This window comes from Diabrotica virgifera, chromosome 3 (assembly GCF_917563875.1).
Source record: "Diabrotica virgifera virgifera chromosome 3, PGI_DIABVI_V3a".
Lineage (NCBI taxonomy): Eukaryota > Metazoa > Arthropoda > Insecta > Coleoptera > Chrysomelidae > Diabrotica > Diabrotica virgifera.
Genome location: NC_065445.1, coordinates 190,237,925 through 190,298,872, shown reverse-complemented (window position 1 = coordinate 190,298,872; position 60,948 = coordinate 190,237,925). Strand labels below are relative to the sequence as shown.

The 60,948-nt window shown below is 33.9% G+C and overlaps 1 protein-coding gene and 2 long non-coding RNA genes across 3 annotated transcripts in view; 2 read left to right on the top strand and 1 right to left on the bottom strand.

The window, feature by feature from the left end:
- Nucleotides 1-1,431: 1,431 nt before the first annotated feature.
- On the top strand, nt 1,432-33,990 carry LOC126882268 (serine/threonine-protein phosphatase 6 regulatory ankyrin repeat subunit B-like). The gene is made up of 2 exons (XM_050647102.1): nt 1,432-2,094; nt 32,295-33,990. The coding sequence occupies exon 2, from the start codon at nt 32,358-32,360 to the stop codon at nt 33,975-33,977; it is 1,620 nt and encodes a 539-aa protein (XP_050503059.1). The 5' UTR covers nt 1,432-2,094; nt 32,295-32,357; the 3' UTR covers nt 33,978-33,990.
- Nucleotides 33,991-59,262: 25,272 nt separating this feature from the next.
- LOC114325683 (uncharacterized) lies at nt 59,263-60,755 on the bottom strand. Its single transcript, XR_007697250.1, has 3 exons — nt 60,481-60,755; nt 60,120-60,381; nt 59,263-59,774 (listed from the first exon to the last, which is right to left on the bottom strand). It is a non-coding gene; the product is annotated as an uncharacterized LOC114325683 (long non-coding RNA).
- LOC126882266 (uncharacterized) overlaps nt 60,729-60,948 on the top strand; it is a 1,470-nt gene continuing 1,250 nt past the window's right edge. Inside the window, exon 1 of the long non-coding RNA XR_007697251.1 lies at nt 60,729-60,873. This is a non-coding gene — a long non-coding RNA (uncharacterized LOC126882266). The remainder of the gene's footprint in view (nt 60,874-60,948) is intronic.

Here is a 60,948-nt window from a genome sequence, read left to right as displayed (position 1 = left end):
GTGGACGTCCAACAGACATTCGGTAGTGCGACATTTGGACCAAAATAGGACGTTCCTTGGACGAAAACGGACCTCCCTAAAGTCTGTGAAGGACATCCTTGTGCTATTAGGGATGTAGGTATATAGTATCTTTATTCTATTATATTCTACTCTATTTCAAACCTATTCTATATAAGTATCTACACATTACACCTATTATCATCATCATCATTCTCTTTGCCTTATCCCTATGCAGTGTCGGCTTCCCTAATTGCATTTCTCCACACAATTCTATCTTGAGTCATATCAATGTTAATCCCCTTTACCAACATGTCCTGCCTTATCGTCTTCTTTGGTCTTCCTCTCCTACTCCTTCCAGGAATCTGCACTTCAGCTATTCTTCGTATTGGGTGATTAACGTCTCGATGTTGAACATGACCAAACCATCTAACCTATGCTCTCTCATTTTGGCATCAATTGGTGCCACACCTAGACTTCCCCTAATATACTCATATCTAATTTTATCCTTCTTTGTCACTCCACTCATCCATCTAAGCATTCTCATTTCCACCACATGCATTCGTTGTTCCGCTTTCTTTTTCACTGCCCAACATTCAGTTCCGCGCATCATAGCCGGTCTTGTGGCTGTTTTATAGAATTTTCCCTTCAGCTTCATTGGAATTTTTCTGTCACAACACACCACTCGCTTCTTTCCACTTCATCCATCCAGCCCTAATTCTACTGCATGCATCTCCATCTATTTCTCCATTACTCTGTAATACCGATCCTAGGTACTTAAAACTATTGCTTTTCACAATCATTTCACCTATTATATTATATTTTACTTTATTCTATACTATATATCTATTCTAATCTATCTATATATTTCATTTAATCTGTTACATTCTACTCTATTCTGTTTTAAATCAAATACTTTATTAGTAAGTATCTACATATATATTACATCTATTCTATTATATTCTACTCTATTCTATTTCAGTTTATTTTATACTATATATCTATTCTAATTTATCTCTCTATTTTATTTATTTTATTAATCTGTTCTATTCTATTCTGTTTCAAATCAAACACTTTACTCAAACAAAGAAACAAACGACATTCAAAAGCTTCTAATAAAAAAATCATTGCATTGGTACTACTGAAAATATTGACATTTTTACAACATTTATTCCAAGTTCCTTCAATTTTTTTGAGGACAAGAAAATTTTGCTTTCAAGAAATTCACGAATTTATTGGCGTCAAGTTAATAACGAACAAACTTGGATGTCAAATTGTGCTTTGAGAACACGTCAAATTTGGCCTTGAATAACTTGGTCAATTTATTGTTGATGTAAAGTGCACTTTAGCAGAAGTAAAAATAATGACATTGAAAAGACCATTTCGTTAACTTTATGACGCGAGGATCAAATTGACTTTGACGCTTGACGTTAGACGTTAAGCCTAAGCCCTAAGCCACAGCATAATAAACGAAACCAGCAAGGACACTCCCTGATGCCGCCTTTGAAGTTGAAAAGTACAGGGTCGCCGTTTTTCGCGTAGTACATCTCAGTGGTGATGTGATGTGTTAGTTCATCAGTGTTGCCGATGTCACCAACTTTATTACTCGTGAGAGATTCTTTTTGAATAATTTCTGGAATTTATGCAAAAGATTAACAATACAATCGCCATTCATCGTCAATATTTTGTGTTATGTCCCAATTATTGACATAATTCTTACAGGCATACGTATAAAATTATGTTAAAAAATATTTAATATTATCAGAATGTCATAAAAGTTAAGTAAATCTGATGATTATGTACAAATCGGCAACACTGTCGATTTTCTACATTGTCTGGTACTACGCACAAAATGGCCGACGATCTGCGCCGTAATAGTGCGCGAACTTTTCCCGCCTACTAGTGTGTCACTGCTGTTGCGTTTTCTATGCTGTGCCTAAGCTAAGTGCTAGTGCTAAGTTCATGTTGAACCACCTGTGAACCACGAACCACGCTATTTTGTAATTTATTTATGTTTTATTTTATGTTGTATTTAACACAAAAATAATTGTTCTACTTGTTTCTACTTTCTACTTAACATAAGTTTTAAATTTTAATGTAAGTACACTTTTCATCTACAGATCTCACACTCTATTCTTAAGATCCCTATATTATGTATTATATTTTAGGTAATAAAATCTCACAAGGCTCTGAAAAAACAAAGATATTTAATTTCAAATTATTATGCATTTTATGATTTTATTAAGTTCACTCTCAGAATATTCATTAGATCCTACGATATTTTGAGGTTCTTTTTTTGGCAAATGTAGTTCAATATAAGGAATACAAATAAAGGGATAATTTTTTTTCGAATTAAACAATTTTATTAATTAGGTATTACACAGGCCAACAAAAAGGTTTATAAAACTTTTCTTACAAATTTATGTGAATCCTATGTATTTTTTGGCGCTAAAAAAGAAAGTGAAATTATATTTTACATATCACCCACAGTTTTCCGACAATATGACACTGGTTTATTCTACATTATAATAATTTGAAAAAGACAAAATACCGAAATATAGACCTGGATCCTGCGTACCAAAAAAAGTTGATTAATACCAAGCTGAAAATTTGTTAATAGCTTAACGGTGTCGAGTCGGACAAACTTTGATGTATGGGAACACTGGAACAGGGGAAGTTTTAATTATTGTGGTACAGTTTAAAAATTTGGAACGTCAGATCACCAAAAATTTCCCATGTATTTTGTCAGACAGAATGTCCAATTGATTTGTTAACCTTTCATTAAACTCTCATGCAAAAATCAGTCTTCTATTACTAACCAACAGATTCCTGTCATTTGACATGTTCTTCGTGTTCCACTTATTAATTTGCCCAGTTGGTGATAAACACCAGTCTGATTTTTGCATGAGAATTTAATGAAATGGTAACAAATCAATTGGAAGTTCTATCCGACAAAATACATCGAACGTTTTCGTAGTCTGACCTGTTCCACAATTAAAACTTTCCATGTTCCAGTGTTCCCATACATCAAAGTTTGTCGTACTAGACACCGTTAAGCTATTATCAAATTTTCAACTTGCAACTTTCAACATAATCAACTTTTTTTTTGGTACGCGTGATCCAGGACTAATACATTAAAATGACACATTATTAGAATAATATCTTTTTCTGTCGACCGTCCATTTATGATCAATTTTAACACCCTCAAAATCATTGATTAATGACCCCTATTAATGAATGATTTTCTATTAATGAACGATTTCATTATAAGCAATGCAACATACATTGCTTGCAGAACGTTTTCCAAAATTCCTTCCGTTATTGCTAAATTCTTGAAATTAGAGCACCCGCCTACACTGGGCATTGTTTTAGACGTTCCTCTGCCTCAATACTGTGTGACAGTGGTGCAGAATTTTCAGCTATTAAAAGACTAGGTGGCTGGAAATCGACTGCTGTAGCAGAAGGTTATATAGATAATTCTATGCAGAATAAACTTGAGACGGCTGAAAAACTCTTGGGACAAAATACCACTAAACCCTGTCAAAGTACTTCCTTCAGCACCACCGCTTCTTCTTCTATCACCGAATTTATAGAGGTCCAAGAAGACTTAAATATAAATTTGTCAAAAATGCTATACAGCAGATAATCATTTATCAGTACCTTCCTTTAATTTCAGTAATTGTACTACATATTTCGAATATTAATGTTTAGAATAATAAAACTACCACTAAGGAAAATTAAACTTTAAATAAAGTTAATGAAAGCTGAAAAAATTGTTGTTTATCGTTAAGTAAATAAAAATTTAAACTAAGATATCTTTATTTCTGAAAAGTATGGTCGACGGAAAAGTTTTGTAACGAGCTCGTGAATTAAAATGGCGATTAACAATCTCAAACATTAACGCGCTCGCTCTGCTCACGCTTTAAAATGTCTCAATTGTTAATCGCCCTTATTAATACACTTGTTGGTTAAATAACTATTATCTAATTCTTATCTTGTAATATAGTCCAGAGTAATAAGGTTTTTCCCATGACACTTGAACAGCCAGGGTACTGAAGTGTTTTTTCGACAGGTAATACCTATAAGAGCAAATTGGAACTATTTCCTGCGTAGGATCTGGCGGCCATTTTTATTTATAAACAATTAAGTGTCAAAAATGGCATTTTTCACTTTTTTTTTTCAAATCAATGGAAAACAGGGAAACTTATGGTTTTTTTAGTACAAATATCTTCGAGATTATGGAAAAAGCTTTAAAATGACGTATTACAAAGTTTGATATACTCATTTATTGTTAATATAATTGCGGAAAAAGGTCGGAATTGCAAAAAAAAAATTATTTTCACAATAACTGTTGTAAAAACTAGTGTACAGCTATGAAATTTTTGTTAAATGAGGGTTCTTTGGTGCTTAATATGTGATAAAATTTCAAAGCGATTCATTAAATTGTTTAAATTTTATTCAAATTGTTTATCCCAGAGAGCATTTTTTTGCAATAACATAAGTCAGAAGAAAATGACGTTAGAACCATTCCACAGGTGTCAAATAAAAGAGGATGAGCTATATTTTCAACTTGGTTTAAAACACGTGAGTAAAAAATGCATTTATTAGTAATAAATAATTATGCTAAAGTATCGTAAATCTTTCCTTATAAACTTTTTATTTTGCTATATAAGAAATTATACATATTTATTACAATTTTTTATCAATTATGATATACATAGATAAACATTACTTGGTAGTTGTGTACTTAAAATTCTTAAAACAGGGTAAACAAGTTAATTTTTTTGGAAAAAGTTATTCAAAAAGTTTATAACATATTATACATATTTATTACAATTTTTTATCAATTATGATATACATAGATAAACATTACTTGGTAGTTGTGTACTTAAAACAGGGTAAAAAAGTTAATTTTTTTGGAAAAAGTTATTCAAAAAGTTTATAACGAAAAATTGACGATACTTTTGCATAATTATTTTTTACTAATAAATGCATTTTTTATTCACTTTTTTAAACCAAGTTGAAAATGTAGCTCATGCTCTTTCATTTGACACCTGTGGAATGGTTCTGTCATTTTTTTCTGACTTGTGTTATTGCAAAAAAATGCTCTCTGGGATAAACAATTTGAATAAAAATAAAAATGTATACCATTTTTATTCATTCAGTTGCGGTGCGAAACCAAAACTGTCTTAATTTTTACTCAGACCAATAAATGGGTATATCAAACTTTTTAATACGTCATTTCATCGTCATTTTAAAGCTTTTTCCATAATCTTGAAGATATTTGTACTAAAAAAATCATAAGTTTCACTGTTTTCCGTTGATTTGAAAAAAAGGGGAAAATGCCATTTTTTGACAGTTAATTGTTTATAAATAAAAACGCCGCCAGATCCTACGCAGGAAATAGTTACAGTTGAGTCCGCGAGTCTTTACCCGTGCGTTATTAATACCTGGCAAGATAAAACACATACTTTTTATCTAGCATCATTCTCTTCTACGCATGAAACACATGACAAACCAGCAGCCGTTTGTTATTAAGTAAACACACGTTATTTTTATGAACCATCTAGACTCAGTGCATTGAAAAGAGATAGGTACAAAAAAAGACAATTCGGTATGTTTTCATATTTTAAGCACAATTTGTTTGACGTTTCTGCTTTGTTTACTTTTGTGGCGGTCAGTAAGTTGAATTTTTTGCGATTCTTGTCGAATTTTTGCGTTTTGAAGTTTCTTTATATTACACAAATAGTTGTTTTCACAACTAATTTTATATTGGGCTTTGAAATTTTAAGGTAAATAATTATATTTTGGCAATTAATATTTAAAACATACAAAGCTAACGACGTCATTCACACAGTAAAGAAATGATTGTGTTTAGATTTCCGTCAAAGTGAATAAAATAACAAAAATAAAATATGATATTGAATTTTTTTATAAATTGTTTATTTATTTATTAATCAATAATAATAAAAGAATTTATTAAGCTACTTCAAATGTAGCTGTAATTCTGCACAAAAAAATTTTGAAGCAAAACTTACATTTGACATTCTATATATTTGATAACGTCAAATTTTATAATAAAACCCGTAATCGGAACAGTAGCCACTTTCTGTCAGTTGTTGTTGCGTGAAATAGATTTCCGACTTATTTCGTATGCTTTAAATAATGACGCACGGGTAAAGACTCGCAGACTCAACTGTATAATTTGTTCAACGGTAGTAATATAGGTATAATAGTATTACCTGTCGAAAAAACGCTTCAGTACCCTGGCTGCAGAAGTGTCACGAACAGGGTATATTTTTGTCTTATTACCCTGGCCTAATAGTATAGACCTGTATATATAATCACTTCAGGAGTAAATGCTTTTGTATTTTCTTTCTCTTTTTTCTGTAAAACTTCTCAAGTAGCTTTTTCTCCTATGCGAGACACTCTGTTGTTCCAGATGAAGTGACCAACAGTAATTACCCATCATGTTGGTGTTCCAACGTCTCTGGTATCGTTTCTCCATCACCTTATTGTCCTGGTGGAAACGATTGCCTTGTTCTTCATTGAGATCAGCCAGAATTTCAGGGAAAAAGTCAAGATGGTTATGCCAAAAATTGGATTTTGAGGCTCCATTAGACATCCCAAATCTTTAAACTTATCGAATAAATTAGCTACTATAAGCTCACAGTTAATGTCTTTCACATTACCTAAAGATTTGGTTACAACTTTTTTGAATGCAATCCAAGCTTCTTTTTCCTTAGTAGTCATCACGTCCATCAAGTTAGCAGAACAAAGTCAGCAGAACACAGTTATTCTTATACCATAATTCTTCTTCTACGGCACTACAGCCCAAATTGAGCCTTGGCCTCCTTTATTTTTTGCCTCCACCCTTGCCTGTCTGTGGCTGCTCTTCTCCATATACGGACTCCTAAAAGGGCTTGTGCGTCGCTGTTTACTGTGTCTTCCCAGCGCTTTCGTGGATTCCCAACCGGTCTCTTTCCTTGCATTCTAGCATTCAGTGCTCGTTTTGGTAGCCTATCCTCTCCCATTCTTATCACATGTCCGGCCCATTGCAATCTTTGTAATCTAATGAAGTCTGACAGGGGCGTTTCCTTATAAAGTTGATAAAACTCGTTGTTGTATTCTTCCGAAGATTCTGAAGATTCCGTTTTCCCTCACAAGTCCTAGTATTCTCCTAAGTACTTTCCTTTCAAATGTGTCGAGTTTGTTTTTGGATGTTTCTTTCAGCACCCAGGCTTCACTGCCATAGCATGTTATTGGTCGAATTAAGGTTTTATAGATTCTCATCTTTGTATTTCGGTGGACACTTTTAGACCGAAATATATGGGAGAGGGCAAAATAAGCTCTGTTTGCCTGCGTTATTCTCTTCCGTATTTCTCCATCTTCTGATCCGTCGGCATATATTTCTACTCCCAGGTATGTAAACTTTTCAACCGTTTCAATGTCATCTTCATGTATAATGTTTTCTGGGATTATATTTCTTCTCGTCTGAGTCATTATTTTTGTTTTTTCTGTGTTAATTTCCAGACCTAGCATTTTTGTTTGTGTTTCTAACTCTGCATATGTTTCCTGTGCTCCTGTTGGTGTTCTACTCATAATATTAATATCATCAGCATAAGCGGCCAGTTGAACCGTTCGGTTGGTCAGTAGATTTCCTCGTCCAGTTTGCATTTGCCTAACCGCATACTCCAGTGCCAGGTTAAACAATGTTGGGGCCAGCCCATCTCCCTGTTTTAGTCCTTGCGAAATGTTAAAAAAGTCTGTCCGGTGGTTTTGTATTCGTACACATGCCTGAGTTTCATCCATTGTGGCTTTAATGAGTCTTATTAACTTGTGTGGTATTGCGAATTCAGCCAATATATAGTATAGTTTGTTCCTTTTGACTGAGTCGTATGCCTGTTTGAAGTCTACAAACACGTTGTGAACATCAACATCGCGTTCCCATGCTTTGCTCAAGATCTGTTTTACTGTGAATATTTGATCCAATGTCGATCTTCCCCGTCGGAAGCCCGTCTGATACTCTCCAATAATATTTTCTGCTAGTGGTTGGAGCCGCTGGTGTATAATACACTTTATATGCTGTACATAGTAGAGAGATTCCACGGTAGTTTTTGCACTGGAGTTTGTCTCCTTTTTTATAGATCGGGCATACTATACTTTTCTTCCAGTCGTCGGGTATTTTCTCTTCTTGCCATACGTCTCTGATGAGCGCGTGGATGTGACTTGCTAGGTGGTCGCCACCTACCTTATATAGTTCTGCTGGTATTTCATCAACTCCCGGAGCTTTATTGTTTTTCTGGGCCTTAATGGCTTCGAAAACTTCCTCTCTGGTTGGAGCTTCTACTCCATTCTCTTCTACGTAGATCATACCCATTTCATCTTCCGTGTCTACTTGACTTCCAAGTAGTGTCTGAAAATAATGCTTCCAGGTTTCTGTGACTTTCTGTTGGTCACTGATTATTTGCCCACTTTCATCTTTACATAGACTTGTTTGAGGTTTATACCCACTTTTTATCTTTTTTAGGTATTCGTAAGCCCCTCTAATTTCGTTGTTTTTGAAAGGTTCTTCCATTTTTTCTATTTGTCCATTTTCATAGGCTCTCTTTTTATTTCTACATGTCTTGTCTGCTTTCCGTCTTGCGACTTCAAATAATGTTCGTCTTTCCCGTGTTCTTCTTGTTATGTACATTTTGTGTGCTTCATTTCTTTCCTCGATTGCTTGTCTGCACTCGTCATCCAACCATGCTGCTCTTCTCTCCATTTTCTTGTTTCCCAGGGTGGACGCTGCTGCTGTCAGTACTGCTGTTTTGATATTAGTCCATTTGCCCTCTATGGAGTGCAGTTCTAGCGTCCTTAACTCATTTGCGACTTCTTGTTCGAACTTCTCTTTACATTCCTGAATCTTCAGTTTTTCCAGGTCCAGTTTGTTTGTTCTTTGTTGTCTTTCGTTTCTTTTCCTGTTAACTCTGCATCTAAATTTGGTTTGTACTAAAAGATGGTCTGATCCACAGCATGCTCCTCGTCATGTTCTCACATCGGAGATACTACTGGCTGCCCTTTTGTCTATCAGCACATGGTCAATTTGATTGGTTGTGGTTCCATCTGGTGAAATCCATGTCATTTTGTGTATGCCTTTATGTGGGAAGCATGTGGAACTTATAACCATGTTTTTACTGGTGGCAAAATTTATCAAAAACTCCCCATTCTCGCTTGTTTCATTGTGCAGAGAGTGTTTTAATATTGTGCCATAGACCTGCGGTTCCTTGCCTATTTTAGCATTCATATCACCCATTATAATCTTGATGTCATCTTATACCATAATTAAGTGTAAATTAAATGCAAATTTAATGTTCCAAGCAAAAATTTATTGCTCTTTTCTTTTAAAAGTTATCGCATGTTCTGCTAACTTGATAATCAAGCTAGCAGAACACTAGTTTAAAAATTTGATAAATCATTTATAATTGAATGCCAAAGTATTCTCTGAATTAAATGCTAATTTAATGTTCCAAGAAAAAATTTATTGCTCTTCTTCTTTAAAAGATATCGCATGTTCTGCTAACTTGATAATCAAGCTAGCAGAACGCTAGTTCAAAAATTTGATAAATCATTTATAATTGAATGCCAAAGTATTCTTTGAATTAAATGCTAATTTAATGTGTCAAGAAAAAATTTATTGCTCTTCTTCTTTAAAAGATATCGCATGTTCTGCTAACTTGATAATCAAGCTAGCAGAACACTAGTTCAAAAATTTAATAAATCATTTATAATTGAATGCCAAAGTATTCTGTGAATTAAATGCTAATTTAATGTTCCAAGAAAAAAATTATTGCTCTTCTTTAAAAGTTATCGCATGTTCTGCTAACTTGATAATCAAGCTAGCAGAACACTAGTTCAAAAATTTGATAAATCGTTTATAATTGAATGCCAAAGTATTCTGTGAATTAAATGCTAATTTAATGTTCCAAGAAAAAAATTATTGCTCTTCTTCTTTAAAAGTTATCGCATGTTCTGCTAACTTGATAATCAAGCTAGCAGAACACTAGTACAAAAATTTAATAAATCATTTTATAATTGAATGCCAAAGTATTCTGTGTATTAAATGCTAATTTAATGTTCCAAGAAAAATATTATTGCTCATCTTCTTTAAAAGTTATATTATTAATTTAAACTTGATAATCAAGCTAGCAGAGCACTAGTTCAAAAATTTGATAAATCATTTATAATTGAATACCAAAGTATTCTCTGAATTAAATGCTAATATAATGTTCCAAGAAAAAATTTATTGCTCTTCTTCTTTAAAAGTTATCGCATGTTCTGCTAACTTGATAATCAAGCTAGCAGAGCACTAGTTCAAAAATTTGATAAATCATTTATAATTGAATACCAAAGTATTCTCTGAATTAAATGCTAATTTAATGTTCCAAGAAAAAAATTATTGCTCTTCTTCTTTAAAAGATATCGCATGTTCTGCTAACTTGATAATCAAGCTAGCAGAACACTAGTACAAAAATTTAATAAATCATTTTATAATTGAATGCCAAAGTATTCTGTGAATTAAATGCTAATTTAATGTTTCAAGAAAAAAATTATTGCTCTTCTTCTTTAAAAGTTATATTATTAATTTAAACTTGATAATCAAGCTAGCAGAGCACTAGTTAAAAAATTTGATAAATCATTTATAATTGAATACCAAAGTATTCTCTGAATTAAATGCTAATTTAATGTTCCAAGAAAAATATTATTGCTCATCTTCTTTAAAAGTTATATTATTAATTTAAACTTGATAATCAAGCTAGCAGAGCACTAGTTCAAAAATTTGATAAATAATTTATAATTGAATGCCAAAGTATTCTGTGAATTAAGTGCTAATTTAATGTTCCAAGAAAAAATTTATTGCTCTTCTTCTTTAAAAGTTATCGCATGTTCTGCTAACTTCATAATCAAGCTAGCAGAACACTAGTTCAAAAATTTGATAAATAATTTATAATTGAATGCCAAAGTATTCTGTGAATTAAATGCTAATTTATGTTCCAAGAAAAAATTTATTGCTCTTCTTCTTTAAAAGTTATCGCATGTTCTGCTAACTTCATAATCAAGCTAGCAGAACATGTGATAACTTTTAATGAAGAAGAGCAATAAATTTTTTATTGGGACATTAAATTTGCATTTAATTCAGATAATACTTTGGCATTCAATTATAAATGATTTATCAATTTTTGAACTACTGTTCTGCTAGCTTGATTATCAAGTTAGCAGAACATGCGATAACTCTTAAAGAAGAAGAGCAATACATTTTTTATTGGAACATTAAATTTGCATTCAATTCAGAGAATACTTTGGCATACAATCATAAATGATTTATCAAATTTTTGAACTGTTGTTCTGCTAGCTTGATTATCAAGTTAACAGATTCCGTCCGATTTGGACGTCGAAACGTTAATAAAACCAGTTTTTTTACTAATATACTGCTTCTTCATCTGGCATTTGCCCTACTTCCACAATTCGGCCACGCATTTTAGTTTAGAAAGTTTCACTTTTCCGCACGCGGTTTTTACTTTTCCGCACGCGTGTTAATTTAGATATGTTGATATGGCCTTAAAGTAATTATAATACATGCAATAAACTAATATTTAGATATTATTTACTAATTTATTTCAAATATATCTTATTGCGTTCCTGTGTAACATCCTGATCATAACAAGACCAGGGCATTAAGCAACACCACACTGTTGGGAGAAACGATGGGAGGAATTCCTCGAACATCCCTTAGGATATTCAAAAGAAAAACGTCCACCGTTCCATCCATCAGAATGGTGCTCTGCCCGACTGCTCAGCCCTGGGTTCGTTCCCTGTTCATTCTTCCTTCACACCCATCCCAGAAAAGGTACAGGAAATAAAAAGTCTATCTAATCATTTTTAAATACGCTATTTATTGAAATATAAAAAAAAACTTAACAAAAATCATTTTTATTGTATACTGATAACCGAGTTAATTTTCTAAGCCCGTGACCGAGACCCCGCTGGTAATCGGTACAAAAGTTATAAAGGTAAAAAATTACTCAGCTTTAAGTCCTTCCGTTACAGTTCCTAAAGGAGGTCCCCAATCCCTGTAGAATTTGTCGTCGCCGGTAGTTAAGGGAAGTCTAGGGCTACGTTGTTGGGCTGTCTTGTCTCTGTAGGGCTGTCTTGTTTAATTTATTCTACTGCATCAGGATACGGTTGTAAGCTAATTCGTTCTCCAAGGTAGCGGTAGAAGGTTTTCTTTTCCAGGTGCTTGATTAAAATCTTCTTCCCGAGGTAGGGGCTAGAAAAATTCAAACAAGGATCAGTTTTCTCCCAAAAGAAAAGCCCGATCAGAAATAAAGCTGAGTATTGTGAGAAACACGATCTCAGCAAAATCTCTGACCACGGCGTGGTATTATTAAAAATAAAAAGAAACGGAAAGAATTATATCAATAAAATATTATAACTATGTACAGGAAATAAAGTAATATACCATAATATACCAGAGAAAAATAAATAAAAATTATACAAGTTTTTAAGCTTTATTTCAAGGAGAAAGTAGGTATCTGCTGTGCAAAAGAAATCAGTGAAAAACTTAGGCTAAAACTAGATAATCAAACTTACCCATTGTTTAACGGCCTACACACAAACACGATAATGTATGCCAATATTGTGCCTGATTTACGTGGCAATGGCAAAAGGGAGCTAGTACAAATTTTTATCGCATTAAATAGCTTCGAAGAGATGTACTAATTGACTTGACGGTAGTAGGGTCGCTTCTAGAAATATATAGTCCGAGGGACAAATACCAAGCGGAGCTTGGTGTAGCGTTCAATTGGCTGATTGAAACGTTACACACCCCCCAAGGTACCGGAAAATTTTTTCACAGGGACTTGAAAAAATTTTTTTTCATAAAAGAAGAAGAATAGTTGTAAAAAAAATGTGAATAAGAAGAAGGATGACAAGTAAGAATGGCAGAAAAGAAAAAAAAATGTTGATAAAAACTCGAGACGTGAAAAGAAGAAGAATCAGAAGAAGAATGAATAAGTAGAGTAATTATATTTAAGATAATATTAAAAAGAAAACAAGAAGAAGAAATAGTTGATTTGAAAGAGAGAAAGAGAGAGAGAGAGACAATATTTAGCACAAATCAAGTTATTACAGTTAAATATAAATATTTGGACCAGCAATAAAAAATTGTTGCTAATAGCTGTACTATAAAATTCAACTGTAAAAAGAAATGACGCTAACCAGCTAGTTAAGCCTTGTTCTCTGAACTTTTGCTGCAGATACCTTCATTCGAAGAAAAAGAATAAAGCATTGTATTAATAACTAAAAATAAGCTGAATTAATATTTAACAAATTCTGTAGGTATACCTAATTAATACTAAAAGCTAAAATTTAAACTTACAATTATAAATAAAATAAATAGTAAGGGATGCGCCTTTGAAGTAAAGTAAAGCACCCCTAGGTCAAAGCAAAAGTTAGGCAGTAAGCACAACATATTATTCAGCCTATCAATAAAAATGGAGGTACGGTAATATGAGATAAACAAAATTTTATATATATATATAGTCTTTTGAGTCCCTTTTACTTTTCAGTGTCGGGACTGGTACATCCTTTCACGTGTGTACAAATGTTGACCATTGTTTCTTATTGTATGCTAATCGGCTTGCTTCTGCTATTGTTTTCCCCTTCCTTTGGATGATTTTAGCGACTACTGTATCCCAATCTTCTCTAGGTCTTCCTCTACTTCTTTTCTTTTGTATCCTGGCTTCCCATATTTTCTTCACCGGTATGTTGTCTTTCATTCTTTTCATGTGTCCCCACCAACTTAGTTGTTTTTCTTCAATATACTCAAGTACAGATTTCGTCTTAAGATCTGTGCGTATATCTGTGCTTCTTATTCTGTCTCTCATTGTCACTCCTCTAACTCTTCGTAAATACTTCATTTCTAGGGCTTGTATCTTGCTTTTTAGTTTTCTAGTTAGTATCCATGATTCACAGCCGTATGTGAGCACTGGTCTATATATGGTGTTGAATACAGTTAGTTTGGTTTTTCTTGTGATTTCCTTTTTGTTTAAGAAGCTATTTTTTATTGCATGAAATAGTTTTGATGTTTTACTTATCCTCTCTTCAACATCTTTGTCCTGCCTTCCATTATTTTCGATTGTAACGCCCAAGTATTGGAAATGGTTTACTTGTTCTATTGCCTCCTCATTAATTTGCATATTTATTACGACTGGTTCTTGCGATATTACCATGGTCTTCGTCTTATGTGTATTTATCTTCATACCCTGTTTACATAATGCGTGATTCCATGCTTGCAGGTTATTTTGCAGGTCTTCTTCTTTTTCTGAGATAACTACTACATCATCTGCGAATGCACATTCCGAAATGGTTACGCTATGGAGATTCCTGTACCCTACATGCAATTTCTTTAGTTGTGGTGTGCACTCTATCATGATTTCGTCCATAAAGATGTTGAAGAGGGTTGGGCTCATGACACCTCCTTGCCTTAGTCCTTCAGTTGTTTCGAATTCTGTTGATTTCATGTTTTTATGTATTATGTAGTTCCTATTTCTCTTATAAAGACTTTTGATGATTTCAACTAGTTTATCGTCAACCCCTCTTCTTATCAAGCTGTCCCACACAGTTTGTCGTTTCACCCTGTCGAATGCCTTTTCCAGGTCTATGAATGCCATATATGCTTTCTTTTTAGACAGTAACGTTTTTTCAATTATTTGTTTTACCGTGAAAATATGGTCTTGCACTCCTCGTCCCTTTCTAAAGCCACTCTGTGCTTCGTTTAAAGTAGTTTCTGTAATGTTTCTCAGCTTTTTTTCTAGTACTGTTTCATAGACTTTGAGAGAAGAACATAACAGTGTAATTCCTCGATAGTTGTTACAATCTTTGTGGTCTCCTTTCTTATATATCGGCACTATTACTCCTATCTCCCAGTCCTTCGGTATTGTTTCTTTTTTGCTTGCTTCTTTGAATATTTCAGCTAATTGTTTTACGCCTTTCATTCCCATGTACTTCAGCATTTCCGGTGGTATATGGTCGTGTCCAGGTGCCTTTCCGTTTTTAAGTTTGCCTATTGCTTCTATTGTATCTTCGATTGTTATCTCGATGCTTGTTCTCTGTTCTTCACTACCTGTCGCGTTACTGTTTTCTTTATTCCTATCCTCTTTTGTGATAGTTAATAATTCTTGGAAGTGTTGTCGCCATCTTTCAATAATTTCTTTTTCTTCTGTGATTATTTTTCCTTCTTTGTTTTTAATTCTCATATCCTTACTAGGTTTGTCTGTTCTCAGAGATTTTAATGTTCTATAAAAAAGTTTTTGATTTTCTTTGCTATTGTGTTCCAGCTGTTGTCCAAATTGATGCCAACTCTTTTCCTTTTCTGTTTTTATCATATCTCTTACTGCAGTTCTTGCTTCTTTGTATTTGTTGTAATTGTTTATTGTTTTGTTTCCTAAATAATTATTCCAAAGTTTTTTCTTAGTTTTCACTTGTTGTTTTATTTCGGCATTCCACCAGTTTGTTTGTTTCACCTTGTCATTCCTTTTACTAATGCCACATACTTTTTTCGCCGCTTCCAGTAATATATTTTTAAATGATTGCCATTTTTGTTCTAGGTTGTTACTATCATTTGCATTTTCCAGAGCTGCTATTTCTAAATCAACCATTTCTTTGTATCTTAGGGCAATCTCTTTGTTTCTGAGCTTGTAAGTTCTGATTGATTCGTATTCAATTTTTCTTTTGTTTTCTTTTGTATGTTCCTGGGGTTTTTTGTTTTTATTCTTTATTCTAGCTTCCAACAAATAATGGTCACTACTTATTTCTGGTCCTCTTCTGACTCTAACGTCTTGGATTACCTTTCGATTGTCGCGTTCTACTAGTATGTAATCAATTATTGACTTTTCTGATTCTCTTGGTCCTTGCCTAGTAAATTTATGTATGTCTTTGTGTTGGTAGTGTGTGTTTGTTACTATTAAATTATTTAGTACGCAGAATTCTATTAACCTTTTTCCATTATCATTTCTCACTTCTTCACCGTACCTTCCAATTACATCCGTTACTGTCTCATCTTTGATTCCTACTCTTCCGTTGAAGTCTCCAATGACGTAAATCCGCCCTTTACTGTTTTCTATTGCTATATTTAGGTCTGTCCAGAATTTTTCTTTGATTTCTTTTTTCTCATTTTCATCGGGTCCATATGCCGTAATTATTGTCTGTGGCTCTCCCTGTTCATCTTTCATCTCAAGAGCGACTATTCTTTCTGACCAGCCTTTCCAGTCCTGTATATTTATTAGTTTTTCTTTTTTAATTATAGTACCTACTCCTGCAGCTGCTCTCTTTTCCGGTGGAACCCCGCTATATATAAGCAAATGACCGCCTTCTAGGTATATTTCACCAATTCCTTTCTTTTTTGTTTCTGTAATACCTAATATTTCTATTTTGTTTTTATCGAACTCGTAGCTCAATTCTGTTTCTTTACCATTTAGTCCTCTGATATTCCACGTTGCTAGTCTCCAAATATTTTTCTTATCCTGTTTGCCATTGTCATTACCTATTTCTTGCCTTGTCGTTTCCTCATTGTCCTTGCACTTGCTTTTCCTTGCAGTTAATTTGTCCAGTTTTTTGTATTGGCATTATCCCTTTCCAATTCGCTGCTTTTTGTATTCCAAGTCCATTTCTGCCCATTGATTATAAGTTTTTGGTATCCAATTTTTACTGTTTTCCTTTCTTCTATTTTTTGTTTCGCAATTTCCTTCAGTTTTTGTTGAATTTTTCTTTCGTTTTGGGTCAAGTCGTTATTTATATATACTTGATTATATTTCCCCCTAGTTAATTTAGATTTGTTTTTCATTATCTCCAATTTTTGTGTAAAATTCTCTACTTTAATCAGGTATGTCTTCTCCTTTATTTCCTTTATTTTTGGGACAGAAATTTTTATCTTTAACTGGTCTTCGAAAAAATGTTTTACATTATCTTCCATTTCCTTTTCTGTAGCATTTGGAATTTCCAGACCGCTTATAATAATATTGTTCTTTCTGTCTTTCCTATCAGCTACTTCTAGCCTTTCTTCTATTTCTTCAATTTTAATCATTTTAACTCGCAATTCTTTCATTTCCTGTTTTATCTTCAAATTTTCCTCTTTTAGCTTTTTTATTTCTTCTCTGTATATTTTATTCATTTCTCTTACCTCGTTAATCAGTTCCTTCGTATCTTTCATAATTTCAGCTGTAGTCTCGTTTATTAATTCCTTGATAATTTCCTTAAATTGCATAATTTCTTCATTAGTCATGTTCATCCTGATTTATTTGCCCTTATCTCAGCACGCTACTGCTGTAATGTGTGCTGTCTATATGTCTAGCGTAAGATAACGTCCACAGAGGTTCGCTCTTCAGAGGTTGTTACCTATCCAGACACTTTTTGGTAAAACTGGTTGCCTATCAACTTAATTTGTATTTCAAGTGTTTTTAGTAATTATTATATTTATAAGTTATTCTCTAGGCTATTCTCACCTGCAATCCACTTCTTGGGTATTTAATTCGCCAATGATCACTAGTACGTATTTTATCAGTCCGTATTCTCCCGGTATTTCGAGTTTTTAATACGGAGCACAAATTCACACGTGTGTAAACAATCACCAGTAGCGTCTCTGTAAAAAAAATGTGAATAAGAAGAAGGATGACAAGTAAGAATGGCAGAAAAGAAAAAAAAATGTTGATAAAAACTCGAGACGTGAAAAGAAGAAGAATCAGAAGAAGAATGAATAAGTAGGGTAATTATATTTAAGATAATATTAAAAAGAAAACAAGAAGAAGAAATAGTTGATTTGAAAGAGAGAAAGAGAGAGAGAGAGACAATATTTAGCACAAATCAAGTTATTACAGTTAAATATAAATATTTGGACCAGCAATAAAAAATTGTTGCTAATAGCTGTACTATAAAATTCAACTGTAAAAAGAAATGACGCTAACCAGCTAGTTAAGCCTTGTTCTCTGAACTTTTGCTGCAGATACCTTCATTCGAAGAAAAAGAATAAAGCATTGTATTAATAACTAAAAATAAGCTGAATTAATATTTAACAAATTCTGTAGGTATACCTAATTAATACTAAAAGCTAAAATTTAAACTTACAATTATAAATAAAATAAATAGTAAGGGATGCGCCTTTGAAGTAAAGTAAAGCACCCCTAGGTCAAAGCAAAAGTTAGGCAGTAAGCACAACATATTATTCAGCCTATCAATAAAAATGGAGGTACGGTAATATGAGATAAACAAAATTTTATTGATAGTAAAATAAAGATGTACTAGATAAACTGCCAGAAAAGTTTAGACAAGTCAAGGTTATAATCATAGATAAAAAATGAAACAATGAACTTAGAAAAGATAAAGAAGAATGATAACGAATGAACATAATTTAAAGGTCTGATATTAAGAGCCAATAACAAACAATGTCAATAAAACAAAAGAAGACTCTTGAAATATTTAAAGTATTCACAATATATAAAAATAAATCTCAGATGTTTTGGTGGGTGTTGAGATGAAAGTAGTTGAAGCTCAAATTCTAATGAGATATTTCAAGAGTGCCAGGGCGCCATGCAAGCAAAAAATCGAAGGTTCATGAAAAAGAAAATTGGTAAAAGGTGTCATAAAATTTTCCTATTGAAGCAGAAGACATGATTACGCAGAAGTTGAAAAAAACTATATGTGCATAATGCACGCTTAACTTCAGGAAGTATTTACGACCTGAGGATAATAGTTTTCTAAAAACTATTAAAATTATTTCAAAACGCCATGGAATTACACAAAAGGTGTCACCTGGGACGGCTGCATAATAACATTTGTGTTTCGAAAAGAGAGTAGTAATAATTAATATACGCCAAGATAGTTCCAAACACGGAAAGGATAGAATCTGGTGGTGGCCCAAACTCAAGATAACGCGTATTCAGGAATCACAATCGTGAAAAATGCACGATAAAAAGATACAAATTATGAACCTCGAAAAATTGATTACAAAAAAAAAATTGACAGAAATGTTGTTAAAATAAAGATGTGGAAAACGTCTCTTAAATATAAGAAAAGACAAAATCAATTATTATCGATGTCTGTATCGTTATCAACGTCATCATCATCAATGTCGTCACAATCTGTTTCTTCAGGTTTTAAATCTCTGACGTGGAAATTCCCTAAGTCAACACCATTAAGATCCTTGACAGCATAAACAGTGGAAGAAATAACTTTGTCAATAATGCAAGGAACAAATTTCGGAGCAAGTTTTGAGGTAAAATTATCAACAGCTTTAGACAAGACAAAATTTCTTTTCCAGACTTTCATTCCAGGAGAATAAGTCGGAGAAGGCCTTCTACGTAAGTTATAACGATCCCTGTTGGTAGTGTAGGAATGACGAATTCGTTTTTGGACTTCATCGAAGATAGGGGTCAAGTTTTCGGGCGGCAAGGGAGAGAAAAGACTGTTGTTAATATTTACCGAATTATTTGCCCTATCCTCAATGCTTCCGTAAAAGGAACCGTCAGTTGGAATATTCCTGGCAAAAGTTAGGAAAGAGGGAGAAAATTTGGTAACATCATGTTTTGCGAGCCTGATTGCCTGGGCTATCTTAAATATGTCTTTATCCCAGTCTTTATGGTTGTCTTGAATAAAAAAACGAATAGCTGTTACGATAGTTTTGTTTACCCTCTCAGTTGGATTAATCTGGGGAAAATATCTGGCATTGTACCAGATTTTCTGTACATTGTATCGTTTCATAAGGTCCTTAAATCCCTTAGAAATGAACTGAGGGCCATTGTCAGCAGCAAAAATCTGCGGGACACCGAAGATTAGGAAGACTTGATTTTCAATATATTTCACGATGCCAGCAGACGTCGCTGAGGACATGGGGTGTACTAAGATAAACTTGGTGAACCAATCTACAACGACCAAAAGATATCGATTACCCTTCTTAGATCGAGTATAAGGACCTAGAAGGTCAGCTGAGAGGAACTGAAAGGGGTAGTTGATGTCCCTGTATTTACCCATTCGGCCTGCTGGTGGTAAATTTGATGATTTACACGAAGCGCAAACTTTGCATTTAGAGACATATTTTGAAACATATTGCCTCATTTTAGACCAATAGTACAATTCGGAAATTCTGCCAAGGGTTTTGGATACACCTAAATGACCTGCTGTAGGTTCGTTGTGGTACATATGGAGGATAGATTTTCTGTGTGGGGAGGGAACAAAAATTTTCCAATCCGGAGAGGAATCGCAGAATTTGGAACGAGAGAAGACATGCTTGTATAAGATATTATTTTCAACTTTAAGAGAAGGATACTTATGTGGGTCATTGGTAACCTTCTTTATTAAGGTGTTATACCAATTGTCTCTAGTGAGATTAGACAGATTGAGAACTGAAACTTCTGTGGCATTTTCTGGAATTCTGGAAAGGGAATCAGCAACGACATTAAGAGAACCGCTACGATGCACTATGTCAAACTTATAAGAAGATAACTTCATTATCCATCTAGCTAGACTAGCAAAATTGTATGAAATTCGGCACGTGATTGGTCGATATTTTGTTTGTCACCCCGTGTCACGTTATGGTAGTACTGCATCTACAGCTGATTTTAAGGATTTTATAAAATTTATAAACTTTTAATTAACATTTTAATGTTAACCAGAATTTTACGTTGACTGTTTGAGGTTGATTATTTGTGTTTTTATTTTATTTTGAATTTGTGCTAAAATATTTGCATTAGAATTATCTTCAATTTGATCCAAATTAGGAGCTATTGTATTTTGTAAAAATTATGCACCATGAAACCTAAATTTATAGTTTGAATTTTACTAGGAGCTAAATATATGGTTATTAGTAGAACAGTAGTCCATACCAAACGGTATATTAAGTATCAATATAAGATTTATAAATAATACCTACCAAAACACAAATAAACTCATCAATACATGATCCCATTTTCATTTCAGCCGCCATTATGAGTAAGTAATTATGACATTTTAGATGTTTTACTAGCAGGTTTTACGTTTTTGCTCTTTGCGCAGAAATTGGCGCAGTTCTTGTACAAGAATCTGTGTCTGACTCAAATTCTTGTATCGTTTCTGATATCGTTTCTTGTATCTGTGTATGACACTATGCATTTTTTTGACATATCAGAAACGATATTAGAAATGATACAAGAAAATGTATAGTGTCATACAGCCTTAAGATCGAACTCTGATCAGGTACTGACCTTCCTGAATTTTACGAAAGCTTGTCGAGCTTGCCCAGTCCTGTCCTGTCCGCTGCCCAGTTTTCAGAAAGCCACGTTCCCAGGTATTTCAATGGACTTAGTATTCAGTGTTACGGTGGAGTTTTCAAATGCATCCAAGTTTCTGGAGATGATCATGAATTTGGTCTTTTTGGTATTAATCTCTCATCCCATCCGCTTACTGTATTCTCCGATTATAGTGACAAGTTGTTGAAGATCTGCTATGTTGTCATATAAGGCATATGAAGCATATCGTATGTTGTTGATCAATTCCCATCTCTGCATCTTCCAAAGACTCTTGGAAATATGGCTTCCGAATATATGTTAAATAAAAGAGGTGAAATCACACATCCCTGTCGAACACCCCTTCTTATATGTATAGGTTTGGATATAGAATTGTCTATTTTTAATTGTGCTGTCTGATACCAGTAGGGGAAAGGTAGGTAAAGTGGAATGGGTGGGTAAAGCGGAATAAGCTTAAAATTTAATTTCAAAATTGGCGGTTTTTGTTGTAACTCCTACCACAATATACCTTTTGACATTTGGCAATATTTACTTCAATATGGCGCACTTTCATTGATATGTTCATGTGAGTTAAACAAGATCATTGTTTTTTAACAAAAAGTTGTAATATTTGGTGACTAAGACGAAATTTCTTATCAGCAACAGGTAAGTTTTTCTAACCGTATTTATTATCTATTGTATAAAATGGTTATTTGTGGACATAAATACTCTTTCTTTAACTTATTAGCACGTTTGGTTAGTAGCTATCGTGTTTGTACAGAAAAAATGTTGATGCGGGTAAAGTGGAATGAAACGTATGCGGGTAAAGCGGAATGACGTTCCACTTTACCTCCTAAAAGTTTAACAATGTTATTAAGTGACAACATTTTTTTAGCATGTCTAATTTTTACAAACGAAAGACTTCGCAGCAGAGTTGGGACGAGAAGGCAATGGCTGAGGCTCTAACTGCATGTCAAGGTGGTTTATCAATTCATTCTTCTGCAAAACAATATAACATTCCATCGACAACTCTTTTTAGAAGATTAAAGCGACCACCAGAAGAACGTTTAGTGAAGCAACTTGGACGATTCCGTTGCGTGTTCACGGTAGATCAAGAGAGGATGTTGGTAGACTATATTCTTAAAATGGAAGAACGCCTGTTTGGGCTAACTATTTCTGACTTAAAATATCTTACCTACGAGTTTGCCATACGAAATAACATTGAACATAGATTCAATAATGAGAAGAAAGAAGCTGGTAAAGTATGGTTGCTTGGTTTCATGAAACGGCACCCAGTTCTTTCACTTCGACTTCCAGAAAAAACGTCAGCAGCGCGAGCGTCAGCATTTAACGCAGTTAGTGTCGGAAAGTTCTTTGATTTATTGGAAGACTTATACCAAAAACACAACTACAAACCTAACCGCATCTATAATTGTGACGAAACCGGAATCTCTACCGTGCCAAATAAGCCTTCAAAGATTATTTCAAAAAAGGGGAAAAAGCAAGTAGGAGTTTTATCATCAGCTGAAAGAGGTACGCTTACAAGTGCAGAAATTTGCTTCAACGCTGCAGGGGAATACATCCCTCCTGCTCTTATTTTTCCACGGGTGAGACATCACTTGACATTCGACATTGGAGTTCCTCTGAATACCAAAATTTTCACGCATGCTTCTGGATGGATGCAGACCGAAATCTTTACGGCTTGGTTTCACCATTTTATTAAATTTGCGAAGCCTACCTCCGAGGACAGGGTTTTACTAATTTTAGATGGCCATTCAACCCACATAAAAAACATTGAAGTCTTAGAGCTTGCTAAGAAAAACTTTGTAGACATCCTGGTGCTACCACCACATTGCACACATCGACTTCAGCCACTGGACGTATCATTTATGTATCCCATGTCGACCTTCTATGAACAGGCAGTGCGAGTTTGGCTGCGAACCCACCCGGGGAAAGTTGTGACGATTCATGATGTCGGTCCTCTCTTCGGAGAAGCTTACTTGAAGGCAGCTAGTATGGCAACAGCTATCTCAGGATTTAAGAAGACGGGTATTTGGCCGTTTGAGAGACCTGATCCAAACGTTTTCGTGGCTGCAGATACAACTGATCGTCCTGGGCCTCTACTCGCTACATCTAACCTGCCATCAGCGTCCACTCCAGTGTCAAATGACATTCTCCTCCATAAGACTATTGTTAGTCCTGCGGATATTTTACCTATCCCACGGGTCGCTTCAAATATCGAAAATCCAACGAAGAAAAGGGCTCGATCAGGAAAAACTGTAGTAGCAACTTCTACCCCTTTTATTGAAGAGTTAAAGAATTTGAAGGCTCCGACCCCAAAAAATCCAACCAAGAAAGTTACGAAGCAACTATTTCAAAGCGACAGCGAAGAAGAAGATGATGCAAACATCAGCATTTATAGTGACACCGACAGCGGTTCAGAGTTGGACCTACCAGTTCAAATTCCTACCATAAAAACAGAAGATATTAAGGAAGGGATATATGTAGCTGTAGAGTACAACGGACAAACATTTCCCGGTTTAGTAATTTCAAAATCAGGTGAATCAGCGTCTGTAAAGTGTATGGAAAGGACGCAAAAATATTTCAAATGGCCTAATAAAGATGATGTATTAGATTACAACATTAAGGACATTAAAATGATTATTAATGAACCAAAACAGTTAAGACGAGGGTTTTTCAATGTTCCTGAGCTCTGTTTATATGCTTAGTTGAATAAATAATATTAATTCATTTTAAGTTTTTGTATTCCGCTTTACCTCCAATATGGCGGGTAAAGTGGAATATTACACCACTTTTACTTTTGACGTTTTTCTCCGAAGTGGTGATATATTAGTTTAATTTCTTAACAGTACTACGTAGGGCTATAACGTAAGTGGCTTCTTCCATAAACTCAAACTTTTAAGACGAATACTTCTACCGGGATACAAGCTTGAATCGGTAATTATTCCACTTTACCTACCTTTCCCCTACAAGTTTTCCTTTCAGATAAAGACATGGATGGACCAAATCCATGATATAGGTGAAAAGAGATACATGATATAAGAGACATGAAGAACCTGGCCACCAATAGAATCGCATGGAAGAAATGGATAAGAGGCGGAGCCCTACATCCGACTCCCTGAGGGGCACTAAGCATGGCCGCTTTATCCATTAGGCAATATAGGCAGTTGTCTAGGGCGGCGAAATAGAGAATTTGGCTAGGGCTACATAGAATTGCCTAGGGCGTCAATGGACCTAAATGAGGCTCTGGCACTAAGGATTATGAGAAAGAAGAAGAAGAAATTAAACGACACAATACATTAATGAAAATATCTGTGCCGTTATATATTTAACTTCAAATATCTCGAAAACGAATGAAAATTATCGTTACGAGTGAAGAGTATATTATTTACATAGAAACTATTGGAGAATCTACGAAAAATTTTACCTACTAAAATAGCAATTCCGCCAGTGGCGTAGAATTTGGGAAGGGTCAATCGTTCACTATCCTCTGACTTACGCCTCTGGTAGTAGCCAGAAACGTTTATTTATCATAATTTAGTAGGGTGTGCAGCACCTTCCCTTTCTGCTAAGTATAATAAGGACAAGAATAAAAAAACCACTAAACGCCGTATAAATGAGTGGCGCATAAAATATTCCAGCTACAAAAGATCTGATATGAATATTACGTGGCACGAAAATGAATTTTCATTTGATGCAAAACAAAATTCTAGTTTTATTTTAAAAGATTTTTCCATAATATTTGCTAAATTTTAAGTAAACGCGCCACAAAAGAGTAACACAAAAAGATAATCGCCACAAAAGATAATCCATGCAGGATTTTCACGGATGGTTCAAAATCAAGATTGGGAGTTGGATGTGCTGTATATATTCCGGATCACCAAGAATCCTTGATGTTCAAGTTAGATAAACAATGTTCCATATACTCTGCAGAAATGTTCGCGATTTATCAAGCTCTAGAATGGGCTGTCAACAAAAAAATTTCTAACAAGCAAGTTGTAATTATGTCAGATTCAAGATCTTCGTTATTAGCTCTAGAAAACACACGTAAAAATTTATATAAAAATAGCCTTGTCGTCAAAATTTTAGAAAACCAACTAAAGCTACTGGAAAAACAGACTTCTGTAATTTTCGTCTGGGTAAAAGGACATATTGGTATTTCCGGTAACATAAAAGCAGATTTTTTTGCTAAAGAGGCAATCTTAAAAGGATCGGAAATAACTTGGCTAGATAGAAGCGATCTAACAGCTACTCGCAAGAAAAGTTTGAAACAAAATTGGGATATTGAGTGGCACGCTTTCTGCAATCGAAGCAACAATCTCTACACCAAAATTCATCCTAGTTTACCTACTGAGCCTTTTGCTATCAGAAGTTATCCCAATAGAAATATATATGCCATGTTTATTAGATGTCTTTTTAATCATGCCACTGTTAAGTCATACCTCTATAGATTTAACCTATCCGAATCAGATCTTTGCGATTGCAATGGATATGTTGACGATATTAATCATTGGTTGTTTGGATGCAAACATAATGATGTTGCAATTAAGTTTTTGATGCACAATCTGGTTCAAGAAGAAATACCTTTCCCACAAAATAATGCTTCTCTTTTATATTTGTCTCGTAGAAACAAATCATCTGGGAGTTTTTAAAAAGGACTAAGAGGAAAATTTAACTTGCACTGAATGAGTCCGGTTGAATGTGTTTAGCAATAATTATTGTTTTGTTATGTTTATCCTTATTATGTAATATTGTCTCCCTGTGAAAGTTCATTAAGTAGATTTTGCATGGAGGTAATAAGAATAGAATTGTATAAAAGCTTATATTGAAAAAATTAAAAAAAAAAAAAATTATACAAAAAAATATGTATACAAAAAAAATGTATAAAAAAAATTTAATCTTAAAAAAAAAAATTAAATAAATAAAAAAAAAGTATAATAAATTATAAAAAAAGAAAAAAGAGAAAAAAAAAATTAAAAACACAAAGAGGGTGTAAACCTCCGCGGGGTTGATCCGGGTTGAAGCCTTATCGCTGTGTAAAAAAAACATATATTTATTAGCATTTAGTATTAGTATTTAGTATTAGCATGTAGTTTTTTTTTGTCGATTTAATTATTTGTAAATTAATTTAAGTTGGTTAGGGCCATGAATGAGGAGTATACCTACTGGTCAATTAAATGTTTCCACTTCTACATATGTATGTGCGTGCATAAGTATTATATGTGCGCACATGTACCTAATGTATTATGTAATGCAATGTATTATATTTGGAATATTGTAGCAAACAGTAATTTATTATCTATCGTGGCTGAATGGATCAAGTAATCCAAAGCCAATAAGGAAGAAAAAAAAAAAAAGAGTAACTTTGATACAGTTTGAATTTTGAAACTCTTTTGTGGCGCGTTTACTTCAAATTTAGCAAATATTATGGAAAAATCTTTTAAAATAAAACTAGAATTTTGTTTTGCGTCAAATGAAAATCCATTTTCGCGCCACGTAATATTCATATCAGATCTTTTGTAGCTGGAACATTTTATGCGCCACTCATTTTTACGCCGTTTAGCGGTTTTTTATTCTTGTATCAGGAGTTTTTCAAAGTTATTTATAAATTAAATGTATGAAGTTGAATGCAATGTTCCTCTATTACACGCCAAGCTTTATAAATGGTCACCTTTGTTGCATTATCTCCCAAATGATCTAGTGTCCATCGAATGTACACTAGATTTTTTTCTATTCGAAATAGATTGAAAAAAATATTGAGATGGCCGGTAAATGAAGTCGGATTGCCCGTTGCCAGATCAAATTTAGCGTCGTAACCACTACAACTACATACATTAACATACGTAAACTATTTCGGGAATAATCGTTAATTGGATTATACTTTTGTAGCTTAATAACTCCAAACGGCTTAACCGATTTTGATCAGTACACATGAATTTGAAACGTATTGACCAGTAGTATCGGATGGATCTAAGGTCAAGTATGATAACTGAAGCTATTACAGGAATTATTGAGCTTGAGAAACCGTTTTTCCCACATGAAATAGATTTTATCATACTTATGAAGCCTATAACCTAAAAATTCGAATTTTCCCGGATATGAGGTATACACCGTTAGATTCGTCTTGAGTCCTTCTACAAACGCTAAGTTATTGGCGCAATTTGTAGGTTGAAATGTTGAGTAATTGTCGAAAAACCAAAATTTTCAAAGTTTAGTTTTTCAGTCTTTCGGCTATACTGAGTCGTGTGTATGTCTGATCCTGACGGCTTAGACACCATTTGAAAGCTTAAGTCAACACTATTGATTTAATGTATTTGCGGTTCTCCTGCCTCTTCTTGATCGGAATATATATACCCCCAAAAAATATGCCGTTTTGTACATACCAAGTCCTATAGCTGGCTTATGGGTGGTCAAAAGTCACAAACTACACCGGTTCTAAATCGGCCCTGACCTCCTCTTCAAACACAGAGAAAAAAATATCAAATCGGTTTAACTTTCAAACACACATACATGCATATCCACAAACATTTTCCCTTTTTTAAATAAAAATTGAGTCACATTTCTAAGCTCTATAACTTTTGAATGGTATAACCGATTTTCAAAATTAGACATCCGTTGGAAAGGTAATGATCAGTACTGTTAGAAGCCTCAAAGGTCGGACTTAAATTTTCGAAGTTTTTGGGAATTTTGGGGACCAGAACGAAAAAGAGACCCTAAATAGGAAGGGCATTTACGGTCAAAATATAATAAAAAATTTCCACCCTCGAGATGAGGTGGTAACCATCCCATGGTAAAAGCGTCTTTCGGCAATCATATAGATTTTGATCCTTGGATTATCCACTACTTATTGTCAAATTTTCAAGCAAATCTATCCATTCTGTAAAAATTGCGAAGTGAAAAATTTCAGTTCCTGGACTAATTATACTTTTGGAGCTCTATAACTTCTGAACGGCTTACCTGATGTTGATCACTAAACATGAATTTGAAACGTATTGACAAGTGGTATCTGATGCATCCAAGATCGAGTATAATAACTGTTACAGGAATTATTGAGCTTGAAAAACCGTTTTTCCCATAAGAAATAGATTTGATCATAATTATGAAGCATATAACTTAAAAATTCGAATTTTCCCAGATATAAGGTGTACACCGTTAGACGCATCCTGAGTCCTTCTACAAACGCTCAGTTATCGGCGCAATTCGTAGGTTGAAATTTTGAGTAATTGTCGAAAAACCAAAATTTTCAAAGTTTAATTTTTCAGTTTTTTGGCTATGGTGAGCAGTGTGTATGTCTCAGCTTGATCGCTTAGGCGCATTTTTAAAAGCTTAACTCAACCCTATTGATTTGGTGTATTTGCGATTTTCGTGTCTTTCCTTGAACCTAAGATATATACGCCCAAAAAATATGCTATTTTGTATCTACCTAGCCCTCTAGCTAGGTCGACGCATCGACTACTAAAAAGTTGGAAGCATTTGAACTGTGGGTGTATAGAAGAATTCTGAAGATATCATGGACCGAGTATACAACAAACAACGAAATCATGAGAAGAGTCAACAAAAGACTGGAAATATTGGAAACCATCAAGACACGAAAGCTGCAGTACCTGGGGCATGTTATGCGTAATGAGAGATACAACATACTTCAGTTGATTATACAGGGGAAAATCCAGGGCAAGAGAAGTGTAGCAAGGAGACGAATTTCGTGGTTGCGTAACTTGAGAGAATGGTACGGATGCACATCAACCGAACTGTTTAGAGCAGCAGCATATAAGATCAGAATTACCTATTACACGGGAAGAAGAAGAAGCCCTCTAGCTGGCTTACGGGTAGTCAGAAGTATAAAATTAGACCGGTTCTGAATCGACCCTCACACCCTCTTGAAACACAGAAAAAAAATTCAGATCGGTGTAACTTTTCCACACACATACATACATACATACATACATACAAATCCACAAACAGTTTCCATTTTTTAAATAAAAATTGAGTCATATTTCTGAGCTCGATAACTTTTGAATGGTATAACCGATATTCAAAAATAAACATGCGTTGGAAAGGTACTGATTTGTGCTATCAGAAGTCGCAAAGGTCGGGCTTAAATTTTTGAAATTTTTGGGAGTTTTGGGGACGAGAACGAAAAACGGGCTTTAAATGGGAAGGGCCGTAAAATCCACACCCTTGGACCAAAATGGAGAGGTAACATTTGGATGGACGAGTCTTTTCCTAAACTTTAAGATGGGATTTGGCCCAATTTTAAATTCAGTCAGGTTTAGAAAATAGAAAATTTCGTGTATATATAGTGTCGCATGTAGGGGTGTGTCACTAATCAAAACAGAGTACAACCGGATCTGTGCCAGGATAAAGAGGGAGATATCTGTCCTAACGGCTCGCCGGTGGGAAGATGCTACCTCAAAACTGGACTACAGAGACGGAGGTAAATTCTGGCAAAAATTCAAAGTCCTAACAAAACAAAAACTATCTCAACCATCCCATCTGTTGGTCAACAATCACATAGTCAATTCCCCAGAAGGGAAAGCCGAAGCATTCAGAAATTCGCTTCAAAACAATTTTCAAACTCCAGATAACGCGAACTTTGATCGCATATTTAAATTCAACACAGAATACATTGTAAATGTTACTCTCAACCACTACATTCCAGTCTATGATCCTATCATGGACCCCCTCACAGACAGGGAAACGGAGAGCTTTTGCCAAATCGGCAAAAACAGCGCTCCCGGACCTGATGGCATCAACCGAAGGTGCCTCAAAAAACTTCCAGAGAGTATCATTCCTCTTCTAACTAAAATATTCAATGCATGTCTCAAAAACAGCCACTTTCCTACTCCTTGGAAAGTGGCCAACACCATCATGCTTTTGAAAAAAGGCAAACCCCCAACCGACGTGGAATCCTATAGACCAATTTCATTAATCAATACTGTGGGTAAAGTTCTTGAGCTAATCCTAAAAGAGAGGCTCAATGACTTTTTCGAAAACCACAATATCATACCAAAGTTCCAATATGGATTCCAGTCAGGTAAATCTACTAAACATGCATTAATAGATTTCACTACCAAAGTTACTCAAACCATCAACGATGGTTCATTCGCCATAGCCACATTTCTGGATGTGCAGAAGGCTTTCGACCAGGTCTGGCACGACGGGCTTGTTCGGAAACTTCTGGACATCGGGCTACCATTGCAATTTACCAAAATTGTACACTCCTACCTCCACAACCGTACTGTCAGAGTTAAAATAGGCGATCAAAAGTCCACCCCCTTCACTCCACAAGCTGGAGTTCCCCAGGGTTCAGTCCTAGCACCGCTGTTGTACATCATCTACAACAGCGACATCACTAACCAAAATATCCCAGGTACTCGGCTGTTTCTCTATGCAGACGACACGACTCTGCTCTCAACAACCTCTCGATACAACCCACGACTCCTCTTCAGAAGAGCCCAGGCTCTGTTGGACGGCGTCGGCGAATGGTGTTGTAAGTGGAGAGTCACGCTGAACGCGAACAAAACAACAACAATTGTGTTTCGCGCCCCTTCTGTGTCAAATAGAATCATACGCAATGAAGACGACCAATATCCACTGAGACTGTTGGGAGAAAGACTTGTTATTAGCCCGACTGCAAACTATTTGGGAGTACTGTTTACCAGGACTCTCAACTGGGACGCAGATCTAAAGGCAACTTTAGATAGGGTAAGGAACAGGGCCAGACTTCTCAACGCTCTCTCGGGAAAAATTGGCAAGACACACAAGAAGACTCTCATTCATACTTACAAGACCTTTATTCGACCCGTCATGGAGTACAAATCGTGTATCTACTCTCTTTGTTCAAAACAAAAACAAGAGAGATTGTTGAGAACAGAACGTAGAATCTTGCGTAGATGCAACTATGAGCACTGGCGATATCCCTCAAACGAAATCCATAACATCTCGAACACCCCCAAAATCACCGAGAGAATAAACTCTCTGAACAGGAACTTCACAATCAAAGTAATCAACGGCCCCCCTTCCGACACACAAGAATCTCTCAAATGTTCCTGTTCATCTTCCGGCCACGTACTCCACCGAAAGCCCAAACGCCAAAAGATTCATGTACCGTCCGCTCTAATGCAAACATGCATTGACGAACTCCCGGTGGAGTACGAAAACATCCTTGAGGCTACCCCGTTAGCCTACCGTACCCACCTCTAACATTTCCTCTTCCCTACCCCGAACAGGGAGAAGTTGGTTTTTTGCGGTTTCCCAACTTCATTGCACAATTATACCTGTTCGTCCCAAGAAAATAGCCGCAACTATTTTCTCCACTCGAACGCACACTGTCCACGCTGCACTCAAAGCCACCTCCTGACCGCCGACGAGGGACGCAGGTTCGCCTGTCGTTGTACAATGGTTTCTAGGGATACTGGTCGAGAGCAAAGCACGACAGTACACGTAAATGTCTATGGAACCAACAACAATCCATCAAACTTTCTTCTCTGTTGACTTCTTAGCCTTCTGGACACCACCGTCCGGCATAACCCAGGATCCAAGAACTCCAGGACACGGCGCTTGCCCCAGTGTGTTTTTCGGACTGTTTGCTTTTGCTGCCAACACAATACATTCACCTCAAACCCTGAAGAGGAATCCTAAACGGGGAAGCACATTGAACGCATTTCTTCTTAACATTATCTAGACAAGCAAATCAAACAATGTGGCATGGGGTGTTGTGCGCTACTGGTGAGAACTGCCGTTCTCTGTGGATATTATGTCAAATAGTTTTAAAGTACTGGGTACAAATAGTTTTTAAATTTTTAAATAAAACACTATAACTCAGTAAGGAATCACATTTTATTCAAGTGATTTGGGTTAAATCTTAATATTATGACGAGGTCTAGAATTTACAACTCAGAAATTGGACATTCTTAATTAATCACCCTTAATTATTTTCAGTTAGTATTATGCAATTATTATAACATGTATTTTCTGTTTCAGATATGTAAAAAACAAAATAGGTTCAGTACTAAATTCATCGAAGTGTTACACGCATTTTTAAATATGAAGCAGAAGCCGAAACAGATTCCATTTCAGTTGCATTTAGCAACAAAATCGGGAAACATACGGAAAGTGCGACGGTTGATTGAAAGTGGTAGACAGAGAGAGAGAAAGAGTAGATTAGAAGAGAAAAGAAGATTAGAGAAAATTAATGAAGTAAATTCCGAAGGCTTTACGGCACTACATATAGCTTTGGAATTCAACCGCATAGATGTAGCCAAATATTTGTTGGCACAAGGTGCTCATGTGAACAATATCGAGAATCCTCGGGAGAAAAGTCTTTTACATATCGCTACCGAAAATAATAATCTTGAAATGATTCGACTATTCACAGAAGCTGGAGCAAATATGCAGTGTAAAGATAGATATGGATGTATGCCAATTCATGTTGCAGCTCGCTTTGGATATATCGAAATTATAAAATATTTTGTAGAACAGGGGATATATGTAGATATTATGAATAATTACAAAAATACGCCTCTTCAAATAGCTGCCGATAATGACCACTTCGAAGTAGTAGACTATTTGCTGTTAAATAACGCTAACGTGGATTTAAGAGATAGGCATAATAAAGGTTCAATCCATTATGCTGTTTTAGGATGGAATGTTGAAATAGTTCACAGACTTATAGAAAAAGGAGTTGATATAAATATTCGCGATAGCGAAGGTCTCACTCCCTTACTTGAAGCTTGCGCACAAGGGACTTTAGAAATTGTCCAGTTACTGTTAGAAAACGGTGCAGTGTATAACCTAGAGGAAAGTCCAATCCATTATTCTCATTCGCCATTCCATGCTGCGGTTAAATTCAATCATATAGAAATTGTAAAATATATTATCAGCATAGGGGTAGCCGTGGATTTCAGTACAAGTCATGGATATACTCTTCTGCATGTAGCTTGTGGAGTCGATTATAACCCTGGAATAGTTAAGTTTTTGCTTGAAAACGGTGCGGATGTTAACAAAAAAACTACTGATAAAGCTACTCCATTATATTTTGCGATAAGTAAATACCCACGCATAGAGACTGCAGAATTATTAATTCTAAGTGGAGCTGACTTAAAACAGGCTGGATATAAAGGCATGAGTCCTTTATCGATAGTTATAAGAAAAGCGTCTCATGATCTACCAAACCTTCCACAATGGAGGGCTCTTGCACAAGTAATTTACAGATATACCGTGTTAATTTACAATCCGATCCAAATATTTGTTCCATATGGTTGTCATTTCGTGGAAGAATTACGCCAATACTCTAAAGACTGCCAAAAAGAAATACAAAGTATGATGAGTGTGATAATAAAGAATAGTAATGTTTCATTGTATCAAATAATTTGCGACTCTAATAAAGGTGGCGCGTTTATTAAATATCTACGTAACGACAATATTAAAAACGAGTTACAAAATATTAAAGATTATCTTGAAGACTTTTCGATATATGTAAATATTCATCCGTTACTACAACTTAGGGTTAAGGAAGGCTTTAAAAGAATGGAATTACTTACAGGCGCTGACTTAATAATGAAGAAAATTGCGCCTCAGTTACCATCAGAAATAAGATATACAATATTGGAATACCTAAACATGACTGATCTTAAAACTGTGATTAAATTAGATTTATCCAAATAAAAATGATTTTTTCTTTGTGTGTTTCTTTATAAAAACCTATGTACAGGGTGTCCCAAAAGTAGCGGGAAGACCGAATATTTCGCGAAATGAACATCCCATATAAATATAATATCCGATAAGATTCTTCAAAAATCTATCGAATGATATCAATCACTCCACCCCGAGGAGGTGGTGGGGGTAACTTTAAAATCTTAAATAGGAATCACCATTTTTTTTATTGCAGCTTTGGATTCCTTACGTAAAAATATGCAAGTTTTATTCGAGACATTTTTCTAATTGTGGATAGATAGCGGTATAATCAAAAAATAAGAATGCGTGTGTACTATGTACGCACGTAAGAAGTTATACATCTATAAAAAATTAAACATTTGTGTAGAAAATATTACGTTTTTTAGATTTTCTACGATTCCTCAAGGGAAAAGCAACTGCGGGGAGGCTACAGTTAATAAAAAATGACGTATGATGGGAGTTACACAAGGCTGCATTCTTAGTCCGCTGCTATTTGCATTATTTCTTCATGACATACATGATTTTCTAGGAGGAGGCGTTGATTTAAACGGATTTATCATTAGAATATTGCTGTATGCTGATGATATGGTAGTGTTAGCAAGCAGCCCGAGAGTTTTACAAATTATGATCAATAAATTAGGGGAGTATTGCAGACTATGGAATTTGAAGATCAACATGGACAAGTCAAAAATTATGGTTTTTAGACAAGGAGGTGGAAAAATTAAAGAAGAGTGGAAAATAAATCGAGAAGTGGTGGAAGTTGTTAATAATTATGGCTATTTGGAAGTGAAACTAACACCGCGGCTTTCTTTTAGTTCCCACTTTATCGAAAAACGACGAGCGGCTAGAGCAGCTATAAACATGGCTTGGCGACAGGTCTTAGCTAAGGCGAATCTTCCACTATCATCTAAGGTGCGTATTTATGAAGGGGTAGTCCGATCTATTCTCACTTATGGTGCTCAAGTTTGGGGATTGGCGGAATTTAAGGAAGTTGAGGAGGTAAGGTTTTTTATAAAAAAAATGTTGAATATTCCGAGTTACTGTCCAAACTATATGTTGGATTTAGAAACCAACATTGCGCATGTGTATCTATTTATGATGAAGTTGCATAAAAAATATGTCAAGAGAGTTTTAGAGTATGAGGAAGGACGTCTGCCTAAATTTCTGCTTCAGGAAATGATAAGAGCTAACTGTGGTTGGAGAAGAGATGGGGAGTGGAATTTAACACAGAGTGGGAAAATAGGAGTTTTTGGGAGGATAAGTTGGAACAGGTGATACGAGCCATTCGTGTTGGGATAAAGGAAAGAGCATTGGAGAGAGCAACTAGATCAAATTTCTGCAATCATTATAGAGAGTTAATGGGACTAGGCGTTGTCATGGGTTATATGAGGGATGAGGTGAGTTTTAATGATATAAGGTGGATATTCAAGATTAGATGTGGAGTATTGTATCTCAATGATAGACCTGGTAGGGCTGATGATAGGAAAAAGTGTGCTTTGTGTAATGAGAGGGAGGTGGAAGATATTTTGCATTTCATGGGACGATGTCCGATACTACGTGAATACAGAATGAAGTGGTTCAGAAAAAGTAGATTAGATACTGGTTGGATATGCAAGGGATGCATGGAAGTATAGATACAATCTAGTGTTGGAATATAACTATTAGACTCATGACATTCTATTCTTCTTCTTTATGTATTGTGCCTCTTCACCAGTTCTTAACCGATTTTGAGCTTGTATTCACGACATTCTAATTAATAGGTAAAATTCAATATATACTTCTCAATTAATGAGTGACCTTTTATGCTTTATCAAATCTTAATTAATATTTAATTTAATTGTGTTTATATGTTTATTTTAGTACATAATACTTTATAAAATTTCATTATGTATTCTGGTGCCTGGTATAAGCTTATCCCAGCAAGGGAATTTCACTGGAAACTATATCATTTTTTTCATATTCATTAGCTACATTTTTTTTAATAATTGTTAATTTTATTGTTAGTTATAGATAAAAAAATGTTGATTTATATTTTGGCCAACCCCCCAGACGACTATAATGGTCATGGGGGAAAATGTTTTATTAGATGAGCTATTATATTACTTTAAGCATTACTGTAGTTAAAAGCAATAAACATTTCTGAATCTAAAAAATGACGTATTAACGTTATTTTTAATTTTTGCTATTTTAAGTATTAAAATTAGTTTAACATGCAAATAAAAATACAATTAAAATGTTTAAAATATATTTATTTCGATGAAATCATAATAATAGAAGTATAACTTCTTACGTGCGTACAAAGTAAGTATGGCGGTTGTTGACCAAGACACCGGTTTTCGGTTATACCGTTTTTTTTACCTACGGTGTAACCTACCGGTTATAACCGGTTGTTTCAAAAACCGGTGTTCGCTTTTTTTAGTCACAACCCATACCCAATAGATTACATCGGTTTCAGTCAGCTTAAAATTCGACATCTACGAGCGGGGGCCGAAAAATGTCCCCATTTTTTCTCCGAATTCAATATTTTTTCCACTTTCCGGTTTTTTACCGGTTATTACTTCAAATATAAAAAACCGGTTTTAGGTTATAACCGGTAGGTTTTTCCTATACAAGAATCTACAGGTCGAGCAAGTCTCGTAAATTTCACGATTGCGAGCCACGCTTCACGCAACCGTGTTTGCGTACTTGTGTTTCGAGTTGCGTGGTCGTGCGGAGTTATATTTACCAAATTTAAATCCGTTCCAACAACAAGAATCTACAGGTCGAGCAAGTCTCGTAAATTTCACGATTGCGAGCCACGCTTCACGCAACCGTGTTTGCGTACTTGTGTTTCGAGTTGCGTGGTCTTGCGGAGTTAGTTTTATAGTTAGTTTTATATGTAGTTTTATATTTACCAAATTTAAATCCGTTCCAACAAATCCAACATGCTGTCAAAATTAAATCAATATGTCAATATGGCTACTGGGTGTAAAGTGTAAAAGATAAATCTTATTCTATCTGTTCTTAATGAGTTTTAGATAATTTTAGTTGTATTTCTTTGTAATTTTGTGTTGTACAAAGATTAATTTAACATTTTCTCTGGAAGTATTAATTTAGAAAGATAATTATGCTTCATTGGTGTTGTGTTTTGAAGTGTGAAATGCAAAGTAATTGTGATAAAGTTCACTTTTAAACTGAACTAAATAAGGTATCTGAGAGACAACAATGGTTAAATGCAATACAATGTACAGGTTTTACTAGCGAAATGAAAATTTTCCTGTCCTGTCTGCTGTAATCATTTTATATCTGGTAAGTTACAATTACAACAGTAACGATTTTTGAAGATGTTAACATTTTAATCTTATAGGAAAACCAGCCGACTTAATCGATAATAACAATCTCCAGATTGGGTTCCTTCAATAAATATGGGCTATAAACACAATGAAATAAGTTCCCCAAAATCTAAAATGGAGTGGTATCAAAGGAGAATTAAAGGAAAAAATATTCATATTGAAATTATTTATAAGGCACTGGACTGTCTTAAATTCTACAATAATACTAGGTGGGTAAATGATTTTAGACATTTTTCATTAAGAGTAGATTAAGATTAAGTAGATTTTCATTCAGTAGATTTAAGACTTGTTTACACAGGTAGAGTAATGATGCAAGTACTTGATAGAGTAGAGTAACTCTACCTGTAAAAATGCTCAGCACAGTAGAATAGCTGGTAGAGTGTATAGTTGGAGTTAAAGTAGAGTGACTAGCAACCTATGGCAAAGTAACTACTCTATGACCACCACTACTGCCAAAATGTCTACTCGGCTGCACACTCTACCCATGGAACACGCTCAATTATGGCAGAATAGAGTAGGTAGGAGAGTACATAGGGGCGCTGTCATTCTGGCTGGAATTGTGTTTTGTGTAAATAGTGAAAATGAAGTTCACCGAAGATGAAACTTTAAAACTTGTAGAGCTATAATACGGCGAATACCAGTGTTTATGGAATTTAGGTAGTGTATACTACAGAAATAAAAGTTTGCAGCAAGCTGCGGAGGATGAAATCGTCGAAAGAATGGCAAAGGGGGCTTTGGAGTAAACGAGCTTAAGCAAAAAATTAAGAATTTAAGGTGCACTTATAATCAAGAGTGTTTAAAAATACAAAAATCGGTTTCACTATACTAGCATCAGTACTATACTTGTACTCTCCTCATGTGAATGGTATCAAGCCATTTTTGGTAGAGTACTACCGCTACTCTACTCTCCTCAAAACTCTACCCATGTAAACAAGTCTTTAGAAACAGTGGAAAATGAGGTAGCTAGTAGAGTAGTAGTAGAGTAAAATATACTGGTTTAGCAAATTACAATGTTTTAAGGTAATACAGTAGCGATAAACAGGTAGCCAAAACGTGTTCCAAGATTGTCACTGTAATTTTGAATATTTTTTCGAGGCATTTGGCACACGTATTCGTAAAATAATAAAGAATGGCAGTACAGAGCCCAATTTGAAAAATATATTAATATGTGGAAATTACTCTGTAATTATACAATATTTAAAAAACGAGCCTGTACCGCCATTAAGAAGAACAAAAAAATACACTTTCTTCAAATAAACTTTTTTATCCGATGCCTAGATTTTGTGTAATTTTGGAACTACTAATGAAATAAAAAATTTTAGTAGTTCCAAAATAACACAAAATCGGATAAAAAAGTTGTATTTGAAGAAAGTGTATTTTTTTGTTCTTCTTAATGGCGGTACAAGCTCGTTTTTTTTATATTGTATTTAATTACAGAGTAATTTCCACATAATAATATATTTTTCAAATTGGGCTCTGTACCGCCATTCTTTATTATATTACGAATATGTGTGCCAAATATCTTGAAAAATATTCAAAATTACAGCCGCAATCTTGGAACACATTTTCGCTACCTGTTGATCGATACTGTTTCCTCTTAAGATAGTTTTAATAGTTATTTATGATATAAGTATTAAAAGTACAATTTTAAGACGCGCATGTGAAAGTTAACTTGAAAAAATTATTTTATTAATGTTTTGACTTCCACATCAGATGTCATTGTCAAAATACAAAATATTTATTATTATTAGGTTTGTTCTAGCAAACAGTCAAACTAGTCAAAAACCATCAGCAAACAGTTGGTCAGTAAAAGAACATAATACAGTCACCAGTGCGATCCCCTCTACTCGCGCTGGTCCACTATTCGCGAAGTGGTCTACAAAAAACCAGGAAGGAAACGGAATATGTGGCTACGAAAGGCAAAAGAAAGGTTTACAAAGCAAATGTGACACATTTTTTTGAAATATTTAGGAATATCAGTAAATTGCATTAAAAAAATGTATGAAAAGATTTTGTTCAATAAAAATGTTTATATTTATCAAGGATGTATTATTTGGTATGGCCACATATCGTCAGTGATGTAATAATACATCCTATTTGTTTTTTCATGAGTTTTGTAAGAGAGACTAAAAACTTGTCTTAGGGTCACCTCCTGTTTTCATATGATATTTTTTGACTTGTTTTGTAGTAAATTAAACTATCTATGAACTACAAAACAAGTCAAAACTTACATATGAACACAGGAGGTGACCTTAAAACATGTTTTTCCATCTCTCATACAAAACTCATGAAAAAACAGATAGGAGGTATTGTCACATCAGCAAGGATGTACAGTGATAAGTGCCCTAATAACCGGCAAAATATGGGCAACATATTTAGTTGTGAGATAAAAAGAAATGAAACTAGTCGAGCTGGGAAATTTAGCGAAATTAACCTTTAAATTTACGTTATATTGATCCCACCTTTACACATATCGGAGGAGTATGTCAACTAAAACTGTCACTGTGACAGTGGTAGTTTCCAAACTCGTCTGATACGTCTGAAGGTGGTACACAATCAATACAATCTAAATGTATAAGTTAATATCGCTAAATTTCCCAGCTCAACTAGTTTCATGTCTTTTTATCTCACTACTTAATACATCTTTTGTGCTATTTTGCCGGTTATTAGAGCGCTCATCACTGTATTTCTGGTATATCCAGGGAATGTCTACAAAATATATTTTGAATGTCCAGAGAACATTCGTGGACATTCATGGAATGTTCCAATAAGACATTCAGGTAATGTTTAAAATGCTGACATAGGATTTTCCTGGGATGTTCAGGGAACATGTTTTCGGGGATATTCCAGGAATTTTTCAATGTCTGTGTACCTTCTACGGACCTATATGGAATATTTTGGTGTTATTACCGCCGCACTCCACTTGCGATTTGTAATCAGGAAGATTGAACACATTGTTTCAAATACAAGTCAATCCATTTGTGACTAAATAATCATGGATTGACTTCTATTTGAAAGAATGTGTTCAATCTTCACAACTACAAATCGCAAGTGGAGTCCGGCGCTTAGGGCTACTTCCTCTTCGGTATTATGTATTATACTACAGAAATCAGGAACTTTCCTTCTAAATATATGTATGCATCTTGGCCATCAAACATATTCTTCCAAACATTTTTTTAAGGGGTTACATAGGTCTTGTGGGTAAAAAAAGTGACTTTTTAAAAAAATTATATCTCGAAAACTAAAATTTATTTTTATTTATAATTGGAACATGTAAAAGTATAGTACTTAAGGTAGTCTCAAAAAAAGTTTCAGCCAAAAATATTCATTTTTGTAGAGTTTAAGTTTTTTTGCGTTGGCAGCATAACTAGTCTCATCTGAAATCAAAAAGTTTCTTGTAGTTTATACCTCTGGCTAGAATATGAACGAAGGAATTAAAAAAAATTAAATTTGAAGATTTTACATAAGTTTAAACACATTTTTGACCCCAATTTTTCTCATTTTTAAAGTAGTTTTTTTTTATAAAACAAAAATGACCTCATCTAATAAAAAATCCTTTGTTCATTCACTAGCCAGAGGTATAAACTACAAGAAACTTTGATTTCAGATGAGACTGGACTTGTTATGCTGCTCACTGCAAAAAAGGGCTGTTGTGGAAAAATTGCAGTCAACTCTACAAAAATGAATATTTTTGGCTGAAATTTTTTTGAGAGTACTATACTTTTACATGTTTCAATTATAAATAAAAATAATTTTTAGTTTCCAAGATATAATTTTTTTAAAAAGTCACTTTTTTTACCTGCAAGACAACAACTTAACAAATTGTTGATTTCAAATTGTAACAATTGTTTTGCAAAGTATGCTGCCTTCTTGTATTTTCTGTGTTATCTTCATCATACAATTACTTCATCTAAAAACTTTCTGCGATATATTCGCAACAACAAAAACAAACAAAACAAAAAAAAATAAAACAAAAGTTTAACCACCTTCACACCACAGAATCAAGCAATCAAGTTACACAAATTTTCAAACACCTCACCCGACACAGCGTCTCAAGTACGATTGCGCGAATTGGTAAATATAACTCCGCACGACCACGCAACTCGAAACACAAGTACGCAAACACGGTTGCGTGAAACGTGGCTCGCAATCGTGAAATTTACAAGACTTGCTCGACCTGTAGATTCTTGTTTTTCCTATCCCTAGTAAGTACACACACTCTTTTTTTTTATATTAATAAGTCGAAAAATATACAGTGATGAGCGCACTAATAACCGGCAAAATAACGCTAAAGATGGACAACATATTAAGTTATGGGATGAACCTAGTAGAGGTGTTAAATTTAGCGATAGCAACTCATAGATTGACATTATATTCATTGTTTCCCACCTGTAGACGTATCGGACGAATTTGAGAAATGTCACAGCGACAGTTTTAGATGACATACTTCTCTGATACGTCTAAATGTGGGCAACAATCAACATGTTAATTTATATGTTACTATCACTAAATTTAATAACTACTTATTTCTACAAAATAAGTTCCCATATCACTAGATTGACAACAGGTGGAAGTTCTCTGGTTACTACCCCCGTGACTTTCAAAAATTATAAACCATACGGGGGCCGAGAAGGAACGTTAAGATGAAATTTTAAATAAATCACGTCCCATCTGCTCAGCGTGGTAAAAGTTCCAACTAAGTATTCCACAAAAGAGTAAATGAATTAAAAATGTAAAAACATTTCCAATTTCTTTGCAATCCGAAAATGCAGCAGCATTATACTCTAGTTAAATCGGAAAGTGCAGGAAGAGTCTATTCTGGTTTCGGGGATTTTTTCCCTGAATGTTGTTTTTACAGTTTTATTTCTTTTTATCTCACAATCTGAATGTTGTTTTTACAGTCTTATTTCTTTTTATCTCACAATTTAATATGTTTTCCATCTTTCGCGCTATTTTCCCGGTTATTAGCACGCTCATCACTGTGTATTGGCTCCGTGCGTCTCCCCTCTACTTACAGTCACGTGACACGCCGTCAGATTTTGTCAGGACGTTTTAACATTGAGTCTTATGGGAATATTTTGTTAAACTTGAATATTTTATTTTGTAGTGATAATAACCGAATACAATTGTTAGAATTCATTAGTTATTAATTTATACTGTAATTTATAGTGCAATAAAAATATTTTCTTTTTCGTTAATAAAGATTTATTGACATAAACTGCGATAGTGAGGTTATGTATACAAAATCAAACTGATAATCAATATTGGAAATAGAAGAATTTATATCAGATTAAGTGCGTTTTTATTTTATGTTTATATTAATACATAATATCACTAGCGGGACGTGGCATTTTTTTTAAATGTCTCATTTAAACATACACAAAGCGTCCTGATAAAATTTCAAAAAACCGCCACCATGAGCAGGTCGGTCGATTTTGCTTTGACACTTTGTTAACGCTCAGAGCGTTAAACTATTTAAAACGTCAGTATAACCATAAACTCACTTTTGTCTCTGTTCTCACAACGTTTAAACCACAACTTAAGAGGCAACAGTAGCGATCAACAGGTAGCAAAAAACGCGGTCCAAGATTGCGTCTGTAATTTTGAATAATTTGTCGAGATATTTGGCACACATATTCGTAATATAATAAAGAATGGCAGTACAGAGCCCAATTTGAGAAATATGTTAGTACATACAGTACGTAAATGGTTCAGCTGGACATAGGGAACATACATTGTATATATTTAGATACATACATTGTATTATATTGAGATAATTGTGGCAACTGAGCTCTCTCGATGACAATATGGTTGTTATCATTAAGGGGATTAACCCATTGACATATTAAGCGTAGACTCGGCATACTCACCAAAAAAGCGTAACGAGGAAACAGCATGGAAACAATCGATCTGTGGTCTATCTATCTCTTTTAACCAAACGATCCCGCGCATTTGACTGACAAAGATGGCTAGACCACTCAATCCTATGTCGGCGTTACACCTCGATGCATTGAGTGATATATCCCTAGCCAAGTCTATCCTTTACATGTCTCTGGATTAATCTCAAACTTCTTCTTCTTCCTTTATTGGGTTATATCCCTCGGGATAATTCGCCCAGCTTACACCAGGGAAATACTCTTGTCTTGCTCTGGGCAATCGAATATTTCTAAATATATATGCTAAAGCCTCAATTTTTTTAAATATAAGTAGGAACATCTTATAGGGCCAGACAGTCCCTACAGGAAAGGCAATATTATAACAAGGGTTAAAACTATTATCGTTTGGAGGCATAGGCGTAACCAGGATGATCCTAAGGGGGGGGTTACAACTACCTGAAAGGGGGGGTTACAACTACCTGAAAGGGGGGGGTTACAACTACTGGAAGGTCTCTGAGGGCTATGGTGTTAAGCGTATGGAGCTCAAAGTACATCCCAATGGGGGGGGGGGGGGGGTTACAACCCCCAAAACCCCCCCCTGGTTACGCCTATGTTTGGAGGTCTAATATCTTTTTATATCTTTATCTTCTTAATTTTTTTAATTCAAAGTTGGGAATTGATTAATTTATAAGTTAAGTTTTTTTTTATTAATGGCTTTGACAGAGCCAATTAGCCAGACTATTTGTGTTTTTTTGTATGGTATTACAATGACAATTTTAAGTTAATATCTAAGCCTACTTATTATCTAAATTTACAGAGTGTTATAATATATTAATGGATACATTTTTCAATTTTGTGATATTTTTACAATTTTATAATTTTATTATCTAAGCCTATTTAAAATTTAAATTTACAGGACGTTACATATTCGTAAAGACATTGTAACGTCTGCTTATTTTTTGGAAAAAGAATTTCGTTTAAATTGACAGGTAAAGGACAATTTAGATCAATTAACTTTTCATACATTACTTTAATATTTTGTCTGTACAGTCCACACTCCAATATGAGGTGCTGTAGATCTCCCATTCCACCACAGGCGCAATATGGGTTATCACTGATACCTATGCTGTGTTTGTATGCTGGGGTTAGTGCGTGATTTGACCTCATTCTGTTTATTGTTTTTATAAATAGCCTATTTGATTCTTGTTTAAACCATCTCTCATTGGGAATTAGTGGCTGGCAATTTCTAAAATTTATTCCCGTTGTACTTTGGTTATATACACGTTGCCAATTTTGTTTGCAATGGTTTTTACTGATATTATCTATATCGGTTACTGGTAGAAGTATGTTGCTTATGTTTCGTTTGGTTAAAACTGCAGATTTAGCTAATTTGTCGACTTCTTCATTTCCTAATATTCCAGAATGTCCTTTCACCCAACAAATAATAATTGAACTACCCGAGGAAGTAATATCATAATATAGACTCTTAATTTCTATCTCAATGTGGTTTAGATTTTTTGTCGATTGGATAGAAGTGAGTTTGTCCACAATACTTCTACAATCGGTGAAAATGATATAATTGTCCATACCAACAGAGGCTATATATTTTAACGCAAGTAATAAAGCTGATAATTCGGCAGTATATATTGAAGCTTCATTAGGCAATCGGCATGATTCTTTGTATTCAGAATTCCAGTGATATATTGCACATCCGGTTTTATTTTGAATTTTGGAGCCGTCAGTAAAAATATATTGAAACATAGGCCACCTGTCTTTAATTATTTTGTTGATAATATTGCCTGGAAGGTTTGAATCCATGTATTTTGTTTGTATTACCTTGGAAAAGAGAGTTTCAGGAGGTTTAGTGTAAATTAAAGGTATTTTATTTTTGTACATTTGGTTTTCATTCATTGTCAACTTCCTGTAGCTTTCAACGTATATGGGGGTTTTTTTAGTACGCCAATATTTATGGCTTAAATCTAATATATTCAAGTTACGAATAGTCCTTAAGTAGCTGACGTTTTTCGAGATAGCTCTAGCTACAAACTTATCTGTACAAAACTGTCTACGTAGAGTAAGTGGTGGTTCCTTAGCTTCAATCTCAATAATAGTAATAGGAGTAGATTTTAAGTAACCGAGACAGAGTCTCAAACATTTATTCCTTTGGATTTCAACTTTATTAAGATATCCTGTTGACGCAGAACCATATAAATGACAACTATAATCGAAAATTGGTCGAATCATTGAGCGATAGAATAGCAATGCAATATTCGGGTCAGCTCCCCAACCGGTTCTACAAAAAGCTCTAAGGATATTCATAGAATTTTCTGATTTCTTTATAATAGAATTAATTTGATCCTTCCATAACAATTTACGATCCAAATACGTCCCAAGATATTTAACACAATTTTTTATCGGAAATTCTATTCTACCTAATTTGAAGGTGCCTTGAGGAATTTGGCGTTTTTTGGAGAAAAAACAAATTTCAGTCTTTGTGGTTGATATGGATAAGCCTAGAGAATGGTAATCATTTTTTACACAATCTAATGTAAATTCAAGTTGACGTCTACAAATGTCTAGGGAAGAATGGGAGGTGTACAACACAACATCATCTGCAAATTGTAAAATATTAGAGTGTGGAGGTACTATAAGTTCTAAATCTATATTGTACAATGAAAAGAGAAGTGGACTTAAAATACTACCCTGTGGTATACCTATACTCGTTAACCTTGGTGGTAAAAGGTTCTCGTTTATTTTTAAGTAAGTCCATCTATTCTTGTACAAGGATACAATGAAATTTGAAATTTTAAGTGGCATTCCAAGATCTACTAATTTTTTATAAAGAATATCTAAATTTATGTTATCAAACGCTGAAGTTACATCTATAAATGCTGCAGCTATCGACGCCTCATTTGTAAAATTGACCTGTAAAGAAGAGACTAGGGAAGTGAGAGCATCTTGTGTAGACCTGGATTTTCGGAAGCCGTACTGAGATTTGGGAAGGATATCTTCGGACTCAAGCCAGTATTCAAGCCGATTTTTGATTAATCTCTCTAGAGTTTTTAGTATACAGGAACTTAAAGATATAGGTCTGTAAGATTCAACTTTGTTATCTGGCTTTCCTGGCTTTTTATAGGTAATACAATATAGTCCTTCCATGCTTTGGGAATTAAATTTTTGTTTTGCCATATAGTGTTAAAAATTTGTAGTAATAATAGTTTATATTCTGTAGGTAGAAAATATAGCATAGAATATGATATACAGTCCATCCCTAGAGATGAACTATTATTTTGCTTGAGTCCATGATTTAATTCCTATAATTCAAATGGTTCCTCTAGATTGAAGTTTTCTCTGGGTACGGTAACTGTAGCTTCATTTATCTGACTTGGAACCCAAGGAGGTGAAATCTTGAAATGGAACTCTTCTATCCATGCAGCTTCGGTGTTTATCGGAAGTTGATTGGACTGCTTTCGGTTTTTGTAGCGATTTACTTTCTTCCAGACGTCGCTGATTGGAGTGTTGGAGTTTAAGCTTTCGCAGTAATTTATCCAAGTTTGTTTCTTTCTAATTTTAAAAGTTTTCTTTGCTAAGGCATCTAATTTTTTGTATTCAATTAGATTGTGAAGATTAGGATTTGTTTTATATGCTGTCTTGCGGTTATTTGCAGCTGATTCGCAGTTATTATCCCACCATGGTTTTGGTATCTTGTTTGTAGAATATTTGTTATTGTTGTATGATTTTGGAATTGAAATGGTTGCGCATCGGTTTATTTCGGTAACTAATTCTTCATAAGTTTGTGGTTGTTTTCCCGAATAAAAGTTCGATGAATACAAATTCCAATCTGCTTTATGTAAATTCCATCTTTTGTGTGTATTGCCAGTAGGTTGTATTGCTTGTTCCGAGTTTTCCAAGGCTATGATCAAGGGTAGATGATCAGAACCATGTGGATCTTGAATAACAGACCAAGTTAATTTAGATACAATGTCCTGGGTACATATTGTTATATCGATTGCTGATGGGCTGGAAGTTAGTGCAAGAGTTGGAGAACCATCATCTAAGTATAATAGATTACATTGTTCTATCGCCTCTAATAAAACTTTACCGTGAGTATCATTATTTTCGCAACCCCATGCCATGTTGTGAGAGTTGAAGTCCCCTCCAATGATGAATGGAGAAGGAATGTGTTGAAAAAATTGACCCATTCTTCAACCGTTACTCTAATACCGGGTTCTTTATATACGGATATTATATGTATTGGTTTCTTGATACACGAAATTTTAACAGCCATGCAAGTATAAGTAAAATTATAATTATCCAATAAATTTATCTCTTCTGTAATTATTTTATTTTTAATTAAAATTGCTGTGCCTCCGTACCCATCAGGGCGATCAGATCTAAAGCAATTATATCCTGAGAAGTTATAAAATTTTTCTGGTTTAAACCATGTTTCTGATAACATGGCCACATATAGGGGAAGGGGGGTATGATGGGGTAGCTAAGGAAAATAACAAAAATACAACATAATTACTACGTTTATTACTATTACTAATTGATGGCACGTTACGTCATTAATCTAACTATGATTTGGTACAAACTTTGGAAAATCAACCTATCACATTTTTCAACAATTAGCCATTAATAAGAACATTATGAAAAACCATCTTGCCCCATACTATGGGGTATGATGGGGTAATGTAATTGGGGCATGATGGTGATGCTAATTAATTCTCACAAATCAAACAAAAATGTGTATTTGCTCCAGATCTTCATTGTCAACCCTAGCACAAGCATTGTGAGCTCAACATCCACAGATCTGGCAGTCTACCCAGGGTTCTGACGATGTCACTTTATCTATGGCTGTTTTCATAGCATCTCTCGATCACTCTCCTCTTTTTGTTTTTTTCCTGTAAGTACGTACCATGGTATTATCTAAAATAATAATCCAATGTTATTTATTAAGAAATTTAAATTAACCCAGACTTACCACCAATGTCCCATCATACCCCGCACTCAATACCCCATCTTGCCTCAAAAGGTAACTTTGAACAAAAGAAAATTCACTAATTAAATGTTTAACGTATTCACACAAACAATATGCCATTATCAAAATAAGAATACTAGTAAACAACGATAAAAAAGACATTAATGAGGTTATCATAATTACCTTAAAATAACGATGGTTGTCCTTGCACAAAATTAGACCAACGGATCGCTAAAACAGTTTTCCGTCTGTAAACAAAAATCGCGTGCACTCTCATTCACGGTTTCTCTTGCAGGGACCGTTAGTCGAATGATTCTTCCTATTGAGTTACTGCATGCTATTCACCAACGTGTAGTTTCTTGTTTGTGTGCGGTACCCCGTCTTACCTCGAGACCCTGTCATGCCCCCCATTCCCCTACATTTTTTTGAATAAGTAAGGCTTCTAAATTTGGTTTATTAGAAACTGCTGAGCGACAGTTCCATTGTAAAAAGTTTTAAAGGGTTAGTTGTGTCTGACATGATGTTTGAGATAGTAAGTCTTCTTGTGAGATCGCTGCCGTACTTAAGTATCTATTAATTTGTTGTATAATCTCTGTTTTTGATTTGTCTAAATTTTCAGTGAGTTTTAATGAACTAATTATATTAAGAACCAATTCTAAAATTACATTATTTAATTGTGATGGTACTCCTTGTGTTTTCAAGTTTGTTGTATGTGTATGCTCTGTATATTTAGACGTATTATAAATACCACCTTTTTGTCTAGGAATATTTTCTTGAGAAAGTATTTCTTTTCTAGCTGATTCCAAAGTATTGGGAGAACTTGGCCGGTGTCGCTTAAAATTTATTTTTTCTGGGTTATTACTGCTGAAGAACATTTGTGTGGAGAATTTCTTTGCGGATGAAGCTGATTGATTTGGAATTACTTGATAAAATTGCTCATTCTGATTAGAATTGGTTGGCAAGGAAGAACTACTATTTCTGGCAGCAATATTGGCATATGAAACTTTCGGATTTTGTTTACATGCATCAAAGAAATTTAGATTTAATGATGACATCGTATTCTTAATTTGTTTCTGTCTAGAAAATTCAGGACATGAACTTAAGTGCGTAGTCAAATGATTACCTTGACAGCTGAAACAAGTTGGAGTATATTCATTTACTGTACAATCTTTTGTATTATGGAAGTCATGACATTTTGTTGCACCTGGGACGTGCTTTACACTGAGATCCAAGGTGTCCAAAACGAAGACAAGAGAAACATAATAGAACTTTTTGAACATAGGGTTCAACGTCTTTGATCACTTTATTAATTGTGATATATTTAGGAAGAGTTTGTGCTTTAATATTAACAATACATGATTTTGTTGGAACTTTGTCTATTATTGTTTTATCTTCGATATGTTTCTCTACCTTTCTATTTATTCTTCTAACCGAAACTACTTCGAACTTACAGTGCATATCGTATTGTTTAATTTTATTTTTGATATATTCTTCTGAAAATTCTATATCTATGTCCCTAATTATACCCTGTCTATGGAGTATAAACTTCGTAACGTAAACATCTAAATTGTTGTTTGTAAACAATGAGCAAGTTTTTTGATTGATTAAAAAATTGGCTGATTGATAATCTTTAAATTTAATTCTAATTCTATTCTTCCCTATTGAATCAATATTAGTAATTTTGTTATCTAAATTCGAAAAATTAGAGAGTATAATGTCGCCAATTTTGATAGCATTAAGCTGACCTTTAAAGTTCGGAGTATTATTTTCTATATATACATATATACAGAGAGAGTCTGTAAAGTGGAATAAATTCAATATCTCAAATACTAATTGTTTTTGTGGAAAATGCTCAGACCCGTCGAAAGCTTGATGTCTGGTAGAAAGTTGGAATAGTGAAGAGTGATACCAGCAGCTACATTTAAGGTTCTACCTCTATTAGCTAGTTTATCAGCCACCATGTTCCCTTTAATATTCGAGTGTCCTGGAATCCATGCCAGACTAATATTAACGTTATTTTCTTTCGCTTCAATGATGCCTCTCTTGGTCATGAACGATGAGTATTCTGTTTCCATAGAATAGGTTGATCTGCCTATTTTCTGTGTGGCACTTTTAGAGTCCGAGCAGATGATTGCTTGTTTAATCCCATTTTTCAAAATAATTTGGAGGGCATGATTAATTGCGACAATCTCAGCCGTACATATTTGGGTATACTTAGGTAGTTTACTGGTATAAGAATAGTTGATCTCTGGGCTAAAGACACCAAAGCCTGCTGATCCTTCACCATCAACCGAGCCATCCGTGAAGAATTTGATGTGACTAGGTTTATTTAGAATTATTTTTTGGAGTTGAACTGAGGCAAGTTCATCTGAACGATTAGATTGGATATTTATGATTGGAATTGTTGATAATTGATGGTCTAGTTCAAAGTTATGGCATGGGTATAAGTCACTTAAATATAAGTTGGGATAAGTACTTTTAAATTTGTTTTTTAAAAGCACTAGAAATGGAATATGTATTTCTGTTTTCCAATGATTTTGGTTCCTTTGAATTGCCAAGTCTAACAGGTCGAGAGCGGAAATAATTGGGTTGCCAATTAACATTAAAATTTTTAATATAAATTTAGAGCTAAGCCATTCCCATCTAGATTTAAGCGAGATCTGACCACTTTCACTTAAGAGAGCATGGATTGGGGTAGATTTCATGCATCCAGTTATAATTCGGATACTTTTGTATTTTAGTTTCTCCAATCTTTTAATTAAGAGGATCGGTACATATTTTCGGCTGCAATGCTATTCAAATGGGGATTCATTTTTTCGAATCCTGAGAAAACTAATAAGTATTTTTGAAAAATTTAAACGCAGAATGAAAGTTTACGTTATTAGCGAGGGCCGAAAGTTCCTGAGAACTTCTATAATGTTTATTTTAATAAGTTACAGGGGTGAAAAACTAAGAGAAAATTTAGTGTGATTTTTAATTTCAAATATATCATTCAAAATAAACGTTTTATTTATTCTAAGGGACTTTCGGCCCTCGGTAATAATTTAGTCTTTAAACCTGCGTTTAAATTTTTCAAAAATATTTATTGGTTTTTTCAGGATTCGAAAAAAATGAACACAATGCAGTGGTAATATTTTCCAAATCTATCTTTGTCTTACAACGCACTCAGCCGAATATAATATTGTCATCATATATTGTCAGTCAGACACTGACAATCAGTGACAATTTTAAATATTTGACATTGCATCGGGAATATGTTGAGTTATTGATTAAATATTATTGATATATAGTGTATTTGATAAATAATTGATTTAAGACGTGAACTTAATAAAAAATTATTTATTGTGTATTATTTGTGAGAACACATCAGGATAATATACGCCCGGTTTCCGAAAGGATGATCATCTCAAAAATTATGTAATCGACGATTAACAATGGATTAAATGCGTCAGAAACGTCAAACAAACTAGTTTTAACAACAGTAGATCACCTGACAAAAGATTAATCGCTTGTTAACAGCCGATCATAAGTGTTTTGAGTCTTTGAAAGGTCGATTAACCAGTTTCGCTTGTCAAACGGCGGTAAAAATGTACTGTTACCTAATATGAGATTATCCGTCGATTAACGGGCTGTTAAGAGTTTTTTTAGTTTTTTAATTACTGTAATTAACAAATACCGGGAAAAAATTGTCAAATAACACATATATAAATAAGATAAATCATATTATTCAATAAACATAAGTTTTTGAAGTTATACTTCTTTACGGGCGTAATGACGGTGAAATTTTATATGGGAAAACCTAGCGACCGGGGGCATGCGCATTATAACTTTGTTCTGATTGGATGTTCAAATGACATGACAAAAATTATCCAATATGGCAGCTGTGGGACTGTGCATGGTTTGGTTATAATGTATGCTTGTTGCGTTTTAAAATTTGTAGGAAGAGAAACAACAAACAAAAAGTTAGTTAATGGTTATACTGCCTTTTTAAATAGTTTTCATATTATATTTTTGGACTTATTTACATAGAAGAGATGATTGTTGCATGCCAATGTGAAAGCTCATCAAACTGTGCCTAGTATGAGTGCCGCAGATCTCGCTTATTCAAAGCTAAAGAATCTTTCACTGGTAAGTGTTTTATAAATAGTTGATCAAATTTTGTTATGATATTTGAACATAGCCACTTTGCACGACGCAAGTGATTGCGAAATTTATTAGTCGTTATACGGGCTCCGATACCTACCTTGAACCTACCAAAATACATAAGTAGTATGTAATACTTTTATTTACATAATTTGATTACCATCAAAATTTCTATCTATATTGTCTTCTTACTCTATGTTTTGTTGTATTTTTTCAGTTCTAAATAGTGTAGGAAACAGAGGTTGAACCTTGCAAAATGGACACAAGTCCGGTTTAATTTTTTTTCTGGTATATCAAGGGGTGCTTATTATAAGACTAACTTCTTCTGAAAAAATTTCGCCCCGGAACCTCCCTTTTCACCCCTTTAAAGGGGGTAATTTGTGGTTTTTGCGGAACGTAGCCCTTCCTGTAACTTTTACAAAAAATTTCTTTTATAGAATTATGAATAGAACTATATTTTCTACGATTTATTTCCAACACCATCTCTCTATCATCCACCGTTTAGCGGGGGTGGCGCCCTAAAGTTGACAAGTTTTTAAAAAAGATGTTTTTAAAAAATATATATTTTTCCCTAACTGTAACGGAAATTAAGAAGAAATCCTGCGGAAATTATTCACAAATAATTGACTTATTTTTTGGTATACGTTTTACTTAAGGGTAATTGCCCTTTTTTTAATTACAGGCTGTTACATTTTAAAAAACCACTTTTTATACCATCTTAACCGTTTATGCTAGAGTAAAAAGACTTTCAGCGATTACCCATGTACTGGTGCTATTTACAAATTTGTATAATGCACCCCCATTTTTTCCCCGGACCACCCAAAAAAAAAGAAGAATTAATAAATAAATTGATTTTCTTGGAATCCTTTACACACAATGCCCTTTATTAATATGCTTCATATATTATTTTGTGGACATTATTATTACCCATGCATGGACACCAAAAGCAATTTCCTAGTGCAACCCCTGAAGCAAAAAAAAATAAATAAAATGGGGGGTTGAAAATTTTTTTTTGTTTTTTGCTTTTTGATCCATATGGGCATATGCTTCATCAATAGTGCTTTTCAAAAATATATATGGTTATTGCAACATCTCTGCGAAAACCACCCCTATCCTTGAAAATATACTGCAGAAACTACCCCTATCCCTTGGCGAGCATGTTTTTACGATTTTCTCATTACTTATGTATTCTTTTTAAACAAAACTTATACAAGGTTAAAGACCACTATTTACTCTAAAAATTAAGTCCTATTCATTTTTTCGTATAAGCCACCGTTACGGCACAGTGGCGCCGTAAACCTCATATATGCTTTGGCGGGCTCCAATTTTTGTTTTTTTTTTCGTCATCTGTTTGTTTTATTGATAAAGTACTTATGCAAAATAAAACAACACAGTGTAACCTACAAATTATGACTTATGCACATTTTACATTCTTTGCTCCCCAAAGCCACAGTGGTGGCCCAAAATAAATTTTTGCATATTTTCGCCACCTACATGCATTTTATTGCATTAATGCTACTTTAACAGCACAATATTTACCCTTAGGTGGTCACTACGCATTGGCGGCTCCAGGGAGGGGTGATGGGGGTGATCACCTCCCCCCCTCTCAAACCAAGTGATATTATATTCAAAGATTATAAAATTATTATTTATTTTTATAGAAATTTAACCAATTGGCACCCCCCTCTTAACTATGCTGGATCCGCCACTGTCGCTATAGCATAAAAAGTCATTCTTATAAAAATAATATTAATATAATATAAGTATTTCTATAAAAATAAATGAATATTTTTATAATCTTCAAATATAATATCACTTGGTTTGAGAGGGGTGGGGGTGATCGCCCCCATCACTCCTCCCTGGATCTGCCACTGCTTAGCGACCACTTAGGGGTGAATATTGTGCTATTAAGGTAGCATTAACGCAATAAAATGCGTGTAGGTGGCGAAAATATTAAAAAATTTATTTTGGGCCACCACTGTAGCTTTGGGGAGCAAAGAATGTAAAATGTGCATAGGTCACGATTTGTAGGTTACACTGTGTTGTTTTATTTTACATAAGTACTTTATCAATAAAACAAACAGATGACGAAAAAAATAAACAAAAACTGGAGCCCGTCAAAGCATATATGAGGTTTACGGCGCCACTGTGCCGTAACGGTTGCTTAAACGAAAAAAATGAATAGGACCTAATTTTTAGAGTAAATAGTGATCTATAACCTTGTATAAGTTTTGTTTAAAAAAAATGAATAGGTAATGAGAAAATCGTAAAAACATGCTGGATAAGGTATAGGGGTAGTTTCTGCAGTATATTTTCAAGGATAGGGGTGGTTTGCGCAGGGATGTTGCAATAACCATATATATTTTTGAAAAGCACTACTGATAGAGCATATGCCCATATGGATCAAAAAGCAAAAAACAAAAAAAAATTTCAACCCCCCATTTTATTTATTGTTTTTGGCTACAGGGGTTGCACTAGGAAATCGCTTTTAGTGTCCATGCATGGGTAATAATAACTTGCACAAAATGATATATGAAGCATTTTAATGAAGGGTATTGTGTGTGAAGGATTCCAAGAAAATCACTTTATTTATTAATTCTTCTTTTTTTTGGGTGGTTTCGGGGAAAAAATGGGGGTGCATTATACAAATTTGTAAATAACATCAGTACATGGGTAATCGCTGAAATTCTTTTTACTCTAGCATAAACGGTTCAGATGGTATAAAAAGGGGTTTTTTAAAATGTAACACCCTGTAATTAAAAAAAGGGCAATTACCCTTAAGTGAAACCTATACCAAAAAATCAACCATTTATTTGTGAATAATCTACGTAGCATTTCTTTTTAATTTCCGTTACAGTTAGGGAAAAATATATTTCTTTTTAAAAGCATCTTTTTTAAAAACTTGTCAAATTTGGGACGCCACCCTTGCTAAACGGTGGATGATAGAGAGATGTCGGAAATAAATCGTAGAAAATATAGTCCTCTTCATATTTCTATAAAAGAAATTTTTTGTAAAAGGTACAGGAAGGGCTACGTTCTGCAAAAACCATAAATTACCCCCTTTAAAGGGGTGAAAAGGGGGGTTCCGGGGCGAAATTTTTTCAGAAAAAGTTAGTCTTATAATAAGCACCCCTTGATATGCCAGAAAAAAAATAAAACCGGACTTGTGTTCATTTTGCAAGGTTCAACCTCTGTTTCCTACACTAAAATCATTTCAACTCAAAATCAAAATAATTTGATTTACATAAGTTAAAAATGTCAAAAGGTTAATCTGTTTAGTTAGACGATCTTCGCACATAATGACAAGCTGTCTCTGTGGCGAAGTTTTAATGCGGGTGAATTCCAATACAACGCAAATACCAGCCGCGTGGTAAGTTGGTTCGAATCCCAATAGTAACTTTTATTTTTTTTATACATTTTATGATTGTAAGTATATTTATTATATAATTTTATTTTCAGAAAATACATATTTAGTTAAAAATTTTTCCGACAATTAATGTTCAGAAATCATTTGTGGCATTTTTAATGTGTTTTTTGGCACTGTTTTAATAAAAATGTTTGAGAAGTAGTAAGTATACATTAATTTAATATTTAAATAAAATATAAATAAAAAGTATATTAATTTCGTTTATAATCATATAATCATATAATAGAAGTATAACTTCTTACGTGCGTACAAAGTACACACACATTCTTTTTTTATGGAAGAAATAATTTTAAAAATTTATTTAACTTGCAGAACATGGATATCTCGGACATTTTTGTATATTTGATTATATAATTTATATTTTTTTCGTTTAAAAATGTAAGATAACAACGATGCTAGACTCATAGAGCTATTTTTTGAGATACCAGAGCTCTAAAAAGCAGAACATAATGATAATAGCGATGTAAATAAGAGGGGAAACGTGTGTGAAATTATAGCAGCTAACTTTGAAGACAATAAAACAGCCGGTAAATAAATTAAAAATAAATGCAAAAAGTAATTATATAGACCAAAAATAAAAATATGGGTATAAAATATTATAGATCATAAATAAACTGTTTTATATCTCCAAATCTCATCACATAAATTTAATGCGTTTTATTCTTTTTGAAATTATCTAGCCTCATTTTTAAAATGCTATCATTCAATTCTTGCTCCAAACAAAAGTGACAGTACCTAAGAGAGAATGCACCTTTAGAGATACAAAGATATAAGTTTGGATTTAGAGGTTAATATAATTGAAATTTTGAAGGAAAACAGTCAATTGTGACAGTATCGATAACAAATTGTTATCGATCATCGTTTACATGATTTATGATCAATAGATAATTTTAGATAATTGGCGTTTGAGAAACCCATCACTGGTTAACAGTTGATCAAATCTGACAGCCGATTAGATGATCGGAGATTTGAATAACGTTTCGGCAACCGGCTGATATTCTGTGATCCAAGTATTTTGTTGTTTAAGATGTTCAAAATTGTAAGCGTTCCATAACAATATATTATTAAAAAATCACTTTAACACTTTTCCTCTTTTCTCGATTGAGTATTAGTCTTTGTTGTACAAATAAATTATTACAATCACTGAATACATAGTTAGTGAAAAAATTATTACATTTATTAACTGAATAATAATTTGCAATTATAAAAATAACAGTTATCCAAGAACATTCAAAACCCATCTCTTTAAATTAATGATGACATTTTCAAGTAGAATGACATTCTATTGGGAATTGGGATAAACCGTAATCGTACCCCCTCCTAACTGCCAAAGTGTCATGGCCGCCGTCGGGACCTATTGTGCTGACATTTACAATGTTTACATATAGAAAAGTTTGTTTTTTTCTGCTTATAATGCCGTTTTCTAAAGATATTAGTGAACAAAATCGATTTGCTAACAATATTTAATATATTTTAAATGTGCTAAAATTGGATTCAACAGCAAAAGTCGCATAAATAACATATAAATAACGAATTTGTTCACCTATTAGGGAATCCATCGACCTGTCAAAGTTATATCACGTGATCTTTGGTTGGCACACAAAACTGTTCCTAACCTAAACTCAATGTAATTATTGATTTTTCTTATTTGTTTTTTGTCGTGATTTTGAGGTAGTATAGTATTTAAAGACATTCATTAGATTAATTATTTTATAAACTTTACGTTTTTGGTGATTTTGAGTGCTGACAACATGCCTGTGACTTGTATAGTAGTGAACTGTGGAAGTCCAACTGATCGGGATAATGTTAATTTTAATTTGTTTTTTGTCCTGATTTTGAGCTAATATAGTATTTAAAGACATTCATTAGATTAATTATTTTATAAACTTTACGTTTTTGGTGATTTTAAGTGCTGACAACATGCCTATCACTTGTATAATAGTGAACTCTGGAAGTCCAACTGATCAGAATAATGTTAATTTTAATTTGTTTTTTGTCGTGATTTTGAGCTTAATATAGTATTTAAAGACATTCATTAGATTAATTATTTTATAAACTTTACGTTTTTGATGATTTTGAGTGCTGACAACATGCCTGTGACTTGTGTAGTAGTGAACTGTGGAAGTCCAACTGTTCAGAATAATGTTAATTTTAATTTGTTTTTTGTCGTGATTTTGAGCTTAATATAGTATTTAAAGACATTCATTAGATTAATTATTTTATAAACTTTTCGTTTTTGGTGATTTTAAGTGCTGAAAACATGCCTGTAACTTGTATAGTAGTGAACTGTGGAAGTCGAGCTGATCGGTTAATGTTAATTTTTTTCGTGTTCCCTCTATAGCGCTTTTCATTCACAGTCATTTGTTTTGAGCTTCTGTCATATGTCATATAATCCGTGTATAGTAATATTATACACGGATTATACAACATCTAACTGAAGCTCGAAACAAATGACAATCGATGAAAAGCCCGATTAGAAACTCATTTATGTTTCCTCGCCTAACTAAATTATCAAAAAACAGGACGCACTCATGCTAGGAATTATGGTTTTTATTAATATTATTACAATTATTTATATGTGACACTAACGTAACTAGTGACATTAATTTTTAGGCCAATGTGACAAACTTTATTAATACTAAATTTTAACATTTATCCCCTATTTTGTTAAAACAATATTATTTTGTTTTTCATTCTATTCAAAATAAATGCAGTTTTGACAGGGAATTTGTTTTGTTATTTATTTATTCCATATAGACCTGGATCCCGCGTACCAAAAAAAAGTTGATTAATAGCAAGCTGAAAATTTATTAATAGCTTAACGGTGTCTAGTCCGACAAATTTTGATGTACGGGAACACTGGAAGTTTTAACTGTGGGACAGGTTAAAAATTTGGAACGTCAAACTACGAAAATGTTTATGTAATTTGTCAGATAAAACTTCCAATTGGTTTGCTACCAATTCATTAAATTCTCATGCAAAAACCAGACTGGTGAAAAAATCACCAACTGGGCATTTTAATGAGTAGAACACGAAGACCATGTCAAACTACAGGAATCATGTTGGTTAGTAAAAGCAGTCTGATTTTTGCATGAGAATTTAATGAAAGGATAACAAATCAATTGAATGTTCTGTCCGACAAAATATATGGGATGTTTTTGTAATCTGAGTTTCCAAACTGTTTCACAATTAAAACTATCCCTGTTCCAGTGTCACAATACATCAAAGTTTGTCCAACTGGACACCGTTAAGCTATTAATAAATTTTCAGCTTGCTATTAATCAATTTTTTTGGTACATGGGATCCAGGCCTAATAGGTTTGTTCGTAGTACGACACAAACGATTAGCAACTGCTGCCAACCATCAGATGCATGAGCAGTTAATAGTTAGCATTCATAGACTACGAATGCACATGTGTCTGATGGTTGGCAAGAGTTGCTGATCATTCTACGAACAAACCTATCAGTAATCACTATTTGTGATATCCATGGGTAGTTACTAACAGAAAGAGGCAGGATTCGATTTTTAAATCATTTATTTTAGAGTCAAAACATAGTCATACCTTAAACGATAAATGTATATTATCATTACAAGTTGATACTAATTACAAAAATAAATACACATTTAAAAGACCAATACATAATTACTCATGATGAAGAAGTACATTATAATTAAAAATGAATAACCATTTTCATATCGCTGCAACACAATGCCAAAGCCATCTTATATTTCAGTTCGTTTAGTGAGCACAAGAAGCACTCTGACCGAACAGTTTCAAAACTCATTAGTTTTTCATCAGAGAATGCATATGTTGCTATCTCCAAACCATGTAGCTGTAACATATGTACATGCATTGGGTTCTTCTTCGTCTGTCTTGCCCTGGGCATACTCAGCTAAAAATAGGATTGCTGCAGACTTCACTATTACCAGCCATACACATACAATCTGCATTTGCTATGTCATCAGAACTGGCTATCACCCCACCCAAGCATTTAGTCGTTTAGCATTAGATTTTTGGAAATGCTTCACCTAAAAAAATATTTTATTTTTTTGGAAATTCTTCAACTACAAAAATTTATTTTTATTAGAGTATTTGCGTTCTTTACAATGATTGAGAATATTTTATTTAAAATCAGACATTCATATAATATAATTTTAGAACAATCATGACAGTAATTCAAATAGATGGCAGTAATAAATCATTTTTAGATAATTATAGAGTTCACAGTTTACAGATTAGGACGACGATATGTCTGGTTTCATACAGATATATAAACGTAAATAAATCTAATATTTAGAACCAATTTATCCAAAAGACACTAATACTGTTATCCATATATTTCTTAATGGTGAATAAATAAAATAAAGGCATACCTTTCCAACAATAATATGGAAATCAGGAAATCATTAACAATTTTTACTCCATTCAAAACAAATCCAGCTGTAAAATATTTATGTGCCTGAAGGCTTTTGTATGCTTTCATCTGCTGCTTAGAGTAGCAACTCCGAGATTCCACCAGATATGTATAAATATCTATAATAGTAACTTGATGGTCTGCACTTTACTGTAAAATCCAATTCTGACTGAATTGCGTATGGATCTAAATCCCCAATTATTTTCAGCTTCAATAAATATCTAAAACAATAAAAGAAATAATGTTATTGCTTGCAAAATTCATCATTATTGATAAATATCGGGGCAAAATGAACAGTAAATAAAATTTGTTTCGCCTACCTTTCTCGCAACATCTGGAGTTTCCAATAATAATTTCCTTAAATAATCAGTTTGCATTGTGGTAAAGTTTATAAAGTTAACAAAAACAGGAAACGAAATCCAAATGCATCCAAAATAGACAAAATACGACGATAAACAATGAAAAATAGATACAAACATAACCTCTTTGTTAGTTTGTGTGCCAACCAGAGGTCACGTGGTTTGGATTGCCTAATTCATTTTGAGGTGCATAATATGTCAGCTATCTCGTGCACCTTCAGTCCGCGCTCTGCCAATACAAGATCGTATAAATCGATTTATATAAATCTATGGCCTAATTACAAATGGGGTTATGTGGTTGTAACTGTATTTTGGGAATAAAATGAAAATGATCAATTAAACGACTGGAAAACTGTAAGTATTACAATTAAAACATGTTTATCCTAACACAAGAGTTCACTTCATTTTAAGAAAGCTAATTATTATTAT

Bases quoted from the DNA above. Each gene is read 5' to 3' on its own strand.
- LOC126882268 (XM_050647102.1), top strand. From the start codon at position 32,358: ATGAAGCAGAAGCCGAAACAGATTCCATTTCAGTTGCATTTAGCAACA.